Source organism: Papaver somniferum, chromosome 2 (genome assembly GCF_003573695.1).
Source record: "Papaver somniferum cultivar HN1 chromosome 2, ASM357369v1, whole genome shotgun sequence".
Taxonomy (NCBI): Eukaryota; Viridiplantae; Streptophyta; class Magnoliopsida; order Ranunculales; family Papaveraceae; genus Papaver; species Papaver somniferum.
In genome coordinates, this window is record NC_039359.1 from 49,880,351 (window position 1) to 49,952,439 (window position 72,089).

Below are 72,089 nucleotides of genomic sequence, written 5' to 3' on the forward strand. Positions count from 1 at the left end.
TAAACAAATTATACAAACCCACACAAATTACAGTCAAGGATATTACGACATTCAATCACAACATACACATACACATACAAATATCAATTGATTATGGGATTTCCCAAAATCAAAATCAAAAACAGGGAAAAAAAAGTCCAACTTATCTGATTTGATTCCAGCGAATTCATTAGCTTGACGACAATTGATGTCCAATAATCCTATTAAAGTCTGCGGGCATCCAACTCAAAACCAATTGGCAATGAGTGGAGAGGCCCTAATAGATTATAAACTGCAGGATCTTAAATAACCCAACCATGTGGGACTAATAATCTCAACACGCCCCCTCACGTGTAGCTTCGGCAGGTCTTAGAAACACGTGGACAATTAAATCGGGTGACGCGGAATAAAGGTGCGGTCAACTGACTCGACACAAATAGCCTGCTCTGATACCATATTAAGGATCGAGCAAGAGAGAGGAGAGCATAAACGCGGAAGCATAAAAGACTACATTGGTAATAATTCGGTGTACTATTATTATGGCTCAATAGCCTATTTATAGTCTCACAAACTTGACGATCACTCAAAGTACTTTCTTAACTAAGATCAAACTCTAAACATAGACACTTTCCTAATATAACACAAACTCTAAATAGAACTCTTCTAGAACTCTCTAGAACCGACACACTTTGATGTGCATATCTCATAAATATAGACTCTTATATATTATTTCCTAATACCCTCCCTCAAGATGGAGCATGTAGATCACAAATGCCCATCTTGGACAAAAGAAATTTAACTTCGGTTTTCTTTTTTCTTTTTTTTTTCAACGCTTTTGCGAAAAAAAAAAAATCTTCAGATCGTAGTTTAAGGATGTTTCGGTCCTCTTTGTAGTTTAAGGACGTTTCGGCCCCCTTCATAGTTTAAGGACTTTACGCTTTCGGTCCCATTTTCGTAGTTTAAGGACATCTTTCGGTCCTCTTCGAAGTTTAAGGACGTTTCGGTCCCCTTCATAGTTTAAGGACATTGCGCTTTCGGTCCCATTTTCTTAGTTTAAGGACATCTTTCGGTCCTCTTCGTTTTTTTTTTCTTCACAACATGAATGTTGTTTCTTCTTCTCTCTTGTTCCAGTCATGCTATTGTTGCGAAACCTTCACACTTCTTTGTTCTTAAAGATTCTCTCACAATCTTTCTCTTGTTACGCTTCTGCCACAAGCAATAACTAACACAAAGTCTACCACACTTTGTAAGACTTCCAAGTTTCTGCCACAAACTCTTCAATCACCATGTTTGAGCTTAAACTTGCTACCATCCTCCCTTAAGCTCAAACATAACCACCCAACTTACCTTATCATTCTAAGCTTCTGAATTCGAGTCAACTTAATCAAACCGTACCAGTCCTTTTTTACTGAAATACCTTTGATCCGCCATCAAACTGTACCAATCCTTCTTGACTGCAATATCAGTTGATCCTCCATCCTCATTGATTTTGAATTCATGACTTAACCCTTTAAACAACTACTCACCCTAAGATTCTTTTACCTTCCAAAATCAACCAATGCTCTGCAACAACAACCCTTGCTTACCACCTCAACCAAAAACTGCTTTCTGCAACACCTCTGCCAGAAACTGTCACACTTAATTACTGTTATAACACTTGTTGTTACACTTACTGTAACACTTTACTCTGTTACGCTTCTATAACAATTCTTCTGTAACACAAACCTTTGTAACACCCATACTGTTACAAACTTTCAATAACACTCTTTTTTAAACGTCAGCAGAGAGTAACTATTCTCACCTGTTTTTTTTAGGTCGTGAAACCTCAAATCTCCAGCAAACGACGCCTTAACTCGGTCTTGTTCGTTCTCAACGATTGCAGCTCCATATTTATCATCGCTGCAAATATTTCACTAAAGCAACGTCAATATCTCTTCTTCCCTGTGCTTGCTCACAACAGTAACAATCAACAGCATAAACTTCTCCATATCAATCATCAATCGCAGCCATCATCTCTCATTAGTTACCGGAGCATGATAACAGGACTTCCATCATATACCAGCGACTCTTGTTCCTAATAGCGTGATCAACATCACGTTAACTAGCAATCACCATTACTCTGTTTCACCAAATTAGGGCAACAGATTTCATGATCTCCGTTAATGGCAGCAGCAGCTAAACTAATACCATCAACTCACTAGAGTTCTTATCTGCTATCCTCTCACAAAACAGATTCAAACCCTATTAACCACCATACCCTGTTCACAGCTCCATTGATAAACCATGGTTATCGACACCAACCATCATCGCCGGAAGTCAATTCTAGGGCAGCAACACTAGTTAATCCCATCGCAACAAACTTGCTTTCCTGTTCGCAACCGAACAACTTTCCTTGATTTTCCTCGTGTCCACCACAGCATAATATCCTCTTCTTGTTCTTTGTATGTACGTGATAACCCTAACCCTCACAGCTCACCACCAGAAAAATACCCCTTGACCTTTTCTGTGTTCACTTCCTCGCGAAAAGAATTAGTTTCACACGTACATTACTTAGGTTAAAATTCGAGCAACACCTTAAACCCAGCAACTTCTCTAACCCTGATGAAGACAAACACCAACGCAGTTTTGACATACTCCAGTTTTAATCTCATCACAACTTCGCACACTACTTCTCTTTAGATGAAAAAGAATTCTCTATCACCCGAAAACTTATGAAAATTCTTTATCTCCTTCTCCTCTTCCTTCCTCTCACCTTGCTCTGATACCATGTTAAAGTCTGCGGGCATCCAACTCAAAACCAATTGGCAATGAGTGGAGAGGCCCTAGTAGATTATAAACTGCAGGATTATAGGAAAAGAGAAAGAGTCAGAGAAGAAAAGGATTCTATTTATATGAATTGTTTGTTTATATAGAATCATAGATACAATATACTTTACATACATGAAAAGAGAAAACCCAAAAGACTTCTGTTTTGAACCACACGTCTATGAGCATGGGCCTTTTAACATAAATAAATATGAACTAATAAATCAACCATATGGCCTGATTGATTTATCAAAGAGTTATTATATACTACATAGATAAATTCACCCCAACGTACCTCCCACATAGATTAAACGTAAATTAAACTTCAAATTGAGTGCACAATATACTACATGGATAAATTCACCCCGACGCACAGGTGAATTCCCTCTATTTTTCCTCTTCAGGAGGACCCAAATCAACTGTTGTTACTCCCACATCAACTGTTGGTCCTTCGGGTAAACCATCAAATGTGATTCTCTTCCCTCGAGACTTAAATAAGACACCTTCATGTTTTCCAATGCCAGTACCACCCCAACCTCTGTGAGGGAAGATTCTGCAAGGGCAGATTGAGTAGTAAGGACCAACAGGTCTTCCACCAATTGTCCTTCTAGGGCCCGGAGGTTTAACATCAAGTTCAAGTGGTGTAGCATCTTCGACTCTCAAAGTGGAATCACCAAGTTTATGTCCATTCATAGCAAGAGCTTTGGGGAATGCTCGGAAATCATAAAACTCGATGAAAGCCTTCCCCAATGTAACATTAGTGTAAGGAACTGTAGGAATGTCCATTGATAAGATCTTTCCGCAGGTTGAGAAAAGCTTTTCCAGGGAGCTGTGGATCTGGTCAAATTCTATGGACGTATCAAAACCCCGGACATATATGGTTTCATGAGCAAAGCCAAGTTCAAGAGGACGGCCCAACCAGTATTGGCCATTCAACTCAGCTGCCTTCTTCAGTTGCAAACTCAATATGGCAACGTCCACTGAATTTTCCATTATCAAGTGAAGAGAAACGCACATCAATAATTTCCCCAGCCAGTTTAAACAACTTGATCACATCAGATTTAGTAATGAACAATGATAGGTGCTTGGCAATAAGTGTTTTTGATGCTCCAGTGGTTTTGGTTCCATATCGCTCAACTACAATTTCACTGTTACACAAGTTTTGGCCATCCAACTCCAATGCCTTCTTTGCAGCTTCCTCAGTTGCAAACTCAATATGGCAGCCTCCCTTGTACTCAATATGGCGGTTTCCCTTGAGTAGTTTAACATAGCAAGCATTAACAACTTCCCCAGCCTGTTTAAAGAACTCGATTATTTCAGACTTATGGATAGAAACTGGTATGTTCCTGGCAGTAACTGTTTTAGACGCTTCGGTGATCAGCACTTGAGGTGCAGAAGCGGTCGTTGGCTGAGGTGCCGAAGGGGTCGTTGGATCATTAGAAGATAAGTTTCCATTGCTAAACTCTTGGGTCTTCTCTGCGTTCCTTTTCCACCAAGCCCTCAGTCTCCTCCACTCATTCTTTTTCTTCTTCTTAAAATCTGCTGCCTTCTTTTTCAACTTTATCCTCTTGTTAACTCCCCTTTTGTTTACTGATTTAAAATCAGGTGAAGCAGCAGAGGCAGCTGCTACAACTTTCATCGAAGATGAATCTGTTTCACTGCTAAACTTCTGCTTCTGGCTTCGCGGTGCCAACCCAATTCGATTTCCAAAACCCTCCTCTTCTGCTTATGAGAGCAGCTCACGTTTCCAAATACCGTCCATGGACCATCGTTTGATGCACAAGATAATCAGAGGGAAATGCGTGTGAGAGAATCTTGATCAAGACTATATTTGGAAGAGTAACCATTTGTCCGTTACAAAAATATTTAAAAATGTTTTTTTAAGGAAGTGTTGGTTTAAGGAAGGATGTTGGAAATAATAAACCAAGACTATATTTGGAAGTCGAGGTATCTCGAGAAACAAGGTGTTTTTTTTTGTTTTTTTTCCATCGAAGATGGCTTCTTTTCCTTTACCTGTTTGGGTTGGGTGATCAATTCTCTTAGTTGGTTGATCAATTTTTTTTTCGAGGGAATGCGTAGATCCAGCAAAAAATTAGATGTTGTAGCTGCTGCTTCACCTATTGCTGAATCAGGAAACAAAAGAGGTAACAAGAGGGATGCTGGGGAGGAAACCGAGATGAAGCTGAAGAAGAACCGGGGCTGCTGCTCTATCTGTTTTGCCTCTTTATTGTCTTTCCGATGGGTCTGTGGGGCCCGCTTGAACAGATATAATTAACTAAATGCCCTTATTTTTAACACCCAAGGAATATACCCTTATACAAAAATAAATACACCTTATCATTTAAAAGCCTTATCCATATAAAAATAAATTACCTTAATATCCTCATGTATATAATATATTTTTCTTTATTTTAAAGTACAAAAAATTTCTTTCTCTATCAACTTCACCACCACCATTCCACCACCAACAGCACCGCCACCACCACTAATATTCCATTACCACCACCTCCGTCGCCGGCACCACCACTCCACCGCCACCACCACTCCACCACCACTGCCACCGCCAAATTTTGGTGTCCAAAATTAAAGTTCAAAAATAATTTTACTAGTATATATTCAAGTTTTTGTGTATCAAAAAAGAAAGCTGATCCCAGTGAATGGAGTCAACAACTAAAGTTGATCCCAAAATTTGATGTCAACAACCAAAGTTAGATCAATTTCCTATGTTGAAAAAATACTCCAATTCTTTTGGGTCAACAATGGAAGTTGATTCGAGTGAATCAGGTCAACAACCAAAGTTGATCCCAAAATCTGGTGTCAACAACCAATATTGATCAATTTCCTTTGTTGACACAGTAACTGAAAGAAAATACTCTAACTTTTTCGTGTCAACAATGGAAGTTGATCCCAGTTAATAACAACTAAAGTTGATCCCAAAGTATGGTGTCAACAACTATATCTGATCCCAAAAATTATGAACCTGACGTGAATCGAACACGTATCTTCTGACGTGGAGTCAGGTGTGTTACCACTACACCACAAGTTCGACAAAAAATAACTACCTCAATGTTTCTATCTTTTCAAGCCTTCATTGGTAATCCTGTACTCTGGGTATAGTTCCTATTCATAGGAATTGTGTTAGTTTATTCCAGATTTCAGTGCAAAAAGTACAAAATGTAATGAATTATCGAACCATGAGAGCAATCATGTAGAGAACCCGCATAAATTTTCCAAAATGAACATTAAGACTATACTTACAAAAGTATGCTGAGCTAAGGTTATAAGAGTTTGCATCGTCTTTCTGCCTTGTCTATGTGTTGTCTGTGCAGCGAAATTTGTATCTAAACTGAAACAGCAAACAAGCATTTCAGAAAAAAAATTCCATCATCAGCAAAATGCTAGCTTCTGAATTTACCAATGTTGCACACTCTGTCTACCTTCTGAATTTACCAATGAAACTCTATAGTTTGCAAGGATCGAGAACTGGAGCACCAAACAGATGCGACCCCGAAAACGAAAAATTGAGCTGCTAGTACATACATGCAATAATCACCAAAAACAATAAGAAGAAAGGTCCATATAGAGTTTAAATTGACAACTTATTTACAAACATGATTTAAACTATAAGCACGACTATACTAATTTAGGGAAATGGTGTCAACAATATGAGTTGATCCCATAAATAGGATCAACAATGGTAGTTGATCCATTGAAAATGGCGTCAACAACAAGAGTTGATACTCGTGAACCAGCAAAAGTCGATAAAAAATGTCGGCAAATCGCATAAAAAGATAGTGGAATTTCAGGAAAAGCTCAAGCTGAATAGGGAATGAACCTGGAAATTGTAGTGAGACGAGCAAATAGTACATCCATACCCAACAATATTAAATGTAGTCCACTGAAAATTCAACGACAGGTTAAACCACTTGTCTATAAACAGTTAGAAATCCAGTGTCTAAACAATATAGCTTAAGTTTAAAATCAATGAAACCAATGAACTTGGAAAGGAAGATGGATTACTTGGTTTTTGTTTCAGCTTGTCTGCTGAGAAATGTGAATCGAAGCTGCTGGTACAAGTGATGCCGCAATTAAAATTCCTTGCTTCACAGGTTAGCATCATCAACATATAACAAAATTAAATTAAAAATCTACTTAAACAAGAATTAATACCTGTAAAAAAATTCAAGATGGATTCAGTCGAGATACAAAACAAATCGAGCTGAATTAACACAGAATAAATTGAAATAACTCTTTGAGACTCTATGGGATCCAAATCTCCATGTTCAACACCTAAATCAGAAGCAACAACTTCATCTTGTGGCAAGTTGATTTACGAAATTACAACCAGCACCACTTTGTTTAGAAACCCAATTTGATTATGCCCAATTCTAACTCTAGAAATTGGATCCTAAATAATACCAACCAACCACCACCACCACCACCACCAGACATGCTACTGCACCATCACCACACACCACCATAATTAAAATCAAGTAAGAAATTTTTTTCAATCAAGTCAATAGATGAAAATACGGAATTGAAGAAGAAGATGATCAATTACCTGAAACAGTTACCGATCTGGAGAAGAATGATATCCAGAGTTAGGGTTTCTAAATATCCAAAATTAGGTTTTCTAAAGGAATCATGTACAAATTAACGTTTATGATGGTTGATATTAGGTACTGAAGATTACTTTTTCGTTGGTTCATCACTGGATTTAACCTTTTTTTTTGCATCAGGTGAAAAACCGATCTTTATCGATTGTTTAGGAGGAGGTAGTGGTGCTGCTTATTGTGGATTTGGTGGAAGCACATAAGCTGATGCTGGAACTGATGGTGGAGGTGGGGGCGGAATTAGAGATGGTGTTTGAGTGGAGGTGGTGGTGACGATGAAGATGGTTGCGGCGAGGTTGATTGATTTTCCTTTTTGAAAATGAAATCGAAGATGTATCGACTACCAATATAAGATCTGGGAGGGTATATTTCGTAGTAACGATTGAAAAAATTTCCGGTTAAAAATGGGAAGGATATAATTAAAGATGACGAGGGTATTTATGAAGGCCATTAGAAGAATGGGTATTTATTCAATTCCCACTTTTAAAAATGATGCCTTGGTTTTGGAGGTGGCGGAAGTGTGAGATTTTGAGCGGTGGTGGAAGTACGAACGGATGGTGCTGTTGGGTACTTGGGTCAAGAAAGTATATTTAGTGATGATTCTATTGTGCTCGTGTCCTGAATCTTGAATTTCCTTGGAAACTGACTAAGACACTCGTGCTCGATAGCTACTTGCTCATTTGTAGCGTTGTTGTCGTAAGTTTTGGGCTCTTGTTTTTTCTAGTTCCAATGTGTCAAAATTCATACTAGACTATGTAATAGAAAACGTTGCCGCCATCTCTTTTATTCTTTTTCTTTTTTTCTTTTTTTGATAGAAATGTACATCCGAACCTCTTTTGTGAAATCTTTGATTGTCTAAATAGTGCTAAATCTCTGGTCATAAATTTTGGGTTCAAATTCCTAACTAAGTCTAAGAGCAATTCTGATAGTTCAAACTCAAAATTTTGTGGAGCTACGTGGATGGCCAAACATGTTTCTCCACTATAATAAAGCAGGGTATTTCTTTTTAATATAGAATATTTTGTAGGATAAAGATGAAAAATAAAATATAATATTTAGGTTAGATAACATAGGATTGAAGTGAGATATAAAATAGGATGAAATGAGATAAAATAGGATAAAGTGACATAAAATAGGATTAAAAATTAGTAAAGTAATTAGGATTGTACTGGACGTCAATCCAACAATCGCGGGAGTCAATGAAAATGTCGCTGGCGTTTTTGATATGCTCGAGGGTTGGTTCTTCCAACACCAGCATTTTTGGCAAGAACACGCGTCCTTACAACAGACGCGTGCTGGATGTTCCGACCATTGATCTGAACGTTCATTTTTCATGTTTGTTCATTCCATAGTGGGAACAAAATGAACAAACTCTGCATCCCGTAGGATTTGTTCTAACATACTCGTAGCGGAATGGAATCAAAGAATTATCTTTCTCAAATAATCCCATTACACGACTGAATAGATCCCAGCCTCGCTTCATGTAATTGCTAAAGGTGAACAAAGGAAAGAGGACAGTCTTTTAACTTTTCATCTCACCAAACGTCACCTGTTGTTAACTTGTTATATATGATACGTGACAACCACTGAAGACTAGATGAAAGTAAATTCCCACATGTTGTGCATTTCGTAGGTAAGTTCATTCGTATGACTATCGGCTAGCGTGGTAAGTTAACCAACTTTTACCCGACCACATGATTTGATGATGCAAATATTCGGTGATCTACCCCGGGACTGAGAGTTTCTCTCTTTTACTCATGAGCAGCTGCAGCTCATTTGGTATTACCTGCATAAAGGTCCTTTTATAAATAAATAAATGAGTTACTGCTGAATTGGATTCCTGATGTATTATATACTTATCTGCGGTTGATATCTAGGTTTTTGAATGTTTATTAGCTTGCCAAAGTAGTGAAATTCTTGCATCATTAACTACTTGTGAAAGTTCATTTGCTTTTCTTCGAATGTTCTTTGATTTTTGTAATCTATACGGACGTAAAGCTGCTGCAGGGATCGTACTAAGATAATCCAATTCCATCATTTTTAAGAGAAGACCAAATGTGCAGCAATGAAAAAGTGGTTTGTGGTAGTACACCTTTGAGACCATTGGTTGGAATGAGGCTCTGCCAGACTTGTCTGGTCAGGTGAATGGACATGATGTATGAAGATGATTTGGTGATTACTTGGGATGGGACTGATGAACACAAACTTACTGTAAGTTACTCGTGGGGGAATCGAATCAATATCTTCTTCAAACTTCAGTAGATCCCAATCCCATACTTAGCAGTTCTACACCAACTGCAACAAAAACAACCAAAAAAAATCGCCTCTTACAGGTCTTTAGAGTTTGTGGTCTCCAGTAGACTCCGCCCTTCTGGAGTTTAGCAAGGGCCATGTATATTGTGTCCAAGGGTTTTTTAGGCAGTTCGTTGAGACTTTTTTGTCACACATTATTTAATTTCTACGATGTGGAATGTGAAACAAAGACAACAGGGCATAAGAAGTTGACACTCTTTAACTTTTCATCTTTCCAGAGTCCGAAAGTCACTTATTGGTTGTTAGTTTGTTGTGATGTGACAACCAGTGATTTTTTTTTTTTTTACTCGGTCAAATAAAATTAAAAAAAACGAAAATTATACAGGAATTAGGTTTTCCTAGTAACTAGCCGTGAGGCCATCCACTAGAAAACCTATTTGAAGTGATAATAAACCCTTCCAAGCCATTCCATAGAAGGAATAAAACCTGGCTTATCCTCATAAAACTCAAAAATATCTTCAGCCGGCAAACATGCTTGCTTGGCCGAAGCATCAGCTGAGAAATTAGCTTCCTTATGACTATAAATATAGCGAATGTTGTTGTAAAAAGACTTCGTCATTCTCCACTTCTGTAAAAAGACAACCAGTGAAGCTCATTTGATGCTTACCGGCATAAAGGTACCACCAAGTTGGGCAAACTTGAAAAATGACACTTCTCTTTGCTTCATTTTGTTTTCTAAAACACAAAAGAGTTACGGGTTGAATTAACGAAAGTAATTGAATGCAAATAGGAGGATTATAGTTTGTATACAGTGATATGGTCAATCGTCAGAGCTTCTTTTGTTTCGTATTTTTGTTTTTTGAAAATTTAAATCCAAGGTAATTATGTGTCTAAACTTGTTTATCTTAAATGTTTTTATCTGGTAGCCAAAATGAGAACTGGAGGAGTATGTTGCCATTGTTATTTTTTCAACAAGGTCATCTTAGTTGTTTTGTGATACTAACAACTAGCATATTTGTATAAGAGGTTTTTTTTTTAATGCGAAGAAAAAATTCGTTTCTTGAGTTAACTTACATAACTTCTGACTGACAGACCAATCATCCCTAATTACTTTAGTAAATATATCTGGAATGTTACACCAAAAATCAAAAGAGGATCTGTCAGTTTTAGTTTTGTTTGCTATTACATGAGCTACATTGTTTGTTGTTCTTTTAACATGATTCGCACTAAAAAATTAACGAAATGGATTCAAGAAGATGTCATATTTCTTCTACAATCCTTTGGTTCATCCAATGTACAGAAGGCGCGGCATTCTTGATAGAGTTAACTACGTTTTGACTGTCTCCTTCAAAAGTTAAGTTGTCTAACTTCATTTCTTTGGCCCACAATATTGCTTCTTTCATGGCCAAGCATTCTTTTTGCTCTGCATCTAATCCATCATAGAAGTGTCTGCCTATGATGCCCCAGTAGAAACCTGTCGAGTCTCGAATGATTAGTCCAATACCAAAATTATTAATAAAATGGTCAGGGGAAGCATCTATATTTTTATTTTCAATTGATTATCCTTTGGAAGAACCTAAAGTTCTGTGCCTGTTATGTGTTGATGTTGAGGTTCAGCTGAGCATTGAAGCACCATGCTCTGAATGGATTTAATTGTAAACCAGATGTTTTGATTTTTATTTTGAAAAACTTTTAGGCACCTATTCTTCCGGAGAAACCAAGCAGTTATCATGATTATTAGGACCCGTAGATTTCTGCTTCCATCATCAGAGTTCTCAGTATTAGTGAACCATCTTGTAATCCAAGAGACAATATATGTGTGATGAGCTTGTGTGTTAGCAATATTCACGTTCATAGCTAGCCAGATGGATCTAGAATAATCACAGTCGATAAACAGATATTTTAAAGTCTCTTATCTCTAAGATATCTCGGAAAAATTGTTCCGATATCTTGTTTATAGTGGCTCAGTTTTTCTCTAATAAGAACAATTTTTTTGATGAACTTCCAAATGAAGAGCTTAACATTATGAGGAGATTTTGATTTCCATAATTGTTTTCAAATGAAATTTGGAATTTTTTGGTTGTTCTGATTCCTTAAATAGGTCTCAGTGGTTAAAGCTTCATATGTTGATTTTACTGAGAATTCCCCCATTCTATTAGGTTCCCAAATTAATTTATCTTCTCCATGTTGAATTAAGTGCAATTTTAGAATAAAATCTGCTATGTGACTTGGAAATAAAGCTTCTATTATAGGAGCATTCCATCTTCTCATATTTTGAAGAATTAGATTAGAAACATGCACTACTCTTGCTGGTTCGGGGAAAAAGGCATTAGGAGTGGGAGGAATGTCTAGCCATTTAACCCACTTATCATACCAGACCAAATTTTTTGTTCCACATCTAATATCGCATTTGTGAAATTTCCTAACATATTTTAGACGCATTTCTATCCCTTTCTAGATTCATGGAGAGCTATTATGCTTTTCCTGAAGTTGCAAAAAAAACGTAGTATGGAGAGTATTTTGACTTCATGATTTTATCCGAGGTTTATTTTTCTCTGTAAGCAACCTACAAGGCAATTTAACGATTAGAGCATTATTGTATTTCTCTAGATTCCTGAAAGCCAATCCTCCCTCATTCTTAAAGACATATAAAGAATTCCAAGCTATTATATTAAGATCTCTATTGTTTTTGTGACTGCACCAAAATTTTCTTTGGATAGCATCAAGTTCCTTCAAGGGTACCTTTAAGAAGCCTGAAATTACTCATGTAATGTGCACAAATGGAGTTCAACAATGATTTAACCAAGGTGGTTCTAGAAACTTGATTAAGAGTCTTGGAACTCCACCCTTGAAGCCTGTTTCCAAAAGATTCCTTAATAGAACTAAAAGAACTTGTTTTAGACTTTCCTAGAAGGATTGGAAGATCTAGATACTTATGAGGTGAACAAAGTTGATTTACACCCAAAGAAGTTCTAATAGAATTTTTCTGGTCATGAGACAAATCTCCAATTATGAAGGCTGCAGACTTTGAATTTTTTTTATCAAATATCCAGAAAGTTTACCAAACTCTTGGAGAATAGTCGTGAAGTGATTAATGTTGTTATGGTCTGCCTGGAAAAAGAGCAAGCAATCATCTATGAAAAGAACACGCTAGTCTTCACAGAAACCTAATGCTTTAAGTATCTTGTATAGGAAAGACCATTCCATTCAGTCAAATACTTTCGACATATCAAGTTTAGGAGCATCCTGACCTATCTGCTTCTTAGATTTCTTCATAGAATGGATTAATTCATGAGTTATGACGATATTATCATCGATATATCCTTGAGGCACATATGCATCTTAAGTTGGAGAGATAATCTTCTCTATAAGAGGCTCCATTCTGCAAACTTTAAGCTTTGAAATTATTTTATTAGTGATATTACAAAGAACAATTGGTCTGTAATCATTGGGAATGGGAGGATGTTGATTTTTGGGATTAGAAATGTAGTGGTATGATTAAGGTGTGGTGGCAATTTACTTGAGGAGAATTTTTTTTCTCCATATTAATAACATTATCTCCTACTGTGTCCCATTGAGTTTGAAAAAAAAGCCGTTTGGGAATCCATCTGGACCCGGAGCATTCAATCTAGGTAAGCTTTTCACAATACCATAAATTTCATTCTTTAAAGGAAATATCATTAAATCATCATTATCATCTTGAGAAACTATTGGCTTAATGAAATTAAAAGAAGAATCATGAATGATGGGTGAAGTAGCTACGTACGCAAAGACTACTACAACTTCGTATAGTTGATACCAAGTAACTAACTACAAATCTGGTCTATGCCCATGAACTCAAGGATAACACTATCTTAAGACGCTTCACATGTTGTGAATACTTCCATCACTCAACTCATTTGGATTGTATAACGAAACAGTAATAGACTATTCAGTAACCGCTTTATCAATCTCCCAGATCAATAAATTAATTAGGTTAGTGACTCCAACACATCATGGGATAGTCCTCCAAAGCCAATAATGTTATAATAATTATTTGAAAAATGATGGGAAGGAATTTATGAGAAAATGGGAGCCAAAGGACAAGCAACTAGATCTCCTAATGTCCGACTTATGCGAGTCTTAAAAGCTTGGCCCTAGCCTAGATTACACAAAATTTGCTAAGAAGCATGTTTGGATACCATACCAAGTAGAAATGCTTTTGCTTCTATCCAAAAATTCAAAAGAAAAATAATCTTTCTGTGATCTGAAAAATTAATATCTTACTTCTAAAAATCATTCTAAAATTGTGTAGCGAAAAAACTTTAAGGTGTATCACCCAGAGCAACCCCCTTCTTTCTGTTGTCTTCTTTTAAGTGGAGAGTCTGATCAAGACCAATCCATTTTCCTTACTTAGTTTTCTAATCGCAACTAACAATAATAACTTGTTACACATATAAAATAAACCGTACGATTTTCTTTCATTTCAAGATATTTTAACAGGGGTTTGTTAGTTTGAAATATTTCTTTCATTAAAACTATGTCTTTCATGTGTTAAACACTTAACAATCCATACATAAATAAAAATGAGTCATCAAATTTTAGGCATGTGAATATATTGAAAGCTATAATTGACACTAAACTACATTACATCAGTGATGTCTACGATATAATTTATAATTACATTCAATTTTTTGTTTTCATTTCCAAATCTTTAGTAAGATTTGATAAAGAAAATTCATTTTGAATATTTGTATAAACTTTTTGAACATTATAGGTAATTAATTACATCATTATGGAAAGACAAAAGAAATTTATGGCCAAAAAAACATAATAATCTGAATTATTATAGTTATTATATCTTTGGACATATTTTTTCCTACTCCACTTTTAGGTACCATTTCGAAGATTCTGGCTCTAATATAGACATCCACTGCATGGTTGGAGACTGTTAGAATTATGATTGCATATCTGGAAATCTCTGTAATAGAGATTGCAATATTAACTTTAGTGACAAACCTATCTATTTTTTTGAACACTGTAAATTTAACTATGTCAAGGCTTATTTTCCTTTCTAAAATTCTTTTGTTAATCCTATTATAATTTATTACCATTGTAATAACTATTTTTGTGTACACTAATAACTATGTTAATGTTTATTTTCCAGTCCAAAGTTATTTTGTTAATTTTGTTCTAATTTACCATTGTAATAATCATGCCTACAGTTGTTCTTATGTTTTCTTTTTCTTTCCCAATCACATATATGTTCCCAATCCTTTATGATGATATTTCAGTATAATTTCTGGCGTTGTCATAATTTACCACAGAGAATCTTTCCATTCTCGTGGATAATCATAATTTACCATTTGGAAGTCAATTCCATCTTTAGAATAAACAAAGTCCCTAACAAGATCAACAAACAAACATAAGATGAATGCAAATATAATTTGTTTTCCTGATTTTCCTTTGTCGTGGTATGTTGCTTTGGTTTAATTCATAATTCTATTGCTAAATTAGAATTTCTTCCACCCATAACTCATAAATCTGTTGATAGTTTAGAATTTCTTCGACCCGTAATTATCTAGAAAATATAAACAAAAGCAGCTCTATATGGAGTAGTAGCGAATATTTTTGAGTTCATAATATCAGAAAACTAGGTGGGTATGATCCATAGTTACAGATTTCTCCTGCCTGTAAATTTCCCAGATTGAGTTCTCAGTTGGACAATATCCTTAAATAAAATAGTATAAGGATTCAGTAAAAAAGAAGCCTGCTGGTTCTTGGGTATGTATCTTGCTTACTGGGAATGTTACCTTAATCTCCTATTCTCCTTTGCATGTTTTTGGAGTTTTTTGCCTCTCTGCCTGCAGCTTATTGTTTGTTACTTTCGTGTTTTAGCAACTGTTAAAGCCGACCGTGACAAAAAAGCTAAAAAGGAAGAAGTTTTGCAGTGCGATTTTCTAGGATGCGGATTTACAGACCCCTTCCCAACAGTCATGCAGGTCCACAAGAGTCAGTTCAGTCATTAGAAGATCCTAGTAGAGTACAAAGTATTAAAAACTAAAGAAGTAAGAAGAATAAAAGACAATCAATGGAAGCTCTTAGTTTTTGATATTTAGACAGTATTGTGGCTTTTAAGTCTTAGGTTTTGTAATAATGAGCTTACCATCCTTGGATTCACTTATGCTCAAGGTTATGAGGCTTTTTCAAACCTTTAAATTTTGTAATAATGATACTTAGATTCCACTAATAACATGCTTCCGCATTCGACTAATTTGGTTTCACTTATGTTTTCACTTGTGTTCCATGTCTTTTCTATGCTATATTTCCTTAAGTTTGTGATTTCAAATCTCTTTTGTAAGTTGTCACCAATAGTTTTACATGATCATGTGCATTGATATATATATGCCATAGCAAAGGAGATTGTTAAAGCTAACCTGCACACACTTCTGTTTGCTTTTGATTGAAATTTTGCCTCTACCATTTATCTTGGTAAGCTTTCCAAAGAAGAAACTTGTAGATCTGATCTACAATCCATCACCCTGTTACTTCCAAACTTGAGATAGAGAGATAGAGATCTCTATGCTGAGATATATGGTCTGAGAACCTAGTTGTTTTCACAAGAAGAAGATCCAAGTATTAGAAATCATAGAAACAGAGAAAAACACATCCATAAAGAAAAAAAATTCTCCAAAAATTTCAGTTATTGATATCTACATTCTTTGCTCAATTGTTTGAGAGGTGGAAAAACAAAGACTTAACTAATAGTCTGAAAAATCAACAAGACAAAATTAGAAAACAAACCTGAATCTGAGAGAACTCTTCCTTTGGATTCTAATTTTAAATTAACCAGGACCTGAAGTTCTTTGTATCATGAAACATCCCATAGACTAATGTTAAATTTTTTGGAGGGCCTGTATGATTGACTCTAACATGTTACTAGGATCAACAAAGATACTACTATCAAACCTTAGAGATATAAATTTGGAGGGTTAAATTACCTGAAAGAAAGATTGTGGTGGTGTTGAGGACCAAAACCTTGAGATCTATCTCTTGAGATGTTCACAACATCAACTTAGGAGTGGGAGGAATGTCTGGCCATTTAACCCACTTATCATACCAGACCAAAGTTTTTGTTCCACATCTAACATCCCATTTGTGAAATTTCCTAACATACTCCAGACCCATATCTATCCCTTTCTATATTTATGAAGAGCTATTATGCTTTTCCTGAAGATGAAAAAAATCGCAGTATGGAGAGTATTTTGACTTCATGGTTTAATCCCAAGGTTTATTTTTCTCTGTACGCAAGCTACAAGGAAATTTAACGATTAAAGCATTATTGTATCACTCTAGATTCCTAAAAGACAATCCTCCCTTCTTCTTAGAGACATATAAATAATTACAAGCTATTATATTAAGATCTCTATTGTTTTTGTGACCGCACCAAAATTTTCTTTGGATAGCATCAAGTTCCTTCAGGGGTATGTTTAGGAAGCCTAAAATTACTCATGTAATGTGCACGAATGGAGTTCAACAATGATTTAACCAAGGCGGTTCTATAAACTTGATTAAGAGTCTTGGAAATCCACCCTTGAAGTTTGTTTCCAAAAGATTCCTGAATAGAACTAAAAGAACTTGTTTTATACTTTCCTTGATGGACTGGAAGACCTAGATACTTATCAGATGAACAAAGTTACTTTACACCCAAAGCATTTCTAATAGAATTTTTCTGGTCATGAGACAAATCTCTAATTGTGAAGGCTGCATACTTTGAATTTTTTAATCAAATGTCCAGAAAGTTTACCAAACTCTTAGAAAATAGCCATGATGTGATTAATGATGTTATGGTCTGCCTGGAAAAAGAGCAAGCAATTATCTATGAAAAGAACACGCTAGTATTCACATAAACCTAATACTTGAAGTATCTTGTATAGGAAAGACCATTCAATTCATTCGAATGCTTTCGACATATCAAGTTTTGGAGAATACTGACCTATCCGTTTCTTAGATTTCTTCAAAGAATGGATTAATTCATTAGTTATGACGATATTATCATCGATATATCCTTGAGGTACATATGCAACTTGAGTTGGAGAGATAATCTTCTCTTTAAGAGGCTCCATTCTGCAAACTATAAGCTTTGAAATTATTTTATAAGTGATATTACAAAGACCAATTGGTCTGTAATCATTGGGAGTGGGAGGATGTTGATTTTTGGGATTAGACATGTAGCGGTATGATTAAGGTTTGGTAGAAATTTACTTGAGGAGAAATTTTTTGCACCATATTAATAATATTATCTCCTACTGTATCCCATTGAGTTTGAAAAAAGCCAGTTGGGAATCCATCTGGACCCGGAGCATTCCAGCTAGGTAAGCTTTTCACAATACCATAAATTTCATTCTTTAAAGGAAATCTCATTAAAGCATCATTATCATCTTAAGAAACGATTGGCTTAATGAGATTAAGAGAAGAATCATGAATGATGCGTGAAGTAGCTACGTACGCAAAGACTACTACAACTTCGTATAGTTGATACCAAGTAAACTAAATCCAAGTTACTCAATTCCTTAAGTATCCGTATGCCTACTACAAATATTAAGACGCTTCACGTGTTGTGAATACTTCCATCGCTCAACTCATTTGGATCGTATAACGAAATAGTAACAAACTATTCAGCAACCGCTTTATCAATCTCCTAGATCAACAAGTTAATTAGAGATGTAGTTTAGTTACAAATGATCTTCCGTTTAATCAATATAAACTCCTTTATATCGATTAGATCAATTAAAATCAAGAGTACCGACATAATCAATCTTAGTTTGCAAACTTATCATAGTAGATCTCAAAGAGAAACACTTAGATAAATCGCGGATATATACAACAAGCTATAAAAGTTGTATACAAGATAAATAAGCTTGTCGCATCCCAGTAGATCAAGTGTGCACGTATCAAAAAGATCAAAATACCAAAAAGAAAATCTTTTAGTCATCAAACTACTCTACTCTATCTTGCATAATGCGAGGATTTGGAATACGTAACCAACAATTTACTCTACTTATCCCGTGGGGAAAATTTCTCGAATACGAATATCCTGATGTTGTCCTTGTAGGTGGCGTTTTAACCCATTATCCAAATTTTGATCAACATCACGTTGATTTCCTCATACTCTTGCAATTTCATTGCCATACTCATCACTTCGACTTGCTCTTGGTGCAACCATTGATTTTGATTTGTATTTCTGAAGATTCTTTCTCTGCCCCAAGGTGGGGCCCAAAAGATGTTTTAGTAAATATATTCCTAAAACACTCATGAAGGTTTACGATTGATGATGAGAATTCAGCCGTTGGATGATTCTACAATTTTATCGAGATGTGTTCTTGATGAAAATTGTGATTTCTGCTTCTTGATGTATCAACTCTGCTATATAGCTTTGTCTCTCCAAGAATTATTGATAAATGAAAGTGGAGGGTGGGGGATACTGATGTGATTTTCAATTGAGTTGTAGTAATAAGTTCGTTGAGACTTGTGAAAGCAAAAGATTTTAGACTTATAAAACTTAAAAATAGAAAATTTATTGCAAAATTGATTTCAAGATATTAAAAGTAACCAAGACACTAGATTCCACTATTACACATGAATGAACGGTACCAAATATGTTTCAAAACTCTAACTATCCTTTAAGTCCTTTATTTCTTAATTCATACATAATCAAACATATTCCCAAATATTAATTGTATTCCCTAAGAATAGACTATCAATCGATTAAACAAAGTATAATCTATCAAATTGAATCACAAGTAATTAAGAAAATTATGTGAACAATTAGAACTCCGCAAAAGCGGTGATTGAATGAATTATAAATTATAAATTAGAGAAAATAAAATTATTACCAATCATTCATGCATAAATAGCTTCATCCATTGCCTAGGTTGCGCGAGAATTAGCTCATCATCATGGAAACATTCTCAAAATTCATTTTTATTGCTCAAAGGGTGTTTACAAAGATGAAATGGGAGAAACAATGATAAAACCGGGTTTGTAACAGTTTTATTTGTTACAAACTGAAAAGAACGATAGAACAGTACTGTCGCTGATTCTGTAGCTCTACGACCCACGCCTGTGTGTCGTTTCCACTGTTGAAAACCGACTGTCTTAGATGGTCTGTTCTTCGTGTTCTTCAGATGAGCAGAAGCAGAAAAATATTTCTGGTGGTTCTGATTATCTCCTCTGTCTTCTCCAAAACTCTCCAAACTCTCCGTAACCCTTCTCTATCACTTTAAAACTCTTTATATACTCCACAGGATTGATATCACTCCAGTAAATGCGAATATTTTCTTTTTATTGCTCTCGGATATTCACGGGAAAATAATTTCCCTTCTTGTTATTTCACGATTCTACAGCTGCCAAACCTTCCTTGTTTAACTCCTCCACGCTTCTGTATTGACTCAACACACTTAAAACACATGCAGATCATGTTATGAACACACTGTGATTCAAACAAAACCCGTGAAAGCTTGCGTCCTCTGTTTGCTTCTATACGGCGATGCAGCCCATGTTCGTTGATTTTAACCTCATTACCAGTCCTGTTTAGTCAAAAAAGGATACTTTGAGTCAAATCCAGCTATTTAATCTATTTCAAACTCCTCCAAAATCATGACTGAAAAATACGCTGCATGTAAGCTTTATTTTCCTGCCAAAAATGTTCAAACCGTGGGGAAGAAAGGGTTGCCCCCTATCTAGAGTAGGGGTGCCGATAGCAATTGTCTTTGGGGCTGTCTTGGGGTCCCCCTTATCTAAAATGAGGGTGCCTTTAGTACTTTTCTCCAGGGGTCCAAATAGCACTATTTGAGCAACTTTTTCCACACAAGTGTATTTCTTCAAAAACACCTATACAAACATAAAAACACCATAATAAGTACAAAATCAAGCACTAGCAATAGAGACACTAAGAACAATTCAGACACAAAAATGTGTCTATCAAATACCCCCAAACTTATTATCTACTAGTCCTCGAGCAAAAATATTCTAGAAAATAAAATGACTACACTTAGCACGTGCACCAAGCTGTTAAACCGCTAGGAGGCCCTAGCGGCGGAGTGTTGTCTCCGGAGGGTTTACCAGAGGTGTACCCACAAAACCTTTACTCCAGACCCTAGCTATCCACGCAGAACTTTGGTAGGCACTAAAGAATCTCCTTGGTTGGCATACAATCATTGACTATAGGAGGAAGTACCCTGATGCGAAATTCCAATTGCTGTACACGAGTTTGCACTCAGCATAATAAAATTCATATATAAGTGACAGATCTCTACTCAGATAGTTTCTGGACATCATAACCGGAGTCAACCAATCACATGGAAATATTAAGAAGATGGATCAAGAGAAAAGTAGATGGTTTAAAGTGAACGGTGTTTCCCATATCTGTATGAAGGCCTCTTCCAAGATGAACCTATCCTAATGGACTGAGATACCGGTCAGACTAATATCAACACAACTGGCATATACAAGGGGACCAGTGGTCGATAAACCTAACTATAGGTCAACACAACTGGCATATACAAGGGCACCAGTGGTCGACTTTATTGAATTTATTCCGGTTGGTCTGATGGTCTGGTCAATTTTTTTTTTTGGTGGTATCTCAGTCACCCTAATTCACCCTAGCAAAGGTAAAAACTTGAATCGTGTGCCCCACCAAGTCACTTAAAAAAATCAGAAGGATTAGGATTCAACGAGATATGGCGAAACTACCATGTTTTTTTTTTTAATTCTAACACCTGAGCTCTGTGCTTTTATGAATAGACTCTTTAGATGTTTCCATCTAATCAGATTGGTTCCTCAACTCCTACAACCAAGATGTTCCCATCCGCTTAGATTGGTTAGTGCCAACCTTAATAGGAATAAATTTCTAGGCTCTGGAGTTTATTTATTGTAACTAAAATCTAACAAAAAGTTTCTTCCCCACCCCCAAAATTAAATCTAACATTGTCCTCAATGTTTCTAATGAAAGAGCAATACCAAAAAGTAGGGTAACATGAGGAATCAGTAAAGAGAGAAGTCGGAAAGATAGTACCTGGGTGAAGAAAGAAATAAAAAACTAACATACAACATATAATCGCCTAGATGGTCAATCAAGGGTAAACAGGGTCCTCCAGAGGGACCTCCTCAACATCACCTGTAGGAAAGGGCTCTAAAAAGGGTTTCAATTTCTGACCGTTAACCTTCGAAGAACTACTACCATCTGGTGTATCGATCTCAACAACTCCATGAGGAAAGACAGTGCGAACAATAAAAGGACCCGTCCACCGAGAACGTAACTTCCCAGGGAAAAGATGCAAGCGGGTATCATATAGAAGAAGTTTTTGACCTGGAGAAAATGACTTTCTTAAAATATTTTTATCATGCACAAGTTTCATTTTGTTCTTATACTCCTTAGCACTATCGTATGCATCTCTACGAATTTCTTCCAACTCATTGAGCTGGAGTTTCCTATGGGCTCCTGCCTTGTCTAGTGAAAAATTTAGCTGCTTAACAGCCCAATATGCTCTATGTTCTAAATCAACAGGTAAGTGACATGCCTTTCCATACACAAGTCGATAAAGTGACATTCCAATGGGGGTCTTAAACGCAGTACGGTAAGCCCATAACGCATCAGTAAGCCTAGACGAACAGTCTTTCCGATTAGGATTAACTGTTTTCTCTAATATACACTTTATCTCCCTATTGGAAACCTCTACTTGCCCACTAGTTTGTGGATGATACGGGGTAGCTACCTTATGTGTAATACCATATTTCTTCATCAAAAGCCTAAAAGGTCCATTACAAAAGTGCGACCCTCCATCACTAGTTATAGCTCGCGGTGTACCAAAACGTGTAAGTATATTATTTTTCAAGAACTCAATCACAACTCTATGGTCATTGGTTTTACACGCAACCGCCTCAATCCACTTAGATACATAGTCTACAATGATAAGGATGTATAGGTTACCAAAAGAATTAGGAAACAGACCCATAAAGTCAATACCCCACACATCAAAGACCTCAACAATTAGAATCGGGTTCAAAGGCATCATGTTCTTACGGGAAATGGTTCCTAATTTCTGGCAACGGTCACAAGTAACACAGTGACTATGGGAGTCTTTAAACAACGAAAGCCAATAGAATCCACACTGCAATATCTTAACAGCAGTCTTCTTAGCACTAAAGTGACCTCCACAAGCATGATCATGACAAAAGGAAATAATACTGGACTGGTCACTCTCAGGTATACATCTCCTAATAATCTGGTCTGGACAATACTTAAACAAATAAGGATCATCCCAAAAGAAGTGCTTCACCTCGGCTAAAAACCTAGAACGATCTTGTTTACCCCAATGTTGGGGCATTCGACCAGTAACAAGATAGTTCACTATATTTGCATGCCAAGGTAATTGGGTAACAAAGAGCAGTTGTTCATCAGGAAATCCATCCCTTATAGGAAGGGAATCATCAGGGGAATCAACAACTAGCATAGACAAGTGGTCTGCTACTACATTTTCGGCACCCTTTTTGTCTCTAATGTCTGGAGAAAACTCTTGCAACAAAAGGATCCACCTAATCAATCTAGGTTTCGTATCCTTTTTAGACAGAAGATATTTCAAAGAAGCATGATCAGTATATATCACGATCTTAGAACCTAAGAGATAAGGTCTAAACTTGTCTAAGGCAAACACAATGGCTAACAGTTCCTTTTCGGTAGTGGTATAGTTCAACCGGGCATCATTCAGAGTTTTTATAGCATAGTAAATCACATGAAGTAATTTGTTTTCTCGCTGACCTAGCACAACACCAATAGCATAATCTGAAGCATCACACATGATCTCAAAGGGTAGGTTCCAGTTGGGTGCCTGGACTATGGGGGCGGTAGTGAGTAAGTTCTTAAGCTTCTAAAAAGCCTCTAAACAAGCATAATCAAAGACAAACTTAACGTATTTTGCAAGCAAATTGCAAAGAGGTCTAGAAATCAAGCTAAAATCCTTAATAAATCGACGATAAAAACCTGTATGCCCTAAGAATGACCTAATATCTCTTACGATTTTTGGGACCTGTAAAGTTTTTATAAGGTCAACTTTGGCTCTATCTACCTCTATACCCTTCGAAGATATGATATGCCCTAGAACAATTCTTGAACGAACCATGAAGTGACATTTCTCCCAGTTAAGCACTAAATGACAAATGATGCAAGCACTCATCGATAGACGAACCAAACACTGAAAAATCATCCATAAATACCTCTAAGAACCGTTCTACCATGTCAGAAAATATGCTCAGCATACAACGCTGAAAGGTCGCAGGGGAATTATGCAAAGGTACCAAAAGGACAGGTAAAAGTGGTTTTCTCTTGGTCTTCTGGGGCAATAACAACCTGATTATAACCGCATTATCCATCTAAAAAGAAATAATGGCTACGTCCAGCTAATCTCTCTAGCATTTGGTCGATGAAGGGAAGGGGAAAGTGGTCCTTCCTAGTGACGTTGTTCAATTTTCTATAGTCAATACAGACACGCCAACCCGTGGTCACCCGAGTTGGGATTAACTCATTATTCTCATTCTGGACTACAGTAATACCGGATTTCTTGGGAACAACCTGAACGGGGATGACCCACTTACTGTCTGAAATGAGGTAGACAATGCCTGCATCTAACAGCTTAAGAACCTCGGTTCGAACTACTTCTTTCATATTAGGGTTCAGTCGACGTTGCATCTCCCTAGAAGGTTTGGTGTCACTCTCTAAATAGATATGATGCATATAAGTAGTAGGACTTATACCCTTAATGTCTGCTATGGTCCACCCAAGCTTCCTTGTTGTTTTCAAGGACGATTACTAGCCTACTTTCCTGATCACTATACAAGTCGGATGCTATAATCACAGGTAAAGTTTCAGATGGGCCTAAAAACACATACTTCAGGGTATCTGATAATGGTTTAAGGTCCAACTTAGGAGGCTCTTCTAAATAAGGAACTAGGGTATACTTAGAAACTGGTAGTGGTTCGAACTTAGATTTCCATCCATTACTAGTGTCTAACAAAGGGGTTGAATCTAACAGAGCATTCACCTCATTAATCACATTATCATCATCAAAATCAATCCCAAAGTGAGCTAGGCATTTTTCTAATGGATCTTCTAACAAAGTGTTTGGTAATGACTCCTCGACTAATGTTCCTATCATGTTCACCTCTTCTATGTTCGAGTCATCTAGTTAAGAGGGTAGCTTACTAATATTAAAAATGTTCAGCTCAATAGTCATATTACCAAAAGACAAATTCATAATACCGTTTCGACAGTTGATGATCGCATTGGATGTAGCTAAAAACGGGCGACCGAAAATCACTAGCATCTGGTTCTCTGGGTCAGGGACAGGTTGGGTATCTAGGATAACAAAATCCACAGGATATATAACTTTTCGACCTCTATAAGAACATCCTCGATCACACCACGAGGAATTTTAACGGACCTATCAGCTAACTGAAGTGTCATCTGGGTAGGTTTCATCTCACCAAGTCCTAGCTTAAGGTACACATGGTATGTAAGTTCACACTGGCTCCTAATTCAAGCAAAGATTTCTTGACACAGTATTTACCTATTGTGCAATAAATAGTAAGGGACCCTGGGTCTTTATACTTAGGAGTAGTGGTATTCTGAATAATATAACTCACATGACTAGCTAGGAAGGATTTTTTCTGGACACTAATTTTTCGCTTTCGCGTACACATATCCTTAAGAAACTTGGCATAAGCGGGAATATGCTTAATCGCATCTAATAATGGAAGGTTGATAGTTACCTCTTAAAAACCTCCAATATATCATTAAAGTTGGACTCCTTCTTAGTTGGAACTAGCAGCTGTGGAAATGGGGTTCTAGGAACAAAGCCGGGCTCAATATGACCCTCATTGGTCTCTTTAGAGACTCTATCAGTTGATGAGTGCCAAACATTGTATATATTTGCACCTTTTTATTGGCATTTAACTCATCATTTATGCACTAACGTTCCATTTTATCCCATATTCTGTGTTTTCGTTGTTTTCAAAAATAAATACTTTTCTTAATTAATTTTGCATTTTTAGGTACTAAATAAAGCCTGGTTAACTCACGGAGCGAAAAGAGCAAAGAAACGGCAAAGACTCCCGCAGAAAGGCAGCGAAAAATGATGCTTGCAAGTGCCAGATCAACTAGAAGTGGGCTTGAAGAGGAAGAATTGTTCTTAAAGAAGATATGGGCTTGGAATACCCAAGTTCCAAATCCATTTCCAATACCCAAAACCGCTTCCATTTTCAGCCGTCAGATTGGATCCATTACTTCATCCCACGATCGCTTCATCATCGTGCATCAAACTCTGAAGTTCCTGTCAAACACCATAGTACCTAACTCCATCTGAAGCCGTCAGTTTTGTTGTATCTCATAATCCAACGGTCGCTACATACCTCTCCATCGTAGCCGTTCGATTCAATCTATATGGGATCATCCAACGCTCTTTACTCGCTGTTCATCAAAGTTCGCTATCTCCGCTTCACACCCTAGCATCGGAACCTATACCCTTCACCCAAACACTCCCTTCCCTTCTTCCCATCGATCTTCTCTTCCCCAAATTTCTTTCTTCTTCCCCCGACAACAGTCTGCAACTCCATCCCTTCACCCGCTGCGCCACCATCTCCATACCCCCTCCATCACCAAAACCCCATAAACCCATTCCCTAGTTGCCTCCACTACGGGAAAAATCATCATTGAAGACTACATATTAGAGTTGTAGTACCCCTACGACAACTCCATTTTATGCATTATGGAAGGGGGGTATTGTAGAAAGTCCAAGCTTTTCTACAATGCTTGACTAAGAGTTGTAAAGGGTGATGTGATTCATGGTTCAACAATATTTTGCCAAAGTTGTGATTCTCTTTCGATTTTTTTTGAAAGCCTAACACAACTCTTGCTTGTGTTGTAGGAAAATTTTACACAACAAAGGATATGTATCGTAGAAATATGTAACACAACACTTGTATAAGTTGAAGGACTATCTTAGACAACCTAGGATGTGTATTGTAGAAATATGTAACAACTCTTATTACTATTATGAATAAGATTTGCACAACTCTTATTACTATTATGAATAAGATTTGCACGACACTTGTTAGAGTTGTAGAACTATATTGGGCAGCACCTAGTTATGTTGTAAAGACATTCTTTCACCACCTCTAGTTTGTGTAGTTGAAATATGGAACACAACTCTTATTAGAAGTTGTATTCATAAAACTATTTTGAAAAGAAAAAAATTATAGCTGAAACCGAATTGCCGAAAGTATTTCACATTCACATTAACCTGCCAGTGTAACAAATTTACATTCATTCAAGTTATCCTGCCACTCCAATTACATTACTTAGCTAACTTTATCCAACCACTCCAATTACATTACTTAGCTAACTTCAAATCACCTTGTTCCGATTACATTACTTAGCTAACTTCAAATCACCTTGTTCGAAAGTGTTGCGCAACAAAAGAAAAGAAAATGACAGATTTTTTTTACATGACTAAAAATATCATATAAATCGTAAAACACAGATGTTGGCCTCCCATACAAATACGACAGTAGCATACACATTCCAATATGGTGGTCTAGGTTACATTGCTAAATGAAAATGATCTCCTTTTGTTGCGCGCTCTCTTCTTGGTTAACCAAACAACGATTATGAGAAACATAGTGGTAGATGATACCGTAGAGGCACTGGTTCAAACGTGAAGTGTCGTAGACCACTTAACCAAAATACAATACGGGATCGATGGATACCAAGTCATCCACAATTGTCATCATAATTTGTAACTTCTTGATACCATATCCAACTACGACAAGTTTGGTTGCGATAGAAATAGGAGAGAAACACAAGTACATTAAGAGGAAGGTAAGATGTTTTGACAGAATCAGTTATTTAAGAGAAGATACTTACACATGACATCTACCATCACTTGTTCAACCATATCATATTTCTCATCAGGGGTAAGAAAATGATCTAACGAGTCGAGCTTCTATGAGAGTATCTCCTTCCCTGGTCCACAAAGTGTTGCAACCATTGCCAAAGGATTCTGAAGGTACCGACCAAGCGCAACAACACGCCTGACGATCCCTGCAGACATTAAAGAAAGCAGAGTCAAACTCATCAAGCACCTGAATCAAAAGTGGGAAACAGAACTCACCTGGCTGCCCTGGTAGCTGGTCAGACAAAATCCGTGAGTTCTCATAAAGACGGGGCAAGGATTCGTCCCCATAAACAACATTTAAATCCTCCATCTCTTGACCAATTTCTCTAGGGTATTCCTAAACCATCTTAAAAATGATCTACAAACGATGATAGACAATCTCGTGTTAAAAATATAAAAAAATAGAGCAAATAATCACCAGAAAAAGCTGGCAGCCTAATTTATGTTTCACCAGGCCCCTTACATCCAAAAACTCCAAGATAATAAGGAAAGAAGTATTCAACTACTTAGGAAACTCCCTAGAGAAACCACCTAAATGTACTCCTTCCACGCAAGTAAGCACCCCTAGCTTAAGTTTTAGTTATTTCATGAAAGCTGATGAAAGTTGTCTATGAACAATGAAGAAATAAAATGTAAGCATTTCTTTAAAAGGGGTAGACCATGAATTAAACATACAGCAAGAACAAGTTAGACATCTGCACCTCGAAAATATCCTCTTTCAGATTCGTACAAGAAAATGCAACAGCTCCTAGAACCACAACATGTGGTTGATGATCGGTCGTGAACTTAAGAACACGTTGTTGATCATTTTTCTTCCGTTGCTGGCCAGAAACACTCTGAGACCGAAGGCTAAGTGAACCTGCATACAATACATCCAGTACCTCACCTGATGAACCCAACATCACAAAAGTGGTTGCTGGCTTTCGAGGTCCCCAACAACAAGCCAAAACTCTTGGTGCCGCTTCATCATCTGGACCAATATCAGCTTCCTTCCGTTGATAAGGTGCCACAGAAACCTTACCCACAAGTGCTTCTCGTACTCCATAATAAGCCAGTTATTTGCCCTAGCATTTAATACAGACCGAGCTTCCTTTTCCATCATAGGAAAAACTTGCTTAAACGTGTCTTCCAATATCATTTTGCGTTGTTCATTCCAGAGTTTAGCAGGCTTGCTTACCCCCTCACTGAGATAATTTTCATTGCATTCACCTAGTAACTTATTAAGATCTTCCACACAGATTGCAAGATTTTAACTGGGAAATTCCATAATGCAAGTCCCAATTCAACACAAAAACAAATGCAATTGCATAAACAGAATAAAAGTCAGACACAGGAACAATGAGAAGACTCACCATAGGTTCATCGTAAAACAATTACCAGCAGCACCAACTCAAATCTCAGTAACACCACCAGATCCATGTCTTCTTCTGCATGTTCTTCTCAGCATCAATCAGACCATCATCTTCTTAGATACCCACCAGAACTAACAATCTCAGATCCTTTCTGAAATTGGACCTTGCTCAATCTCTCCACAACTCGCTGTAAAAACGAATCCACCATAACCCAAAATTCCAGTCATCCATCCAATTTAACAGCAGAAACAATCCTTTCTTTGTTCAACAGATTTCTTCTCAATCTGGTTCTCATCAGAAGGGGTTATCCTGGCATCACTGGCTTCAGAAAACTCAAAATTGAGCTAAACCCTTTTACTGGATGCAACTCAAAACCCGAATCCAGTCTGGGTTTTGAATGAATCTAATCAAAACATAAGAAGAAAAAAATCGTTTCATTAAAGATCTAATCAAAATAGAACTAGAATAACGATTAAAAGATCAAAACAAGCATGAAACAATAATGGAGTGAAGAGATGGATCCGAAAGACTTACCAAAAGGGGTTTTGTGTAACGATTACAGCATCAGTTTCATTCATCCACCAGAACACAACCTTCACGCATTTTTCTTCAGAGATTTTGATTTTGAAATCTAGGGTTTTTTTTTTCAGCTCAACATTGAGATTTTGGGGTTTTTATTTTTGTTTTGAATTCTAGGGTTCGAAATCTACAACGTCCGGAAGTTTTTTAAATAGAATGTGAGCGAGAAAGAGATTCGGTGGTGGTATTTTGGGTTTCTTTGAGTTAGGGTTTTCTCTTGTAAGAGGGAAGATGAGAGAAAGAGTAAGGGAGGCAGAAGAGATTCGATAAAGTAACAAAAGTGAGAAAAAAAATATTTGATCGTTTTGTATAAAAGGATTTGGACGGTAAAGATTTGAAAATACCACTATCATACGGATTATGTAAAATCTGTGGACGGTAAAGATTTGATTTCACAATATCATACGGATCAAGGAAAGTGTGTTTTCTTTGTGCTTTCTATTTGTGTTTTTCTGCTTTCTCTTTGTGCTTGTTTGAATTTCAACTAGTCACACGGGTCATAAAGTAGCTTTAGTTCACAGTGGTAAACTCGGGTTACAAATTTAACAGGATACATCATCGAAATCGATAAATATGAATCTCAATGTCAGTTCGAACTTCAAATATGGTATAACAGTATACAAACTATGAACCAAGAAGTTCTGGCTGGGTTCCGACTTCAAACTTAGCAGGACGCATCATCGAAATCGATAAATATGAAGCTCAGTGTCGATTCGAACTTCAAATGTGGTACAAAGGCATACAAATTATGAACCATGAAGCTCAGGGTGGGTTTTGACTTCAAACTTAGCATGATACATCATCGAAATAGATAAACACGAAGCTCAGTGTCATTTCGAACTTCAAATACGGTATAACGGTATATAAATTATGAACCAAGAAGATCCAGATGGGTTATGACTTCAAACTTAGCAGGATACATCATCGAAATCGATAAATCTGAAGCGCAGTGTCGACTCGAACTCCAAACGTGGTACAACAACATACAAACTCTGCATATTGTATGCATACCAGGCTCCGAGATCGAAACTTGGCCGCGAGTTGACTACTCTAAGTCAAAAACTGGTAAGAACGACGAATTCATCCATTTACAGGTAAGATTCCTTTGGAATATTCTACGAAACCTTAAACAAACCCTATTTTTGCTTATTATATGCAAACCAGGCTCCGAGATCCAACCTGGCCGCGAGTTGACTACTTTAAGTCAAAAACTTGATAAGAACGATGAATCCATCCATTTACAGGTAAGATTCCTTCGGAATATTCTACTAAACCTTAAACAAATCATATTTCTGCATATTGTATGCATACCAGGCTCCGAGATCGAAACCTGGCCGGGATTAGACTACTATAAGACAGAAACTTGGTAAGAACACGAATCCATCCATTTACAGGTAAGATTCCTTCGGAATATTCTAGGAAACCTTAAACAAGTCCTATTTCTGTGTATTGTATGCAAACCAGGCTCCGAGATCGAAACCCGACGAGTTGACTACTCTAAGTCAGAAACTTGGTAAGAACGAATCCATCCATTTACAGGTAAGATTCCTTCGGAATATTCTACGAATCCTTAAACAAACCTATTTCTGCATATTGTATGCATATCAGGCTCCGAGATCGAAACCTGGCCGGAGTGACTACTCTAAGTCAAAACTTGGTAAGAACGACGAATCCATCCATTTACAGGTAGATTCCTTGGAATATTTACGAAACCTTAAACAAACCTTTTCTGCATATTGTATGCAACCAGGCTTCGAGATCGAAACCATGGGAGTGACTACTCTAAGTCAGAAACTTGGTAAGAACGACGAATCCATCCATTTGCAGGTAAGATTCCTTCGGAATATTCTACGAAACCTTAAACAAACCATTTCTGCATATTGTATGCATAAGGCTCCGAGATCGAAACCTGGTTGAGAGTGGACTATCTAAGTCAAAACTTGGTAAGAACGACGAATCCATCCATTTACAGGTAAGATTCCGGAATATTACGAAACCTTAAACAAACCCTATTTCTGCATATTGTATACAAACCAGGATCGAGATCGAAACCTGGCCGCGAGTTGACTACTCTAAGTCAGAAACTTGGTAAGAACGATGAATCCATCCATTTACAGGTAATATTTTTTGGAATATTCGACGAAACCTTAAATAAACTCTATTTCTGCATATTATATGCATACAGGCTCCGAGATCAAAACATGGCGAGAGTGGACTATGTAAGTCAAAACTTGGTAAGAACGACGAATCCATCCATTTACAGGTAAGATTCCTTCGGAATATTCTACGAAACCTTAAAAACCCTATTCTGCATATTGTATGCAAACCAGGCTCCGAGACCGAAACCTGACCGCGAGTTGACTATTATAAGTCAGAAACTTGGTAAGAACGACGAATCCATCTATTTACAGGCAAGATTCCTTCGGAATATTCTACGAAACCTTAAACAACCCTATTTCTGCATATTGTATGCATACCAGGCTCCGAGATCGAAACCTGGTCGGTAGTTGACTGCTTTAAGTCATAAACTTGGTAAGAACTACGAATCCATCAGAATATTCTCTGAAACCTTAAACAAACCTTGATTTGGATATTTCTACCCAATCTCAAAAAGCATAAATTTCTAGAATTTAGTGGGGGGGGGGGGGGGGGGGGTTAGAGAAAATAATTTTTAGCAGAAGTGAGAAAAATTTAGCATAAGTGAGAAAAATTTAGCAGAACCGCAGACCTAAATAAGTTTTAGCAGAAGTGAGAAATTTTTTAGCAAAAGTGAATAAAATTTATCAGAAGTGAGAAAAATTTAGCAGAAGTGTTTATAACTCTACGACAACTCTTGTAAAGGATTGAATAAAATTTATCAGAAGTGAGAAAAATTTAGCAGAAGTGTCAATAATGATGACAAATTTTTTTTTGCAGAATTGAATAAAATTTAACCATCCATTACAAAAATATTACAGAAGTGCATTGTCATTGTAGAATGTATATGATTGTTTATAGAGAAGGCTTCGCGCTGTTTGCGGCTCAGTCACCTGAGCATTATTTTTGAACATTATATTTTGTTTTACAACTCTTTTAAAGGGTTGTCATAAAGTTAGTATATTAAAGAACCACAAACTTGATAGAACTTGTGATAGTGTAGGTATGGTTAGTGGTGTAGACTTTCATGCAGGAGGCTGAGGATCAAATCCCCCCAACCTCATTATTTTTGAACATTATATTTTTACTTCAACAACTCTTATAAATGTTGTTATACTTTTTTATTAAAAAAAACAAAACCCAAAACTTGTGAACTGCAGAAATGGTTGATGAGCTAGACTAACCCATAGTAGGTTCATGTTCGAATCTCCCCTCGAACATTATTTTTCATCATCATATTTTGGTGTTCTTCAACAACTCTTGTGAAAATTGTGATAGGCTTAGTCACTACATTTATGGAACAGAGTTGTTATAGCTAAATGTCGTCACAACTCTTTTGCTTAAGGAGTCGTTGTTTGTTTTCTTAACGCCACCCTTGGTCCTAAGAGTTGGTAGTGATGATATACGACAACTCTTCCTTTGAAACCAGTTGTAAAACATAAGACTTTCTACGATATTTAGCAAAGAGTTGTAAAACCCCAGTTGTAGATGTATATTTTTCCTGTAGTGCTCTCTTTCTCGTTCTTAGCACCCACACACACTAGGTTCTACAATCAAGAGAGAGATGAAACTAGGGTTTCATCACAGTTTAAGAGGAGTTGATCGAGCAGACAATAACAAAAGAGGAAGAGAAGTACAAGTATGGGTCGAGCAGATTTCAGGAAAGTATTGATTTTTTAGTGGTTATTTTCGAAACCCTAATTTTTCTGATTTGGGGATTTTCATTTAGGGTTTGTAAAATTTGGTGATTTCTTGTACTATAAATAGATATTAGGTTTGTGTGTGTGAGGATATGCCTGGGTTAGCCAGAGCTCAACCCTAGAGGCCCGGATTAGCCGGTGCACCAAGCTGTAGTATTTAGGTTTATTTTTCAGTTCTTATAATGTTCTAATTTTCTAACTAGGGCTTAGATGAAGCTCTTAATCTAATATCAGATAATTTTGGTTATGAATTTGTTCTTGTTGTGCTTAACTTCTTAAGGATAGATTTAATCTTTGTGCTACAACATATTACTTTCACCTTGTTTGTCATGCAACCTAGGTAGTTGGAAATTTTTTATGTTGTGGTGCTGCAACTCATGCTTAAATGAATTGATTTATATTTTGAATAGTTGTGCTTTAATCAGACAATTATTACCTAGGATAAATATTTTAGTTGTGATTAGTCATCCATCTTCAGATCACCTTGAATAAGCGGAAGACACGAATCCTCACCGCTATTCATTAAAAGGACAAGAGTAATATCCATAATTGAATTATCTAGTGCAGGTTAAGCAGTGGATTCGACTGCCCTAGTGCTTTATAATTGCATTCTAATATTGTTTGTGTAGTATAATCATTCATACTTGTCGTATCGACACATCAAAACAACCCCCATTTTGGTTACTCTTTCTTGTTTAGAATCAGTTTAAGTGAGACCATAGTTTCAGCTTTACACCCACCTTGTCCCTGTGGATCGACATGTGCTTGCCCTGTGTTACATTGTGACACTGTGAACTTGCAGTTTGACATAGTCGTAGGTACTCTTTCAAGTCCTACCAAGTTTTTGGCGCCGCTGCCGGGGACTTGGATGCTGTGTAGTTGAAAAAAAAACATTCTTGCACTTGCTTTTCTGTTTTCAACCTGTTATGTAACTTAGCTTTTCTGTAGTTTAGTTGTAACTTAGTGTAACTTAGTGTAGCTTAGTTTGCTGTCACTTGCATCATATTTTCTTGCATAACCTGTTCTGTAGTTCTGATAAGCATCTTAGTGTAATCATCTCTGTTGTAACATCTTGCCTCAATTAGCTGTAGCTTGTCTGTTAGCTGTACAATTTGCATCTGTAGCTGTAGCTGTAAGCATTTGTAAGCATTTGCATCTGTAAGCATCTTATTTTTTTTCCTCTTAGTGTAGCTGCATATCACCGCTGTTTTGATCCCTCATTGCTTCTTTATAATTCCATTGTTTCAGTACAAAGAGACTGATCCTCTCTTCTGAGCTAGCAGGTACCTGCTGTGGAGCAGCGGCTTGTGGTGCTGCTGATTGATCAAGTAAAGGCTAAGAAAGGGAGGGCAGCAGTTGTGGGCTAGGCCAGAGGAGCAAAGCAAGAACAGCAGCTTGTGGTGCTGATGAGAATCCAGCTTTTGGTGCTGCTGAACTGAACTGTGGGCTGTTGAGAAACAAGCCTGCACACTGCTGTGGTGGGCTAAGCCAAAGGAGAAAAGCCAGCAACTGTGGGCTGAGGAAGTAATCATCCTAAGCTTACCCAGTTCACTGGGCCTGTGGTATTGTTTTCCTCCCAAACTAGAATTCTGGGCTCTGTAGCAAAACTTGTTTTGAGAGTGTTATACCCAAGTTAAAACTTTGTTTCTGAACTGTGGGCTTGACCCAAACTCAATTTGAAAAACATCTTCAAGTGGGCCTCGTATTTTGGCTAACTGAGAGCCCAAAATCAAATACCCAGCTGGGCCTCGTGCATTTCTGGGCTTGGTTCACTAAACTCGTTAGTTGGGCCGTGTACTCAAATCTCTAGGCCGTTCGCTGGGCTTGTCCCACAGAAAATTTGAACCAGTTAGCTGGGCCTCATCCCACTAAAACCAAAAGGAATTTTCAAAACCCATAAAAACCAAATGTTTCCCATCAAACCAAATGTTTTTCATTCCCAACAAAACCAAAAATTTCTCCCATATTCAAACCAAAATTTGCTCCTAATTCAAAACCAAAGCTTTGCTCCACCAATGTGGGCTTGCTCCCAATTTTAAAACCAAAGTTTTTCTCCCAATATTAAAAACCAAATTTTTCTTTTTATCTCCCGATTAAAACCAAAAGTTTTCTCCCATTCAAAAACCAAAAATTTTCTCCCTCCTTTTAACCAAAAATCCCAAATAGGCTTTACCTTTAAAGCCTAAAAACCAAATTTTTGAAACCCATAACTGAAAAGTGTTGGCCTTATTTCTCTTTTTTTGAATTGTGTGATTGTTTGATAAACATAACATGTCTGGATTTTGGTCTGCCACTGGGAATAAATCTATTAGAGAAGCTTATGGGCAAGATTCACCTTATGAGCCTCCCACAGACCATGATGTCAATAGTTATAGGGATTATTATTATGGACCCTCTGTAGGTCATGAACCTCAATATGCAAACCCTAATGACTATTCACACATGTATCATCCACCATTGAGTGAAAATGAACATCTAGACAATATCCAACTCACACATTCGTCACTTGTGAATCAGTTAGAGGCTCGGATCACTTCTTTAGAAATGCAAACACATGAGAAATCTGTAGCATTTAGTTCACATGGACGACCTGAAATCTATGCATGTACCTTATGTAGTGGTTTAGACCACCCGGATAAATATTGCTATATTTTGCATGATTATAGGAAATTTAGAGAATCCCATGAAAATCCAAATTATGAAATGCCTACAAATTGTGAGGCTGGTAGTCATTGGGACCATAATCAATCCTTTGAGGGTTACGATCAATCTTTTATAAACCCTAATGACCATGCACACATGTACCATTCACCACAATTTGAACATGAAGAATTTTGTACTCCCATGAATTTAGACCCCACCACATAAGCTTTCAGACTCAGTGAGCAAAACTTTGCTAGATCTACATCACGAATTCAGGCATATTTAGATCAGATTTTGCTTCACCTACAAAAGGAGGAAATTCATGAGGAAATGTATGTTGTCCCTAATGAAGTGTCTAGTCCCATTCATGTAAATGATGTTGAAAATGAACCTAATTTAGAGGAACATGAATCGACTAATGACACCACCACTGTTAATGAGGACCAATATGCATGTTACCATGATGATGATTATGAAGATTATGATGATAATGATGCTATGTTAGAAGAACATGAAAATATTGTGGAACCTTTTGGTTCAATAACATATGGCTTCTCGCCCTCGACCTTCATGAATGTTGTTTCTTATAATACTCATAGCAAATCATATGATTTTGATATTGATATGGTACTCGTACAATTGTTCTTCGAGGATGAGCATGACATAGGAATAGTTGCATCTTCTGTAGACACTAATGTTAATATGCATGAAAACAATTTGATGTGTCTGATTCCTTGCCTAAGTCACAAAATGTTATTTCTTCCGATGTTGATTTGAGTACTACGGACAATCATGATACAGATTTAGGTCTTGATGTTTTGTTCGATGAATGTGAGCATGATTTACGAATTTCTGATTTAGGGGAAGTATGTGTTGGTACTATTGATCTTATCCATGAAAATAACTTAGAAGTACCAACTTTCTTACCTAAATCGCATATTGAGATTATTCCACCCAACATAGATTTGGTTTGTAACAAAACTTTTAAACCAACTTTTCTGAAAATTCCCAACCTAGGATTGGAACTGTGTGCCTCCCAAGTCCTTTTGGACTATTTTGCATCAAAATACAATACTTTTAAGGAGCCACAGTTGGAATTAATTTCTCTGACCATCCCGCAAAAAGTCCATTTTGAGTTAGACCTTGTGAATCCTGAACCCCCAAAATTGCTAGATTTTATGCTTAAAAATAAATCTGTTGAAAAATTCAGGTTTAGGGGTGATTCATTCGGTCTTTTCACTCTCGCTCCCATTTCAGTCCAATTTTAGTTGTTTGAAACTGTCTATGTTTCAACACTTTGTCTTTTGGGTTGATCATCAACTCTTTAGACTTTATGTATATAGTGAATTTTTGTATATAATCCTGAAGATTCAAAATCTTCGGGTTGAGTCACTTTGACTTGATTTCTTTTTCCATTTCTGTATATATTTTGCTACTCCATGGTGATCGCGGATGAAATATGTTGGACTCTAACCATGAATAATGGAGTTCGGTTCTTTCTTTCGTCAAATCGGGTAATCTCTTTCCTTTCTCTCAAAACTCAACATGTTCTTCTGATTTGTCCAAGTTATGAATCTGTTTATCATTAGAAACATTGATGACAATGTTTAGTTTAGGTTTAGGGGTGAAAAGTAGATAACTCAATAACATGCTATAATTGAAAACAAAGATCCTCCCTCTTTTTGAAAAATAAAAAATCAAAATAAAAAATTAAAAAATTTGAAAAAAAAACAAAACAAAACAAAAAACAAAACATAAAAATGGAGCTCATTTACCTTGAAATGTTGACTCTTGTGCATGTATGTAAACATAAGGATTCTTAGTCTAGATATTTAGGCACCCTGATTCTAGCACAATTCACATAGTGATAAGAAACTTGCACGCGCACGATCTACCAATACATGTATAGCCTCATCCTTGAGGTGTTCTATCGGAAGTCACGATTGGCAATCACTTTAGAATACTGAACGAAAATTGACTAGCTTGTTCTTTGGTTGGTTGGGATAGAAAGTGGAGGTTACATTAATAAAGACAACCATCGAATTTAACTGGGTGCATCAAAAAGGGCTACCTCTTGCAAAGTGTCATGTAATTTTTTGTTTCTTTTTGCTTATGTATCAAAAGAGTTACCATGTCGTAAATATTTTTTTCAAAAACGAAAAAAAAAAAAAAAAAATCAAGTATTTATCAATTCCATCCTATCTTGTTCCAAAAATAAAAGGGAGTAGTCAATGTAAATAAGAGTCATGTAAAGAGTCATCTTTTGTGTTTTTGTGTTATAAGCAAGGAAGGGTGTATGCCATTGATGTACAACGCGAGTAATTGTGAAATACCTCCAACTCATTCACAATTCTCGTAAAGTCCGGACAGCTAGCTAGATTTCGACCTCGGTTCTTAGCCTGAGAAACTATCTCTTGGAGATTAGTAGTCATAACGTCCGATCTTTCTTTACACATGTGTAGATATACTTTACACTCTTATCACATGTCTTTATTTGTTATCAGTGCTAGGATTGTGCCTTTGATAGCTAGATTGACATCTCCATTTTTCTATGAGCTTCTACTGTCTTGCACATGTCACATTTGATGGAATCTGAGCTTATATTTTGTCCTAGAACTTTGTAGGTACGTTCTAAGCAAACCTTCACGAGACTTCACTCGTCCACTAGGGACACTTAGTGGTTCAAAAGGCTTATTGCATTCGCTAAATGCAATCGAGAGACCAGCGACAGTGGTATAGGTAGGATTTCCTTAGTTTTGTTTTACTTGAGGACAAGTAAAATTCAGGTTTGGGGGTATTTGATGAGTGCCAAATATTGTATATATTTGCACCTTTTTATTGGCATTTAACTCATCATTTATGCACTAACGCTCCATTTTATCTCATATTCTGTGTTTTCGTTGTTTTCAAGAATAAATACTTTTCTTAATTAATTTTGCGTTTTTAGGTACTAAATAAAGCCTGGTTAACTCACGGAGCGAAAAGAGCAAAGAAACGGAAAAGACTCCCGCAGAAAGGCTGCGAAAAATGATGTTTGCAAGAGCCGGATCAACTAGAAGTGGGCTTGAAGAGGAAGAATTGTTCTTAAAGAAGGTATGGGCTTGGTATACCCAAGTTCCAAATCCATTTCCAATACCCAAAACCGCTTCCATTTTCAGCCGTCAGATTGGATCCATCACTTCATCCCACGGTCGCTTCATCATCGTGCATCAAACTCTGAAGTTCCTGTCAAACACCATAGTACCTAACTCCATCTGAAGCCGTCATTTTTGTTGTATCTCATAATCCAACGGTCGCTACATACCTCTCCATCGTAGCCGTTCGATTCAATCTATATGGGATCATCCAACGCTCTTTACTCGTTGTGCATCAAAGTTTGCTATCCCCGCTTCACACCCTAGCATCGGAACCTATACCCTTCACCCAAACACTCCCTTCCCTTCTTCCCATCGATCTTCTCTTCCCCAAATTTCTTTCTTCTTCCCCCGAAAACAGTCTGCAACTTCATCCCTTCACCCGCTGCGCCACCATCTCCATACCCCCTCCATCACCAAAACCCCATAAACCCATTCCCTAGTTGCCTCTCTTTATCGTTCTTAGCACCCACACACACTAGGTGCTACAATCAAGAGAGAGATGAAACTAGGGTTTCATCACAGTTGAAGAGGAGTTGATCGAGCAGACAATAACAGAAGAGGAAGAGAAGTACAAGTATGGGTCGAGCAGATTTCAGGAAAGTATTGATTTTTTAGTGGTTATTTTCGAAACCCTAATTTTTCTGATTTGGGGATTTTCATTTAAGGTTTGTAAAATTTGGGGATTTCTTGTACTATAAATAGATATTATGTTTATGTGTGTGAGGATATGCCTGGGTTATCCAGAGCTCAACCCTAGAGGTCCGGATTAGCCGGTGCACCAAGCTGTAGTATTTAGGTCTATTTTTCAGTTCTTATAATGTTCTAATTTTCTAACTAGGGCTTAGATGAAGCTCTTAATCTAATATCAGATAATTTTGGTTATGAATTTGTTCTTGTTGTGCTTAACTGCTTAAGGATAGATTTAATCTTTGTTCTACAACATATTACTTTCACCTTGTTTGTCATGCAACCTAGGTAGTTGGAACAATTCTATGTTGTGGTGCTGCAACTCATGCTTAAATGAATTGATTTATATTTTGAATAGTTGTGCTTTAATCAGACAATTATTATTTAGGATAAATACTTTAGTTGTGATTAGTCATCCATCTTCAGATCACCTTGAATAAGCGGAAGACACGAATCCTCACCGCTATTCATTAAAAGGACAAGAGTAATATCCATAACTGAATTATCTAGTGCAGGTTAAGCAGTGGATTCGACTGCCCTAGTGCTTTCTAATTGCATTCTAATATTGTTTGTGTAGTATAATCATTCATACTTGTCGTATCTACACATCAAAACAACCCCCATTTTGGTTACTCTTTCTTGTTTAGAATCAGTTTAAGTGAGACCATAGTTTCAACTTTACACCCACCTTGTCCCTGTGGATCGACCTGTTCTTGCCCTGTGTTACATTGTGACACTGTGCACTTGTAGTTTGACATAGTCGTAGGTACTCTTTCAAGTCCTACCATCAGTCTCCTCAGTTTCTGGTTCATAAGGTGAACTACAACATGTTCACTATCAGGCATGGAAACCTTGTTGTCTATTACTCTACCACTCCTAAGGGTTTTAATAGCATTTACATGTTCGGATGGTCTTTCACCTATTTCATTAATTCCTCTAGGGTTGGGTTGAGTTTGACTAGGAAACTTACCTCTTTCTCTTAAAGAATCATTTATCTGACTAACCTGGGTTTTCAACTCGGAAATAGCCTGAGAGTTAGCCTGACCTATTCTCTTATTTTCTTTTAAACCTTGAGCGACAGATTGCTGAAACTGCACAGTGTTACGAGTTAACAAAGCAAGAGACTCTTCTAAACTCATAATCTTCTTATCCGAAAGGTTCTGAAACTGTGCCGGAGCTGAAGGATTCTTAGTATAGCCAAATCCTGGGGGAACCTGAGAGTTACTAGACTGACCTTTATTCTGGCCCTTAGACCAAGAAAGGTTGGGATGGTTTCTCCATCCAGGGTTATAGGTTTCTGAATATGGGTCAAACTTCTGACGGTTATCGAATCTAGTGTTGTTATAAAGAGCATTGGATTGCTCCTCAACAATATGGCCTTCCCAAGAAGGATCTATTCTACCATTATTACCACTAGAATGACCTAATTCTAAGGCTTCTAACCTTTTGGATATGGCTGTTATTTTAGCATCTGACTCATAAGATCCTTCTACCCTATTGACATTTCCTATACTTTGAAGAATTATTTTCTGGGGTTCCCTACTATTTTCCTATTGTTGTGTCTTATCGGCGATTTCATTCAAAAATGTCATCGCCTCATCAACAGTTTTATTCTCAAACACACCTGTGCATAAGGACTCAACCATGGTTGTTGTTGAATAATCTAAACCCTCGTAGAGGATCTGAACTAACCTAACCATCTCTAAACCATGATGAGGACATTGAGATATTAAGTCATTGAACCTTTCCAAATACCTATATAAAGATTCTCCCTCTTGTTGAGCAAAAGTACAGATTTCTGTCCTAATAGACGATGCTTTTTTCCTTGGGAAAAACTTCTGTATAAAGGAAGATGTAAGTTGGTCATAGGTTTCAATTGACTCAGAAGCCAAACTATACATCCAAGATTTGGCTTTATCTTTTAAGGAAAAGGGGAATAACCTAAGTTTCAACGCATCATCACTAAGGTTTTTAATTTTCAGAGTACTACAAACTTCCTCAAATTCCCTAACAGGGTTCTCATTCTCTTTTCCTAAAAAGATTGGGAGCATCTGTAAAGTCCCAGGTTTGAGTTCATAATTTGCCTCGGTTTCAACTAACTTGATACAAGACGGACGATAGGTCCTAGTTGGGTTTAACAAAGCTTTCAAAGTTTTCATTTCTGGCACTACCAAAGGACTAGGAGTACTAATTGTCAAGTTTTCAAAGATGAAATTTCCAAAGACAGGGTTCTCAAAAGAAGAGTCTTCGAGCTCCCCGCCTTCACAAGAAGATCTACTAGGTTTATCACTAATCAAACGACCTAGAGTGTTTCTTTTCCAAGCCCGCTCTTTAATAACCTCGGGCATACACTATAAAAACAAAAGAAAAATAAAGAAATCCTAAAAGGAAGGGAAGTTCTATGCAAACACAAACAAGGCTGACTCCACCACAACAAACCTACTGATTTCTAGCAAACAAAAAGCATGATGGCTCCACTTAGATTGTTTCTAGACCAGCTTCTAATCATTCAAAAGGTAATTCGTTACAATTTAAGCAAACCCCTCTGGAATCAATCCGAGTTTAAGTAAGTTGAATCGACACGAGGGAAGATCAGTGGAGCTTTGATAACCAAGGCCTCACCGGCGTTACAAGGCGGTGTAGTCAACTCACAGAAACCAGCATGAACTTTGAAGCATGCTTAAAAGAGTAACCAATATTTTTCGAATGACTTTCCTATTAAGATCGTTACCCTATAGGTCTCGTTCTAGTCAAATTTTAGGCTTAGGTTCGCGTTTGGTTTCGTTTTCCTAAGGCGGGCAAGAAGGGAACGGTGATGAAATCCGAACCCTTATCTTGTATGACCAGTCCTTGCCCTTTACTAGGAAATTAAAGCAGCCGTTTTCAAATCCTCAGCATATATGCAAACGAAGGAATACAATAACTCGCTGACAGGATATTCACGAGTGTTTCGAAAAACTTACCTCCCGTACCAGACGGGGGATGAACCGCTGAAGTCGACTCGGATCACGACTCCTATGTCATGTACGAACCCGAGGGGCCGAGGCGATGTCGTAATCTCCGTCCTTCTCTGCAAACAGTTTATATTTAAACCACCCTTCCGTAGGGTTTTACAAAAATAAAGTCTCAAAGTCCACAATCCACAGTCCAAAAATATAGTGCAAAAGAAAAAGATAATCTAAAAAAAAAAAATAATAAAAAAAATGTCTCTCTCCCTTTTTTTAATTAATTTTTATTCTTCTTTTCTTTCGCTCCTATCGCTTTGCTTTTACTCCAAATCTTTAAGTATTTACCAAAAGCTTTGGAAATTTTTTCTTTCGCTCCAAACTCCAAAATCTGTAAAGAAAAGACAAAAACCCAAAAACGTCTAGAAGAAAAAATAAAATAAAAATGAAAAACAAATAAAAACCTAAAAAAAATCTAAAAACTCTAGCCTAAGACAAGTCCGCGTCGGCGGCGCCAAAAATTGATGTGATTTTCAATTGAGTTGTAGTAATAAGTTCGTTGAGACTTGTGAAATCAAAAGATTTTAGACTTATAAAACTTAAAATAGAAAATTTATTGCAAAATTGATTTCAAGATATTAAAAGTAACCAAGACACTAGATTCCACTATTACACATGAATGAACGATATCAAATATGTGTCAAAACTCTAACTATCCTTTAATTCCTTTATTTCTTAATTCACACATAATCAAACATATTCCCAAATATTAATTGTATTAATCAATGTATAATCTATCAAATTGAATCACAAGTAATTAAGAAAATTATGTGAACAATTAGAACTCCGCAAAAACGGTGATTGAATGAATTATAAATTATAAATTAGAGAAAATAAAATTATTACCAATCATTCATGCATAGATAGCTTCATCCATTTCCTAGATTGCGCGAGAATTAGCTCATCATCATGGAAACATTCTCAAAATTCATTTTTATTGCTCAAAGGATGTTTACAAAGATGAAATGGGAGAAAGAATGATAAAACCGGGTTTGTAACAGTTTATTTGTTGCAAACTGAAAAGAACGATAGAACAATACTGTCGCTGATTCTGTAGCTCTACGACCCACGCCTGTGTGTCGTTTCCATTGTTGAAAAACGACTGTCTTGGATGGTCTGTTCTTCGTGTTCTTCAGATGAGTAGTAGTAGAAAAATATTTCTGGTGGTTCTGATTATCGCCTCTGTCTTCTCAAAAACTCTCCCTCCGTAACCCTTCTCTATCACCTCAAAACTCTTTATATAGTCCACAGGATTGATATCACTCCAGTAAATGCGAATATTTTCTTTTTATTGCTCTCGGATATTCACGGGAAAATAATTTCCCTTCTTGTTATTTCACGATTCTACAGCTGCCAAACCTTCCTTGTTTAACTCCTCCACGCTTCTATATTGACTCAACACACTTTAAACACACGTAGAACATGTTATGAACACACTGTGATTCAAACATAACCCGTGAAAGCTTGCGTCCTCTGTTTGCTTCAATACGGCGATGCAGCCCATGTTCGTTGATTTTAACCTCATTACCAGTCCTGTTTAGTCAAAACAGGATACTCTGAGTCAAATCCAGCTATTTAATCTCTTTCAAACTCCTCCAAAATCACAACTGAAAAATACGCTGCATGTAATATTTATTTTCCCGCCAAAAATGTTCAAACCGTGGGGAAGAAAGGGTTGCCCCTATCCAGAGTAGGGGTGCCAATAGCAGCTGCCTTTGGGGGTGTCCTGGGGTGCCCCTTATCCAAAATGAGGGTGCCTTTAGTACTTTTCTCCGGGGGTCCAAATAGCACTTTTTGAGCAACTTTTTCCACACAAGTGTATTTCTCCAAAAACACCTACACAAACATAAAAACACCATAATAAGTACAAAATCAAGCACTAGCAATAGAGACACTGAGGACATATCAGACACAAAAATGTATCTATCATATATTCTGATGCCTCAATAAATAAGAGTTTACTGCAGGTTTTTATGGGGAGAGCAGAATTATGAATGTGTACCTTTTGAGTTAGATTTCCATCTCTATTTATAGGTTGTAGAGGAATTTTTCCAGTCCAGTAGTCATCTAGATACATTTTAGCAACGTATCTGGACCAAAGCTCTCCAGGTTCATCCTTATTTAAAATTAGAATTATGTATCTAGATTGTATAAATATATTTAGTCCAATAATTGAATCTACGTCCATCCCCTGTTTTTATGGTGACCAGATTAATTAATATACTTGGACTAGATATATGCTCAGATTAACTCCAACATCCAGGTTTGAATGTATACCTGGTATTACCATCAAATTAATTCACCATTTTCTAGGTATCTCTAACCTCCAGGTTTGAATATATACCTGGTCTTACCATCAAACCAATTCACCTTTTCCTAATGATAAAATGAATTTGGCCATTTTTCAGGATAGGATATCACCGGATTAGGTTACTGTTCTTAGTATAATATGTATCAAATCCGGGAATTAGATATGAATCAGAGATGAACAGGGAAGAATTAGACGAATAATTAGAGATTGAGAGAGACGAATTTAGAAAAGAAGGAAGGATCTCGTTCAGGTGAACGCAGCCTTGAGAAAATTAGAAGTTCATTTATTAAGATTACAACACTCTCTCTTTATTACAGCTTAAGTACCAATAATTAGATACCATAATATCGACCACCCTGAGATAAACACGTGGCAACATCAGCCTGGTTACTTCTTACAAAAAGGAACCAATGACTCGAGTTTATAAGGGCACTCTACATAATGCTCAGGGCAGCCTAGGTACATAACATTACTCCCTCTTTAGATAGTATCCTTGTCCTCAAGAATGAAATTTGGATATCTAGAATGCAAGAGGCATCTTCTGGAGAAGAGTTAGTCCATTGTATAAGGAGTTGAGTAAATTCCCCTCTTCTGGTAGCAATTGATCTAGTATCTAAGACCTTCTCTGGCCTCATAATCACCTTTCCAGTATGATCAACCACAGGTAAAACTGGTGATGGTATGTGGGTCTTGCCAATCTGTTTCTTTAACTGAGATACATGAAATATAGGATGGATCGTAGCACTGGATGGAAATTCTAATTTATAAGCTAAGGATCCAACTTTCTGCAGAATAGTGAAAGGAGCATAATACTTAGCTGATACCTTGAAGTTTTTGCTCAATGAGACTGAAACTCGTCTGTAAGGATGTAGATTCAAGTAAACTCTATCCCCAAATTCAAAACTCCTGTCAGTCCTGCTCTTGTCAGCAAAGAATTTCATTCTCTCTTGGGCCTTATACAAACTCTCCTTAATTAAGTCCAACATAGCATCTATTTGTTTCAAGTATAACTCAACTGCTGCAACAGAAGTGACTGTTGTGGAAGGAAAAGCATATGAGGGGGAATTATAGCCATGCAATGCCTTAAAAGGACTCATCTTCAGGCTTGTGTGATAACTGGTGTTATACCACCATTCTTCCAAGGCAAACCATTTGAACCAATGACTAGGTTGATGCCCTGTTATACACCTCAAGTAATTTTCTAGACAGGAATTCACCCTTTCTGTCTGTCCATCAATTTGGGGGTGGTAAGATGTACTTAGATTTAATCTTGTACCTAGATCCTTAAAGAGATCTTGCCAGAAATTGCTGGTAAACACCTTATCCCTGTCTGAGACAATTGAAGAAGGAAGTCCATGCAGCTTGAAAACTTGGTTCAGATAGGCCTTAGCCACTGTAGATGCTGTGAAAGGATGTTGTAGCCCAATAAAATGGCTGTACTTGGTGAGTCTGTCCACCACCACCAGGATAACATTCTTCTTTTCACTCACAGGTAACCTTTCTATAAAATCCATTGTCGCATGTTGCCAAGCTTGCTCTAGAATGGGAAGTGGTTGGAGCAAGCCATTTGGATATTGATGATAATTTTTGTTTCTTTGGCATACATCACATGAGGATACAAATGAGATAACATCTTTTTTCAAGCCAAGCTAGTAAAAATACCTCATTTACCTGACATAAGAAGCTTGTATGCCTGAGTATCCACCAACTGCAGAAGTATGTATGGATTCCAAGATAGTGTTTCTGACCTGGTTGACATTTCCAACATAAATCCTGTCTTTGTACCTCAATACTTCTTCCTTTACTGAAAGTTTATCATTACCAGCAGAAGATGCAAGGGTCTGAGCAATGAGATGTTGTGTCTTGGTATCTTGAGCATAGCTGAAGAGGATATCAAGATTCCAATATAGCTTGGAGAGTGCTAGAGAGTGGCCTTCAACATCTTGTTGTGGTCTTCTAGAGAGTGCATCAGCCACCACATTATCTGTCCCTTTTTTGTACTTGATTTCATAATAAAGACCAAGCAGCTTCATTAACCACCTCTATTGAAGAACAATTGTAATCTTCTGGTCCAAGAAGTACTTGATACTTTGATGATCTGTTTGTATGATAAACTTGCCAACTTGCAAGTATTGTCTCCATTTGGTGATAGCCATAACCACAGCCAGTAACTCTTTCTCATACACTGATAATGCTCTTGCTCTTGGCCCCAACCCCTTGCTGAAGAAAACAATTGGTTTTCCTTCTTGGGTCAACAATGCTCCCATACAAAAAATTACTAGCATCAGTTTCCAAAGTAAACTGTTTTGAAAAGTCTTGCAAGGCCAGTACTGGTGTGTTAGTCATGGCTTTTTTTGAGATGTTCAAAGGCCATGGTGGCTGACTCACTCCATAAGAATGAGTTCTTCTTCAGAAGTTATGTGAGTGGTCTGCTAATTGCTCCATATCCTTGCATAAATTTCTTGTAATATCCAGTGAGCACAAGAAACCTTCTTAGATCCTCAATAGTAGTTGGTGTAGGCCATTCCTTCATGCATGCAATCTTAGTTGGATCAGCCTTGAGTCCTTCTGCAGTGATAATGTGACCCAGGTACTCTAGCTATGTTTTTCTGAAACAACACTTTGATACCTTAGCATAAAGCTTCTGGGCTCTGAGTAAAGAGAAAATAATTTGGAGGTGTTTCAAGTGCTCTTCTAAGGAGGAACTCTAAGCCAAAATATCATCAAAGAAAACAAGTATGAACTTCCTCAAATATTCTTGAAAAACTTCATTCATTAGAGCCTGGAATGTTGCAGGGGCATTTGTCAGTCCAAAGGGCATGACCTTGAACTCATAATTCCCTTGGTGAGTTCTAAATGTTGTCCTATGAATATCTGCCACATGAACTCTTATCTGATGGTAGCCAGTACTCAGGTCAATTTTAGTGAAGTACATTGCTCCATTTAGTTCATCTAGAAGATATTCAATGACTGGGATTGGAAATTTGTCCTTGACTGTGATGTTATTCAATCTCCTATAATCCACACAGAACCTCCATGTATTATCCTTCTTCTTCACTAGAAAAATGGGGGCAGCAAAGGGACTATGACTTGTTTGGATGATGCCTGAATTGAGCATTTCTTTCACAAGTTGTTCAACTACCCCTTTCTGGATGTAAGGCCTCTGGCTAGTGGGTGTGGAATTGGGTTTGAGGGGTATGGTATGATCCAGATTCCTTGTGGGTGGTAATTGTTTGGGTTCTTCAAATATATCTTGGAATTCATGTAATAGGGGTAATAAGCTAGGAGGGGTGGTTGTAGGTGTAGATGGAGGAGAGATGGAGAATAGCTGACCTACAATGCCATGAGTATTCTTGTTGAAGTAATTCTCTATAGCCTCACTGTTCATCATCCTCAAACTTATATGTTCTGGATCACCAGTGAGTACAACCTTCTCTCCTTGATACTTGAATGATATGCTCAACTTGGAAAAGTTAAAGGTTATGTCTCACAACTTTCTCATCCAGTCTGCCCCTAAAACTATGTCACAACCACCTAAGGGAAGTACCCCCAAATCCTCTGTGAACTGATGATTCTGCATGGTCCATTGCAGCTGAGAACATATGCCAGTACTTACAGTCTTGTCCCCATTAGCAACAGTCACTAACATTTTCCCTGTGGGTTTGATGGAGCATTTGAGTTTTCTTTCTAGGCCACAATCAATGAAGCTATGAGCGCTTCCAGTATCCATAAATATTGACACCTTCTGCTTCTTAATGTTTCCAGGGATTCTTATAGTGTTACCAGTAGCAGCACCAGTTAGAGCATGTAGGGATATCTCCATATCATATTCTACTGGAGATTCTTTGGCTTCTTCATAGACCTCTTTTTCTACTTCCTCAGAAGATTTTGGTTGCTCTAATTGCACCATAAATAGTTGTTGTCTCTTACAGATGTGGCCTGGGGTGTAAACTACATCACATTTATAACACAACCCCTTTTCTCTTCTAATTCTCATCTGCTCCTGTTTCAATCTCTTGATAGGTGGAAGTGGTGGACTGGATTTTGGTGTGGAGTTGCCAGACTTTGGTGTGAATGGGCTAGAGATTGTGGTAGAAGTCTGAATTGGCTTAGGAGGAAATGGAGATGATGGAGCTTGATAGGGCCTTGAAGTAGAAAATGAGTTGGTAAAAGATCTTTGAAATGGCTTTGAAGGTTTAGACTGCTGAGCACATTTTTGCTCTTGCATTCTAGCTAATGAGAAAGCTTGTAATAGTGTAGGTGGGTGAAACATCAACACAGAGTTCTTTATCTCATCCTTTAACCCACTAATGAAACTCATTACAAAGTATTGTTCATTCAGATGGGGGTTACTGCTCAACATAAGAGCCTTGAGAGATTCAAATTGTTCAAAGTATTCTTCTACAGTAGTCACTTGACACAACTTATTAAAGCTCCCTATAAAGTTATCATCCATAGGATTTTCAAATCTAGCACATACACCATCTTCTAGTTCTCTCTATGATAAAAAAGGTTTACCAATTTGAAAGTTAAGGAACCACTTATCAGCCTTACCTTCTAAGTAAATGGAAGCTATATTAACCTTCTGATTTTCATTAGTATTGTGTATATGGAAATACCTTTCGCTCTTTTGAACCCATCCACGCGGATTTTTCCCATCAAATCTAGGGAAATCGACCTTTGGAGTCCGCTGATGTCTAGAATAAGATGTTGCACCTGCATAATAGTGACTAAACTGATTGTTACCTCCTGGTATCGAAAATCCGGGTGTACCCAGAATTCCAGCATCCCCATGATTGTGATGTGAAGATCGAGAAGGTTGAACCAGTTCAGCTAATTGATTATTCAGTAATCTCAAGCTGTCGTTTGTTTGATCTTGTTGGGTGTTCAACAATTTCAAACTGTCATTCGTCTGATCTTGGTAGGTCTTCATACTAGTGGATTGTTCATCTAACTGTTGACTCACCCTTGTCACTTTAGAGTATAGATCGATAAACTTTTGTTGATTTTTCCTGTGAAATCTGATAACTCCTTGATTATAAAATTATTGGAACCCATTGTTTGAAGGAAGGAACGGCTCTGATGCCAAATGTACTGTTCTTAGTACAATTTGTATCAAATTCGGGAATTAGATATGAATCAGAGATGAACAGGGAAGAATTAGACGAATAATTAGAGATTGAGAGAGACGAATTTAGAAAAGAAGAAAGCATCTGGTTCAGGTGAAAGCAACCTTAAGAAAATTAGAAGTTCATTCATTAAGTTTACAACACTCTCTCTCTCTCTATACAACTTAATTACCAATAATTAAATACCCTAATATCGACCACCCTGAGATAAACACGTGGCAACATCAGCCTGGTTACTTCTTACAAAAAGGAACCAATGACTCGAGTTTATATGGGTACTCTACATAATGCTCAGGGCAGCCTTCATACATAACAGTGGCTAGTATTTTGTGGACTTAAAATTTAGCCTATGGCTCAATTATTTGTTTTTCCTTAATTGTATAAAATATACTGGGCTTAAGAGTTGTTAGGCCCATTTGCAATGTAATAGTTACATGGTACAAAGTACAAACAGTATGCTCCTACTATACTTTGACATTACAGCAAATCTTCTAAATCTAACAACAGAACGAAAAGGCAAACATAAACATATCACACTTTCAATTCAAGACATCAAATAAATATGTGAAACCAGTTTTAGCTCAAGTTCACCTGTAGGCCAACTTTCATATTATGAAGCTGAAATGCATTTGAAGTATATCTAGAAGTGATTAACTGCACAACTCCACTTTGCTGAATACTTCTGAGATCGATATAGCAGAACCACAAAATATTTATCAAATTGCAAAAACCAAAGCCAATGGTCTCACTATCCTTAACTGTCAGACTTCTAGTTCCTTCTACGTTTTGCAAATTGACTTGTACTCTACACAAATGAAATTCTAGAACGAATTGTTTTGATACTTGGTGTGTCGTCCCAAGCTCAAATTCCAAGCCTCAACAGTTTTATTATTTGTTAAAAATCCATCGGACCTATTGAAGATTTGAACGCCTTAGCTCGTTAAGAAGATATAAATATACAGATCAGGAGCAGGATTAGTGGCACTGCCGCACTGGAGTGTAGAGAGCGTCTTAAGTATATGGACGATTCTTACAAGGGAATTTATTTATTTACACCCGTATTGGGCATTTTTCCAATTTTCCCTTCTTAGAATGGGGTTTTTGGTTCCGAGCTGGGCTGGTCTTTGAGGCCACAGATAATACAAATGTAAACTGAGCCGAGTCAGATAGTCCAACCGGCCCATTTATTACAATTTGGCTTCCATTGCGGCCTCAAAGATTTTGAACATAATGTAGTTTAGAACTTCATGTGTGGCGGGGCTAAAATGTTATTTGATCGCTTTGGCCGAAGTCAGAGTCAGGCTGTAGCCTTTTGGCAGGTCCGTTCCATGGTGTGCAAAATTTTTCATATGCATGCAAAAATAGTACTTCAAAGACTAGAATCAAGGAGTACTTCAGAGACTCCATGTTGGAAAAAATTGGGTTTCACAAAGGATGAATGAATCAGAGAAGAAAGTGTTGCACTCCAAAACTTTCAAGGCTTGTATAAATTTCTTTTAGACAAATATTTCTACCCTCCCAATAACAATTGGCGATTACAACAGGTATGCGAAATATTGCCTTCAGGATACAATGAAAGCCCTGCAACGAAAACTGAATTCAAGGTTTGTACCCCTTGATTCAATCAAGAACACACAAAGAGATTTCTGATTTCTGATGATGCTTTTTGAAACAGAGAAAATAGATTGATTTTTCTTATATGTTAAACGAAACTGGGAGAAGCTATTTATAAAGGGTTTCGCACCTGTTGGGAATAGGTTTTTATTCGCCAACAGGTTTCTATTCACGAAACGTCAGGTTCCTTCATCAACAAACATCAATGGTGTCTTTTGGATTCGAAATTTTCGAACAGGCTTTTGGATTTGAAAATATTCCAACACTCCAATCATGAATTACTACTGTATGGAGTTTTGACGAAGCAATGAAGCAGAAAGGAAAACACTAAAGGCCAGTAGACCAAAAGAAGTCCAACATCAGTCCAATTCTAGGTGTTGATAAACCATTAATGGTTCATGGTATTTAGATGACATTTATCGATCCCAGAAGAATTCATCATTGCAAAATCTAGAATATAGATGGTGTATATGTCGTGAGTTACATTCAGACTCATTTATTTGGCCACCTCGGATCGGCTCGGAAACTGGCATGTATATGTTAGTGGGTTTGATCTCAATACACAACCATCTGACAAGTTCTATGCAGAAGCTGATAATAAAATATGAACTATAATTTTGGGTATACCAAAATCTTCCAAGGCATATTGAATGAAGACAAAAATAGTTGTGAAATAGCAAAATCAGATAACTCCTTAACCCAAAAAATTTTTAATGGCAAATATGCCCTTTACGTATTCGTGTTAATAATCTTGATTAGTGATTAAATATTTTGTTTAGTGATTAAACTAATTTTCAGAATTATAAGAGTTGTTTAGATGAAAAATTTGAGGAAAAAAAAATCAAAGTTTTGGTTTGGGTAAGAAGAAGAGAAAGAGAAGGAGAAAGTGAGAAAATTCTAATTCTTGGTTCAATGGAGGATGAGGAGGGTCATCATTCATCTAAAAAACCTAGGAAAATACATATCAACTACAACAATGATCCAGAAATGGCTGATTTCTTAGATTATGAGAACGATTTTACACCCACACAAACTCAAGATGATGATTTTTATGAGCCAAATCCTGATGATGAAGACATTGATGAGGAACCCAATGCTTCTAATACACAGGTACACTTATATCCTATAATTAATCTCACTTCTATAACTCTCAATTATCAAAAGTTAGGTTTTTTGAATCATGGTTCGGCGAAACAGGTTGAGGTTCGGCTCACATCTATGAGCCGAATCTACCAATTGATGAACGGTTCGGCTTACTGAATCTGTTTATTGCATGTGCCGAAAGTTTCATAGTAAGCCGAACAACATCCTGAATAGCTCGGAAAAAAAATAATTACCGGTTCGGCTTATATTTCGAAAATCGTATGAGCCGAACATCAATTTGTTATTTTTTGGGTTAAAATATTATTATTGGTTCGACACATATTGAGAATATCGTAATAGCCGAACCTCGTTAATGTGCTAGGTTCGGCACATATTATGATTATCGAATACGTCGAACCCCTATGCATCTCTATCTGTGACTAGGTTCGGCTTGAAATTTCGTGAAATTTCATGCTGAACTGTTCATATACACTTACAGGAAGCTTTTGTGAAGAACAGTTCGGCTAAAAACGCAACTCAATTTTGAGCCGAACCCAACACTGTAACCGTCATTTAATCGATGAAAAACAGCAAATATGAGATTGGGTTTGTAAAACTTGCTTTCTTATCCTCATTTCCGGAGTTGGAGATGCAGTTGGTTCAATTTCTGGTTCAATTGGTGGTTGATTTTCAGTTTCTACACCTTCATCTTCAATTGATTCTTCTTCTTCAATTGATGGATTAGAAGACGATTTGGTTTGCCTAGTCCCTGCTTTTCTTCGTACGAGTCATTATGTGGTTGAGTTTAATCGACGATCAAAATTTTACGAATCGACAATTAATCACGATGATGAATTTTTTTTTCGCAGGAGGGGGAAGAGTTCGGCTAGAGGAGGAGGACGAAGAAGAGATGGTAAGGGAAACTGATTTTGATTTTTTAGAAAACTGATTTTAGATTTTTGTATTAAGGGTATATAGGTAATTGAACTACCCATAAGGTACCCCTTATAAGATCACCCAAGATGGGACTATTATTTTGTATGCCTAGAAAGATTTTGGTATGCCCAAAATCAGGATTCTAAAATATAAACTGGGCCGAGCCAGATAGTCCAACCCATTTATTACAATTTAGCTTCCCAATACCGATTTTGGATCAGAATTTAGTTTTGTGGCCACAAAGAAAATCTTAGCATAATGTAGTTTCAAAATTTATTTCTTTTGTTGTTGTGTTAAGTGAAAACTACTACTAGAACTTTTTTTTTTCCAGCGTCAAATCCACATGCGAAAAAGTTTACGTGCCCATCCATTTTCTTTCCTTTAATTTCTCGCATACTCATTTTTTTCTCTTTTGAAATTCTATTTATTCTCTTCTGATGCCTTAACCATATTTTTCATCTCTACTCCAACAACAAACCCATCTTTCCTTTGTCTGCGTCAGTATGGATACAAAAGCAAACCCTAACTCCATAATCTTCTAACAGATCTTATTGAGATCAACCTAATAATTGAAATTCAAACCCATTCTTCCATCTCAATCACAAAATCAATTAAAACCTTAACTTTTAAATTCAATAATAAACTCAATTTTTCGCTTGAATCTGCCCTTAGCTCCTTTGCATCCATGGAAAAAACCCTCTTCACTGTTGCAACCCGTCTATGAATTTCGGACGGAATAGAAATGATTCAGTAATTAGTGTGTTGTTGTTGTTGGGTTTTGTTCTTGTTGTAAACGATTTTGATTTGATTCAGTTGATTTGAGAGTCATTTGCTATTGTCAAATATTCTGGAACGAATTAGTTCTCTTTTCTCCTTCCAAATCAATTTTTGATTAACACGATGAAATCAACTAAGGTGTTCTGAGATGGAGATAGGGTTTGTGTTTCAATCAAGAAGAACGTGGAAGAAGTTGGTTTGATATTTAGAAAATACATGGACTAAGATTGAAGCTCATTTGAGCTGGGACGATGAACAAATCGAGTTTGTCGGCAAGAGATGGTCTTTAACTTGCTATCCAACTGGGGATCAGAAAACTTGAAGTTGAATGTGGCTCCGCATATACCATTCAACTCTGCAAAGGCGAAGTTTCTCCTCCATGATACCTCAAGGGACTTGTCGTGGACATAAAAAATTTGAGTGAGAAATTTGAAGGTTTGGTATTTGTTTATTAATACAAAGAATCCAGTTTTGTTGCTGATACTTTGTCAAAACAAGCTTCTGAGAGATTTCTAGGGGGAGTGTGGTTCAATAATCTACCAGATGTAGTAGTTAACAATCTTGAAGCTGACATTCAGGGTGTATCTTACCCGCGAATGATCAGAGTCGATTAGTGTTTTGTTTTCCTGTCACGTTATCAAAAATAAAAGAAAATAATTTAGTTTTGTTTCTTATCGATTCTAACCACGCATGCAGGCACAACGTATCTTAATAATGGGTGTGGATAGCATCTTAGAGATATTTTTACTTGGAGGTAGAAAATCAACTAACATTGATATAAAACAATAATCTTAGAGATCATGTACTATATTATGTTGGATTGTTGAATACCCAGAGAAACAACCAAATTAGTGCTGGCAAGTGGACTAAGAGTAATATCATAGTTGATACAATACATTTTGTTAATTTATTTCGATATTGGTCATGTAAGCATGCACCAAGAGAATAATGCATCTACTTTTTCAAACCTAACAATAGGTTTATAACATTTTGAAAAATTCAACAATGAAAAGTTGGCAAAAATGGCTTGGAAAATGATTCGAAATCCCAACCGTAGTCGAAAAGAAAAATATTCTAAAAGTTTGTCGTTATTGTGTTTGGATATATCAAAAGCTAACAGCTTTTGGGTGTTGGCTATAGAAGGGTCTGAATGTTTTTGGCAGATTGTAAGAAAATGGAGTGTCTGGTAGATTGGATCAGGGTAATATGTCCAGTTACGGATGCATAATTGGATCACTCTACAAACACCTTAAACACTGTACTTGAGGTAATTCACAAGCAAACTAGGAGTGAAATACTTGCTTCCTGAAACAAGTCTTTCACCCTGATGTGGAAGAGAATATCGAGTCTGTAGACCTTACTAGCTGATATTTCTCCTCACTGTTGCATATGCGATGTTGTGGAAGAAACTCTTACACACATAAATTTGCACTGTCCTTTTAGTAAAGCTGGCCTTGCCTTGGTTTGTGTTTTCATGCAATGGGTTAGTACATGGTATAAACCTATATGATTTGTTAATAACTATCTGTTGGTTTATATGAAAGACCGGTGCGGCTATGATGTGGTCGGGACATAAATTTGATGTATGTGGTCCATCTTTATGCTGACGCGTCTTATAAAGTAGGAAAAAAAAAATCAAAAGCAGTTTTATCACCAAACTATTTGCCTTTATTTTTTATACATTTCCTATTTTTCCTCAAAAAGTAAAGAAAATAACGGGATTTGGATGGGCATGTTTTTAAGTAAATAGTGTAAAATATAAAGAACGGGCCATATATAAAATGTATGTGGTTCGACCACACCTTAGACATAACTAAGTGCCTAATCCAAAACATATCAACCAATCCCGTGATATCTGTCAGTCAAATTCTCCAGAACTTCAAAAGAATAAACCAGAAAAACTCATACTCAAATTACTATAGCAACCCAAACCAAGATCAACTGAACATAATGTAACTCAGAGTACCAATAAAAGACAATCTGCAATAAATTACTGTCACACCATCAATGGTAATTGTATTGCTAACAGATACAGAGGTCTGAACTGAAAGATAAAAAGTCTTCATCTGCAGAGTTAGAGCAATTGTACCGATGAAACAGACTCAACGAAACAAGAAAAAAATCTGCATCAACAAATGGAGGATGGGAAACTGGCAAAGGTAATCATCATAAAGTGGAAGACCCCTAAAAATTAGTCCAACAACGCTGTTTTAAATAATTCTATAGTTTTTTTTTTTTTGTAATTTTTGAAAGTTCTAACTTTCTTCCGCGGCGTCTTTATGCGCATCAACAAGTTTACTTCAAATTCATCAAATTCCTTCTCTCAATTCAACACATAGAGAAGAAGATGGGAACTCCCCGTAAATTAGATATCAAGGGTATTATGGAAAATTCAAAAATAATATACTTTTCTCCCACACGATGTGACCATTGATTGAGTATGAGTTGCGGACTGTAAGATGTGTTTTTCTCGAAAAAATGGACAGTAGGGTAAGCCTTCCACTTGATACCAAATTGTATAGTAATTTGTAGACTGTAAAAATGGTGTCAAGAGTCTCTCATCGTGTTAAAATATATTAATCCCTAAAAGTGTCCAAGTCTATAAACCAAAAGTAAAGAAAGATAAGCATCTCTTATAAACCAAAGCAGTCATCATTAAGTCAATCAACTAATCATGAAGAATCCCACCAAGGCAAACAAAAGAATGATGCAGAGTGATCAGTGAAATCCAAAACCACCAAAACAAAATATTAATCATGGTAAAATCGATATAAATTTCCACAACTTCAAGAAATAGTCTCTCTCCATAGCTCCCCTGACTGTGAGCTGAAGGAGCTATATCATGATACTTGCGTATTTAGTAAACATCCAGGCAGGTAGTATAGAGGTGGATGTATAGAATAATAAATAGCCAGATTGAAATGAAACCCTCATCCAAGCTGACTTACCAACACAATGATTTTCCTTTTAAATAGTGCATTTCATTTCGCATTTTAAAAGAAAATCGAATCCAAAAGACAACATAATTGCATGACCCATGTCCATATATTGTTGGATTTACGTAGATTGAAGGTCGAAAAACTATAGCAACATGTTTGAGTACACAATAACTAGTAGAACATCCAAATAGCAAGAGTGACTCCAACACGTTATGGGGTAGAACTCCAAAGCCAATAGTGTTATAACAATAATTTAAAAAATGATGGGAAAGACTTTTTGGGAAGCTGGGAGCCAAAGGACAAGCAACTAGAGCTCCTAATGGCCGACTTGTGCGAGTCTAAAAAGCTTGGCCAAAGCCTAAAGTACACAAAATTAGCTAAGAAGCATGTTTGGATACCATACCAAGTAGAAATGCTTGTACTTTTATCCCGAAACTCAAAAGAAAAATCTTTATGTTATTAGAAAAATGAACTTCTTATTTCTAAAAATCATTTAAAAATTGGGCAGCGAAAAAACTTCAGCATGTATCACCCCAAGCAACCTCTTTCTTTCTGTTGTCTTCTTTTAAGTGGAGAGGCTGATCAACACTAATCCATTTTTCTTAGTTAGTTCTCTAATCCCAACTAACAATAACAACTTGTTGCACATATAAATAGGGTTGTTCATGGTCGGTTTTAGTTCGGTTTCTACCCAAACCAAAACCGAAACCAATACTATCGGTTTATAAAAATCTAAACCAAACCAATCCATTAACCATTGGTTCGGTTTCCAAATGGTTCCAGCTGGTTTCGGTTTGTCCCAGTGGTTTTTGGTTAACCAATAATTCTATATATCAAACCAAAAGAAAAATTGCACAAATTAACAGACAAAAAAATCGTGCCGATAGTATTGGTTTACACGAACAGATAAATTTTTTTTTATCAAGAATAGTTAAAGCTTACTGTATATATAGAGATCAAAAGAAGATATATATAATATATCTTAATTTAGTTATTGACAAACAAAAAAGGAGGAAGACGGGATGAAGAAAGTCTAGTAGCAGTAATGGCTGAGAGAAGGAGAAAGAGAAAGAGGGAGAGTATTATAATGAAATATTGGATTTAGGGTTTCTATTTATCCTTTACATCAATGGGTAGAATCTAATACTTGTATATCAACGATAGAAACTAAGTTTAAAAATTAATAGGTTTTCCAATGGTTTTTGGTTCGGTTTTAACAGTTAAACCAAACCAAAACCAACACTATTGGTTTTCCACTTTCTACACCATAACCAATCCATTAGTAAATGGTTCGGTTTGGTTTCTTCCTAATTGGTCTGGTTTTGTCCGGTTCCAGCGGAAAACCGAAACCATGTTCATCCCTACATATAAAATAAAACGTACAATTTTATTTCATTTCAAGATATTTTAACAGAGGTTTATTAGGTTGAAATATTTCTTTCATGAAAAGATCTCAATAATTAATGAATCCATATTATCTCCATAAATTTATTGTGTGCATCAATGGGTATTAAGTTAATTAAAACTATGTCAATGAGTCATATAATTTTAAGCATGTGAATATATTAAAAGTTATAATTGACATTAAATTACATTACATCAAAAATATTGATGTCTATAACCTTTACAAAGTATACAACAATCATACCTACAATAATTTATATTTACATTCAATTTTCAATTTTCATTTCGAAATCTTTAGTAAGATTTAATAAAGATTCATTTTGAATATTTGTATAAATTTTTTTAACATTATACTTACTTTTTATGAAAAGACAAAAAAAAAAGGATTTGGCCAAAAGAACATAGTAATACGAATTATTCCAGTTACTATATGTTTGGACATATTTTTTCCTACTCCACCTTTAGGTACTATTTTGGTGATTCTGGCTTCAAAATAGACATGCACTGTATGGTTGAACATCCTTGTAATAGAGATTGTAATATTAACTTTAATGACAAACCTATCTATTTTTGTGATCAATACTGTAGAACTAACTATGTCAATGTTTTCTTTTGTTAATCCTATTCTAATCTACCGTTATGATAGATATTTTTGTGTACACTAATAACTATGTCAATGTTTATTTTCCAGGCTAAAGTTCTTTTGTTAATCCTCTTCTAAATTACCATTGTAATAATCATGCCTACAATTTTTCTTATGTTCTCATTTTCTTTCTGAAGACCCACTCAAATATTTGTTCTCAATCCCTTTATGATGATATTTCGTCATAATCTCTGGCGTTGTTGTAAATGTGATAAAAAAAATTTCTATACAAAAATAATATTATGTAATTGAGATGAAATAGTTCACATCGTTATGCTGGCTTGCTCATATATATTCTTACATATATATAGCCTGAATACGTTGATTGCCGAGATAATGGCTAGAATCTGTGTACATTTTTTCTTTAGTTTAAAAAGAAATTTCATTTATAAGAAAAAGTGACTAGGGATTAACCATGTTTTTGCAACCAATGATATACTGCCACGTTGCCAAATGCAAATGCAAATGCAAATTAAATTTTATTTGATTTTAGTTAATAAATCAGAGAAAATTTACCAAAGTTTTCTTTATCAAGGAAAAAAGCAGTATGCAGTAATTACCTTTCTTTAAATACTTCAAATTTATCTTTATCTTCAAGACTTTGCGACATGGACCTTAAACTTTCCCTAAAGTGAAAATTGGTTGCAGGTAAATCTTGTTTTTGACCACATGATACAAGATTAGGTTCATACATAGACATCCGTCTTTGGTTAACACTTGTTTTCATATAGCTGGACTTATTAAAACTTGCAGCAAGCCTAGGACAGAGGACAAACAAATGTTGTTTCTCTTGCAGTCTCCTGGACATAGTATATATGAAATAATGTGATTCAAATAATTTTGTTCTTTCTTTGCGTATTCTTTACATTTTCTCATTGTTTGTGGTCAATTAAATGGAATTGGGTAATGTTGGAGATGTGGCCAAAATAGAAACCAAAGGGAGAATGGAATGGTAGTTTTGGATGTCCTTTATATGTCTAACCATGTATGGGTAAACCTGCAGAACAAGTAAAATTTGATAAAAAAGTTTCAGAAAAGCAAGAAGAAAAGCTTCTTTGTGGGTTTGAAAGTTGTGACTACAACTCTCTGAGTAGTACAACAATGAAGTAGCATAGAGCTGATAAGGACCATTATACCAATTAGATAGTAGAAAGCTGGCGGGAGAAGAGGAAAAGGAGAAGGTATGAGTTTTGGATGTGAAAGACATTATTAAATTTTAATTCATTTTAACCCAGACAATTCCCTCTTCTTTACATTCTTTTTGAGACTGATATGGTGCTAAATAGGCCTGTCAATGGAAATCCGTTAACCGTTAGCCGAATCCGATTACCCGGTTGCCGTTACGTTTAGTTCCATTATATCCGTTATCCGTTATCCGTTACCGATAATGTAGCGGTTAATTTTATCCGACGGTGACGGAAACGAAAGACCTATTTCCGTTAGCCTTAGTTCCGTTAACCGCTAACGTGTGCCTAGCACGTGTAACATTCATCTATACCTAGGTTACTATACTCGAATGAACATCATTTTCATCTTCTTCTGTTCTTCAACTCACAAACGAGAGAAGAAAAACTCACCCCTCAGTCGATTAGAAAACTAGGGTCATCTCCTTCCTTTCAATTCGAGCAAAATCATCATCTTCATTCGATTAGAAAACTAGGGTTATCTTGTACTTTTTATTTCGAGTTTAATTTCAATCCTAAAAACTAAATTTTCAATTTAGGGTTTCTGAAAATTGAAATTAGGGTTTTCAATTCGTGAAATTAATCATGACCCAAAGCGAAAGAGGAGCATCCAATTGCGTTGGTTCATCAAAAAGAAGTCATCCCTCTCAATCACTTTCAGTTGCATCTGAATTACCTTCTGCATCTCAAGTTCAACAATCAGGAATTCAATCAACACCTGCTGCTGTTGCAACAGAAGAAGCAGTAGAAGAAATAGAAGTAGATGAAGATCCAATTATAGCTGAAGCAAAGAAGAAACTGCGTGCAGTAAGGTCTGATGTTTGGGATGATTTTGAAAGGTTAACTGAAAAGAAGATGGTAAAAGGTAAGGAGATTGGGATACTTGTAGCTAAATGCAAACATTGTAATAAGAGAATGACTTCACCCAGTAGCCAAGGAACCAGCAAATTGCATTACCATGCCAAAACTTGCCAAAAAAAGCCTGCAAACAAGAAAGGACAAACAAAGATTACTACAGTCAGAACAGGTAATGCACAAACTAAGCTTGCTAATTGGAAGTATGATGCTGATGCTACTAGGATACTAGTTGACAAAATGATTGATAAACATGGTTATCCAATCACTATAGTTGAGCATCCATATTTTGTTGAGTTTGTGAAGTCTTTAAATCCTGCTGCTAAACTTTACACTAGGAATACAGTTAGGGAAGATATCATGAAACTAAGAACTGAGTTCAAAAAAGAATTACAAGACCAATTTGAGACAATTACATCTAAGTGTAGTTTAACAATAGATATGTGGTCATGTAAGCATACAAAGGATGGTTATTGCTGTGTGACAATGCATTAAATAGATGATGATTGGAAACTGATTAAGAAAACACTTGCATATACTTTAGTGCCATCACCACATTCTGGAGAAGTTCTAGCATCTGTAGTGAAATCAGTATGTCTAGATTGGAACATAGATACTAAGCTTTTTGCTGTTGCTGCTGACAATGCTAGCTCCAACAATGTTATGATGGACCATCTGAAGAAATGGCTTGATAGCAAAGACTGTTTAGTTCTTAATGGGGATATGTTCCAAATGAGGTGTAGTAATCATGTATTACACTTTATTGTAGGGTGTGGAATGAGAGTGGATGCTCCATTTATAAATGCAGTTAGAGAGTGTGTAAAATATGTCAAAGCAAGTCAGGCTAGAAAAGAGATATTTGAATTTTCTATTGCTCAAGTTAAGCTTCTTTATTAAAGGTCTGTGGGTTTAGATGTGGATACCAGGTGGAACTCCACCTATAAGATGCTAAAGGATGCAATCTTTTTGAGACAAGCTTTTGTTAGGCTAGCTGATTTAGATAATGACTTCAAGATACTACCAACCTCTAAGGAGTGGGAACAAGGAGTACACATATGTGAATGTTTGGAATTGTTTGATGTCATTTCAACCAAATTTGCTGGGATTAAGTATCCCACATCAAATTTATATTATAATGGGGTGCAAGAAGTTAATAGATGCATTAAGATATGGGAATCAAGTCAGCATGAGTACATCAGAGACATGGCCAATAATATGAGGATGAAATTTGATAGCTACTGGAAAGAAAGTAACACTTTGATGGGCATTGGGGTTGTTTTAGATCCTAGGTACAAAGCTAAATGGGTGGAGTTTGTTATGAAGAGAGTATATGGTGTGGATCACTATAAAAGTCACTATAACAAATTTGAGCTTGCACTCAATGCTCTTTTCTGTGCTTATGAAACAAACACTACAGCTCCAGATTATTTTGATACTGCAATGCATTCAACTGCATTTGAGAGTTGTGCAGGTACAAGTACAACAACATCATATGGATTTGGTTATGATGATTTCATTATGGAAAACAATATGTTTGAGGTTGAGAAGTCAGAATTGGAGACAAACTTAGCAGAACCAGTTCTTCCTAAAGGCACAACTGCTGAAGAAATGAGGTTTGATATCTTAAGTTGGTGGAAGAATCATTCTGCTAAGTACCCAATTCTCTCAAGGATTGCAAGAGATGTATTGGCTGTTCCAGTGAAAAGTGTAGTATCAGAATCCATGTTTAGTATTGGTGGCAGAGTTCTCACATCTCACAGGAGTTCATTAGCTCCAGATCTTGTTGAAGCTTTGCTTTGTTTGGGTGATTGGATGCCAGATCTCACTCTCAATGAGAGCAATAGTTGTGTTACTGGTAAGTTTCCTTATATCTTAATATTTTACTAGCTTTTACTGATAGTTGTGACTGCACTGACATTGCCACTTTTATTGGCTTATTGCACTGACATTGCCACTTTTATTGGCTTATTGCACTGACATTGCCACTTTGCCAACTTAAGTTGCTTCACTGACATCACTGTCTAACACTTTTCATTTTCCTTTCAAAATGCAGAAGTTGAGGACTAAGGAGGAATGCAGTTGGCATTGGCAGTGGAGAATTTGGAGATGGAGGAATGCATTTGCAGTTGCAGATGCAGTTGGCATCCCTTTGTCTTTTCTTTTGCAAAAACTTGGTTTTTTTCTTTTGATAGAACATGTGATGATCTGAACATGTAATTTGGTTTAGAACATGAACATCTGTATGTTTTTTTTCTGTGTGTCATGGATTTAGAACTTGTTTGCTTGGATTTAGAACTATTCTATGTAATTGGTTTGTGTTTTAAACCTGCTTTTGTGTTGTCCTGTGACATACCGGTTAATATCGGAAAATTAACCGTTAGCCTATAAGTCCGACGTAACGGCAATGGTTTTGGATTTTACAATTCCGTCGGCATTTAACGGTTAACGGTTAACCTCTAATTTAAACGGCAAAGGTAGCGGCAGAGCCATTATTTGTTACGTTAAGTGCGGTTGACAGGCCTAGTACTAAATATGTAATAAAGTTTAAGTATTCTAATATGGAATTTCCTAGTTTTTTAATTTTCTGAGTTATACAGACAGACTCAGTGGTTATCATTGTGGAAAACTGTGTCCTACTTTCTGGAACTAGTCTCTTTGTATCTTACTCTATCTGTACCCTGTACATCATGTATTGTGTACATTTTGGCGACCACGGTGTTCTGTTCTGTGTGTGCATTTTTGAAAATTACAATTCTATCATGATTGATAGAAGTAATTCTTACACTAAAACATGTCGAATCAACGATATTGAAGCATTAGAAACCACTGTAACTTTGTGAGCATTTTTTTATAGTTTTTGTGTCGTTTTTTGATTATTTTCTTTTGCCAATTTAACTAATACCCATGTTAGTAACAGTGTACATTTCCACGTTAAAAATCAGTTTGTTGAGTTTTTATTGCTAGAAAATATGAACTTTCATATTGAGTTTTTAAAAATCATTTCTTATTTTTTGCTTCTATCGATTGATAATAATAATAATAAATATTGAATATATCCGAATATGTATATATATATATAGGGAGGATCCGTGGACACTCTTAGATGGACACTATCACACATGATTTGTACCATTTTTTGTGCAAAATCCAAACGACAATGAATTTAAATCTAATATTTTGATGACATGTAGCTCTATAAGACTCTACATTCCTACCAAAAATGAGCGGATATCGAGATATCAAACCCCATCCTCTTCCGATTTTAATTTCAACCGTTACCTTTTAACGACGGATCAAAGGGGTATATGGTGGTGTTATACATCTCGAATTGTGCTCATTTTTGGTAGGAATGTGGAGCATTATAAGAAGAACGCATCATCCAAATATTAGACTCAAATTCATCATCGTTCGTCTTACGTGGAGAGTGTCTACGGATCCTCCCTCGTATGTATATATATATATATATAATGTTTATAGAATAAAGTCATATAATTAATCATTGACATTTATTTAATTGAGAATTCATCTTTTTTTGTAGATTCAATTGGACGTTAATCTTGCAATCTAACATTTTCCTCCGGTAGATGATGTATATTTTCATTCTTATATATAATCTCCAAAACATATTTTCTGCACATATGCTTCTATCTTTTTAAGAAATTATAAGTACGATATCTTAAACAAATCCTAATATTAATTTGTTAATTAGTCGTCATAGTAATATATATATAAAGTCAAATAATTAATCGTCGACACTTTTTTTTTTCTCGAGAAGAAAAGGATTTATTGAAAGAGACAAAAAATATATTTACAGAGATTAATCGTCGACACTTATTTAATTGAGAATCCATCTTTCATTCATGTAGATTCAGTTGTACGCTAATCTTTCAATCTAACATTTTCCTCTAGTAGATGACGTAAATTTCCATCCTTCTACAAATCTCCAACACATATTTTCTGCATGTATGTTTTTATTTGTTTAAGAAATTTCAGGTACGATATTTTAAACAAATCCAAATATTATTTCTTAAACAAATCCAAATATTATTTTTTTATTTAATCGCCACAGTAATTATCACGATTTTGTGTAAGAACTATTTTATAATTCCATAAAAAAAGTAAAAAAAAAAAGGAAAACAAAATAACAAGGAAGATATTATTTTTCCTGGACTATTCTTTGTAGTGTACTTACTGGAAGATGCTCTGTTGCTTGGGAGAGTTTGTAAGGTTTCTTATGAGGAAATCAAAGAGAGTTGGTGTATCTATGGTTGATGTACATTGGACAATGAGGATTTTATCTGAGCAATAGTTGACTTATTTAAGATAGAATCGTGTGTACAGTGAGGATTTAGTGTAAGAAAGCAATATTTTTTTTCATGTGAACTCTTATTACTTTCCTCACCTCAGGTTAAGATCATCAGACCACTTTACATCCAATCTCTCTATCATTCGAGGGATATTGAGATGACTTTTTAATAAACATTTACCTACTAAATCGAGTTATTACTATAGTGATCGAACGTGAATTGTATAAATATTTTGTATAGTAATATGGTTGATTGCGTAGTTTAATGATTTTGTAAAATAATTTGAACAATTTTCCAAATCTTGTGTTTAAAGTCACATATCTTAAGTGTTTGGTAATAGCCTTGTATTTCAATCCATATTATGAAGAGAATGCTGCTATTTATTTTTTTTTGCTTTTTAATGATGATCTACGAGCTAACCTTAATTGTTTATGCTAAACTAAGTCGAACTTGATTTTATAATTTACTTATATGAAAATTTCGTTTTTTTCTCTTTTAAAGTAATCTTCTATTTTATTCTTTTGTAATTCTTTGTTTTCTATAATTGTTTTATTCCTCGTAGATAATGTAATTTTTCGTATATTTTTTAATCTTTAATAAATATTCCCTTATCAAAAACCGTAAGTGAAAGGATGAGGATACCAAGTACACCATAATATTTTCCATATCAACCTATTGATAAGCATGTGAGTGCGACATAATTATACCTAGTATTACATTAGGTAGGCCTCGTTATTTTGCTAATAAGCATGTTTTGAGTCATTTGCAGGAAATATAAGCTAATTTGCGCATTCAAAAATAAATGGCTAATGAGTAGCTAAAACAACGTTTGCAACTGAAAACCCAATGTGCAGTCCACAGAGAGCTGAATTAATAGTCAAGATACTTGAGCATAAAATAATATTTGATTACATGTATTTCATTTAAGGGAGGCAAGATTTGGTAAGTGGAGTTATTGACAGATATTTTATTCAAAGAAACAAGAGAAATGATGTTGACTTAGCAATTTTTTATGGAAAGAAAATGATAGAATGGGTCCCGTATAAATTGATTGATATTAAGATATTACATGCATGTGAAATCATATTTTTCAATGAAGGAAAGTTAATGAATATGCATGCAACGAGGGAATTTGGAAAATATTTTGATATGAGTTGAAGATTATTAGTTTCTCTTATGGTTGTGGGAATATATGGTGTGATCCATTTATGGAAATAAGTTTTCAACAAAGATAATACTCATGTGCATGTGATATTTCCCTAACTATGGAAAGCACGAAGTGGTTGCAACATTTAAAAAGGGATTGAGGTAATAAAGAAAAAGGGAGAGCACGGCTGGAGAGCCAAAAAAAAAGAGAAAAGGGTTTATTGTATTATTTTAATTTCTCCATGTCTTGCTAGTTTTATGTAACTAGGGTTCTTCGGTGGAAACCATTTTGATTGCATAGACTCAAATGTTAATTCTCCATATAATATTTTGAATAATGATTTAAATGTTTAGTAATTTTCTTCAATATTTGCTTGGTAAATTATTGCTAAATAGTTGAATTGCTTAAATATGCTTTCCGATTGTTATGCCGTGCTTGGATTAGGTCTTTGACGGGGTATGCTTATAGATTGATATTTAATTCTTTGAAACTTTATATTGGTTGGATAACTCCATTGTTTATTTATACTTTTAAATTGATGTGCCATGCTTAGTAATATTTGATGGCATATGCTTTACGATTGATAAATAAATCTATAGAACTATCAACTCAGAAGCGGAGGAAATTAAAATGGTGAAACAATTTTATGGGGTATGCGGTTTAGAAATCGAATATGAGTTTTGCATGATAAAATTGGTTGAAACCAGATTCCCTAGTTACCATCTTTCTCATTACATTTAATTAATTCTTTTTATTTTCATTCTTTTAATTCCTTAATTCTTTCAAAAATTCCAAAATATTGCTCCTCGTTAGTTTTATTAGAGATATTGACTACGGTATTTCCTCCGCTCCCTGTGGGTTCGACTCGTACTTGCATCTGTCTACGAGTTAGACACCGTGCGATTGCGGTTATTATATATATGCAATCCTGAAAGCCTATCACCTATGCAAGACACACCTTGTATAATCTAATTCAGATAAGCACTGCCAAGAAGATTACGACAACCAGATTTACACTTTGGCATATAGTGTGAGTTCGAAAACCAAACTAAACTATGGATTCAAACCAAGTGTCCGACTAACGTACAATGATATTATTTTTATTTTAACTATAACAATAATTATATTGTGAAAAGTTAACGAGGAAATCACGAATGCAGAAAAACCTCAGTACCTAGTCCAGCTTTGAATACTCTCAAAATTAAACTGTTATGCAAGACTCCTACAACTTCGTATAGTTGAGACCAAGTAAACTAATTCCAAGTTAGTCATTTTCTTAAGTATCGGTACGCCTACAAAAAATCTGGTCTACTTCCATGAACTCAAAGATAACACTATCTTAAGACGCTCCACATGTTGTGAATACTTCAATCACTCAACTCCTTTGGATCGTATTACGAAACGGATAACAAACCAATCTATTCAGTAACCGCTTTATCTATCTCTTAGACCAACAAGTTAGTTAGAGAGTTGAGTTAGAAAAGTTCTTCCGTTTAATCAATATAAACTCCTTTATATCGGTTAATTAACTAAAATCAAGATTACCGACATAATCAATCTTAGTTCGCAAACTTATCAGAGTTGATCTCAAAGAGAAACACTTAGATAAATCGACGATCTATAAAAGCTATAAAAGGTCTATATGAGATAAATAAGCTTGCCGGATCCCAATAGATCAAGTGTGCACATAGGTATAAAAGAGATCAAAATACCAAAAAGAAAATCTTTTAATCTTCAATCTTTAGTCTTCAAAGTACTTGCACAAAAAATTTCATGCTATCTTGCATAACGTGGGGAGTTGCAATACGTAACCAACAATTTAATCTACTTATCCATTGGGGATAATTTCTCGAAGACGGACATCCTGATGATGTGGTTTCAGGTGGAGTTTTAACTCATTCTCAAAATTTTAATCAACATCACGTCGATTTACTCATACTCTTGCATTTTCACTTTCGTACTCATTACTCCGACCTGCTCTTGGTTTTGATTTGTATTTCTAAACATTCTTTCTCTGCCCTAAGGTGGGGATCAAAAAAAATTTTAGTAAATATATTCCTACAACACTCATCGAAGTTTACGGATGATGATGAGATTTTAGCCGCTGGACGAGATGTGTTCTTGATTGAAGTAGGGATTTCTGCTTCTTGATGTATCAGCTCTGCCATACTCTTTGCCTCTCCAAGAATTGTTGATAAACGAAAATGGTATGGTGGTGGGGTGTGTGTGTGTGTGAGGTGGGGTGGGGTGGGGTGGGGAATACTCCGATGCCTCAATGAGTAAGAATTTGCTGCAGGTTATTATGGGGAGAGAATGATAAGGAATGTGTACCTTTGGAGTTATATTTCCATCTTTATTCATAGGTTGTAGAGGAATTTTTCCAGTCCAGTATATATTTTATTCATCTTTATACATTTTAACTACGTATCTCGACAAAATGCTCTCCAGATTCATTCTTATTTATAATTAGAATTTTATGTATCTAGATAGTATAAATGTATTTAGTCCAATAATTGAATCCAAGTTTGAATATATACTTGGTCTTACCATCAAACTAATTCTCCCTTTTCTAGGTATCTCTAATTACCTCCCGGTTTGAAGATATACCAGATCTTACCATCAAACGAATTCACCTTTTTCTAATGATATAACGAATCTGGTCACTTTTCTGGATAGGATTCCATGGTTGCTAGTATTTTGTGGATTTAAAATTGAACGATTTTTTGGGGACCATGGTTTTTCTTTGGGGGACCATGGTTCTATTTTTAGTAAGACATTTAAAAGTAAATCTAGGTCACCCCTTATCTAGATATTTATATAAATACCTAAACTACCCTCCTGATTAATTTTGGGTAATGATTAGTGAAATGATTAAGCTAAAGAAGTATAATTATTGAGAGAGTAAAGTTAGAGAAGATGAAGAAGAAAAACATTAAAAAATTTTACCAACCACAACCGGAGGAAGAGCATTTGGGTTATCAGGTATGCTTCAAACTTAGATAATGTTGGTTTAATTGCTCCAAACTTTCAAAAAAATGAAATTTTTTATGTAGATTTGGGTCAGTTCGGTTACCATATGTCAAGAACATGTAACCGAACACACCTGAAAGTGTAGTTCGGTTACGTTTTCTAAACACGCAAGTTACGGAACTCGCTCGTTAATGGAGGTTTTGGTCGTACAGTGTAATGTTCGGTTTTCCCGCAATGTAACCGAACTTTAGGGTCTAGAAGTTCGGTTTCTTTGCAAACAATAACTAACCGAACTTTACGTGAAAATAAAATTTTACCAACTGTACATAGTTCGGTTGGTTCGCAAACTTTTATCCAAAAGCTTATCTAACCAAACTCACCGATAAAAAAAAAAACCAAAGTTACAGTGCTATATTCGGTTATCTAGTATAAAATGGTAGGTAACCGAACTTTGAACTTAACAATTTATTTGGGTACATCTTGTGTGTTCGGTTACATATCAAATTGCTCTACCAACCGAACTTAAAGTTCGGTGATATCCTTATTTTGAGAAGGAACCGAACTTATGGACTTGTGTTGTTCTAATACAAGGAGTTCGGTTAAAAGTATTTTTGCGAATCAACCGAGCTCTGAGTTCGGTTAAGAAAAAATTAATTCGTGATAACCGAACTTTTTGCGACGAAACCGAACGTTTTGCGACGTAACCGAACTAAAAGTTCGGCTGACACTTGTTTTTTGCGACATAACCAGACTTTTCTCTGAAAAAAAACCTCCATTAAACCTCTCTGCAACTTCCAATTTCAACTGATTTTGATGATTACTTCTCATTTATTCAACCAAAAACGAATGACAAGTAATGGGTTTGTGAGAACATATTTGTTAATGTTTTAAATTAACCTATATATATAGAGGTGGTGGTGGTTGGTGGTGGCGGTAATCGGAGGTGGTGGTGGTAATCGGTGGTTGGTGGTAGTGGTGGTGGTGGTGGTAATCAGCGGTGGTGGGCGGTGGTGGTGGGAGGAGGTGGTGATGGTAATCGGTGGTTGGTGGTGGTGATAATTAGAGGTGGTGGTGGTGGTAATCGGTGGTGGTGGTGGGAAGAGGTGGTGGTTATATATATATAGGTGGTTATTAGGTTGGTTTTAAATGAAATTAGGTTAAGGACAGGTTAGTCATTTCAACATTTTAGGACACCCCATATAACTATAGGGAAGATGGCCTAATAAAACCATGGTTCCCTCGAAAAAACCATGGCCCCTAAAAAATCATTCTTAAAATTTGGCCTATGGCCCAATTAATTGTTATTGTATAGACCTACTTGGCTTAAGAGTTGTTAGGCCCATTTCCAGTGTAATAATTTTTTTTTTCTTTTCGGCATAGAGTGTAACAATTACATGGCACAACTACAAACAGTATGCTCCTGTACTTTGACATGACTACAGTAAGTCTTCTAAATCTGACAACAGCACGAAAAAGGAAACGTAAACATTTCATAATTTCAAATCAACAGCAAATAAATATGTGAAATCAGTTTTAGCTCATGTTCACCTCTAGGCCAACTTTCAGATTATGAAGCTGAAATGCATTTGAAATAAATCTATCAGTGATCAACTGCACAACTCCACTTTGTTTAATACTTCTGAGTTCGATATAGCAAAACCACAAAATATTTATCAAATTGCAAAGACCAAAGCCAATGGTCTCACTATCGCTAACTGTCAAACTTCTAGTCGTTCCTTCTTTGTTTTGCACATTAAATTGTACTCTACACAAATGAAATTCTAGAGCGAATTGTTTTGACACTTGATGTGTTGTCCCCAGCTCAAATTCCTGAACAGTTCTATTATTTGTTAAAAATCCATCGAACCTATTGAAAATTTGAACACCTTAGCTCGTTAAGTATATGGACGATTC

At 36.2% G+C, this 72,089-nt stretch overlaps 3 protein-coding genes and 2 long non-coding RNA genes across 7 annotated transcripts; 1 reads left to right on the forward strand and 4 right to left on the reverse strand.

Annotated features, from left to right (window-relative positions):
* Window positions 1–3,721: 3,721 nt before the first annotated feature.
* On the reverse strand, window positions 3,722–4,423 carry LOC113350967 (nucleolin 1-like). The gene has a single exon (XM_026595060.1). It carries the CDS (start codon window positions 4,421–4,423, stop codon window positions 3,722–3,724), a length of 702 nt encoding a protein of 233 aa, XP_026450845.1.
* Window positions 4,424–5,347: 924 nt separating this feature from the next.
* On the reverse strand, window positions 5,348–7,198 carry LOC113353226. Of its 2 annotated transcripts, XR_003361161.1 has the most exons (6): window positions 6,955–7,198; window positions 6,805–6,848; window positions 6,620–6,682; window positions 6,222–6,310; window positions 6,043–6,130; window positions 5,348–5,904 (listed from the first exon to the last, which is right to left on the reverse strand). It is a non-coding gene; the product is annotated as an uncharacterized LOC113353226 (long non-coding RNA). The 2 variants fall into 2 exon arrangements; XR_003361160.1 differs by having other exon boundaries at window positions 6,805–7,198.
* Window positions 7,199–26,953: 19,755 nt separating this feature from the next.
* Window positions 26,954–29,828, reverse strand: LOC113347600. 2 transcript variants are annotated; one of them, XR_003359125.1, is made up of 5 exons: window positions 29,524–29,828; window positions 28,990–29,392; window positions 28,339–28,890; window positions 27,607–27,995; window positions 26,954–27,502 (listed from the first exon to the last, which is right to left on the reverse strand). It is a non-coding gene; the product is annotated as an uncharacterized LOC113347600 (long non-coding RNA). The 2 variants fall into 2 exon arrangements; XR_003359124.1 differs by having other exon boundaries at window positions 27,607–28,890.
* An 18,066-nt stretch (window positions 29,829–47,894) lies between these two features.
* On the reverse strand, window positions 47,895–50,120 carry LOC113350969. The gene is made up of 3 exons (XM_026595061.1): window positions 49,770–50,120; window positions 48,735–49,685; window positions 47,895–48,650 (listed from the first exon to the last, which is right to left on the reverse strand). Exons 1-3 carry the CDS (start codon window positions 50,118–50,120, stop codon window positions 47,895–47,897), a joined length of 2,058 nt encoding a protein of 685 aa, XP_026450846.1.
* An 11,020-nt stretch (window positions 50,121–61,140) lies between these two features.
* LOC113353227 lies at window positions 61,141–64,076 on the forward strand. Its single transcript, XM_026596903.1, has 2 exons — window positions 61,141–61,923; window positions 63,805–64,076. The coding sequence occupies exons 1-2, from the start codon at window positions 61,482–61,484 to the stop codon at window positions 63,816–63,818; spliced, it is 456 nt and encodes a 151-aa protein (XP_026452688.1). The 5' UTR covers window positions 61,141–61,481; the 3' UTR covers window positions 63,819–64,076.
* The last annotated feature ends 8,013 nt before the right edge of the window (window positions 64,077–72,089 follow it).

Bases quoted from the DNA above. Each gene is read 5' to 3' on its own strand.
- LOC113350967 (XM_026595060.1), bottom strand. From the start codon at position 4,423: ATGAAAGTTGTAGCAGCTGCCTCTGCTGCTTCACCTGATTTTAAATCA.
- LOC113350969 (XM_026595061.1), bottom strand. From the start codon at position 50,120: ATGAAGACCTACCAAGATCAGACGAATGACAGTTTGAAATTGTTGAAC. The intron at 49,686-49,769 runs GTTAATATAGCT...TTTTTATCATAG, and splicing joins ATACTAATGAAAATCAGAAG to AGAGAACTAGAAGATGGTGT. The intron at 48,651-48,734 runs GTACTTCCCTTA...AACTTTTCCAAG, and splicing joins AGTTCACAGAGGATTTGGGG to TTGAGCATATCATTCAAGTA.
- LOC113353227 (XM_026596903.1), top strand. From the start codon at position 61,482: ATGACCCAAAGCGAAAGAGGAGCATCCAATTGCGTTGGTTCATCAAAA.